The 72,089-nt window shown below is 40.5% G+C and overlaps 1 pseudogene; it reads right to left on the bottom strand.

Moving 5' to 3' along the window:
* Positions 1-14,856: 14,856 nt before the first annotated feature.
* LOC121760566 lies at positions 14,857-19,096 on the bottom strand (annotated as a pseudogene).
* Positions 19,097-72,089: the final 52,993 nt, after the last annotated feature.

Here is a 72,089-nt window from a genome sequence, read left to right on the forward strand (position 1 = left end):
GTGTGGAGGTTGTGGCTCGGTCCTTCGACAAGAAAATTCCCAGTCGGGCTTTCAGGGTGGCATAAGCAGTCGCGGGATCCAAATCGGAGGGCATACTTTGGAGGATTCTGGTCAAGCGCCGTTGAGCTTCTTCGTCCACCTCAGGTAGTGGAGCGGCGGTTGGTGTAGGCGGGCTAGGGTTTTCTATTTGGGCTTGAGAGGAGGCTTCCTGATTATCACTATCCGCACGGGCACTGGAAGATGAAGATGAAGTTGGGAGTTGTTCGAGCAACATTTTTACTGGTAATGTGGGTAGGTTTTGGTAAAGAAGATGATGTTCTGGGAAAAGAGATTTGATCTTGAGGGAATTTTTTACGAGAGCAAAAGGAATGAGAGATAGGCGGCTTGGGTAAAAGTAGTCTGCGGATCTGAAATCCGCCTTTTATAATGATATCGCGACTGTTGGGATTCTCTACTGTTGAGATCCCTGCGGCCATTCAGATCCTTGCGACTCTTCAAGTACAGGCACACCTTTTCAGAGTGCCAGCTGGCTTAGCTTCTCTTATACGCTTCGTCCCTCTCTCCACGGTGTCCTTTCACTGTGACGGTTGGCGCTTCCTGACACCTTTTCAGTGACTGCGCACGTCCTTTCATCTCCTGCCCTGCTCAACTCAATCACTGTACCACCAATGAAATTCGAATTGCACTGATCAAGTGTACATTTAATTCTTAATGAAAACTCAATTAGCTCCACTTGATCAGTTTCATTCCTTTCTTCCGACTTTTTAATTTAAATAAGAAAATAAAACTTACTAAAAGCTATTTACACTAATTACTAAGGGTTTTGACCGGGTTCCCCTAGGATGTCACTTGATCAGTTTAATAGATTAAGACTTTTTCGCTTGATCAAGCAGACTACCCATGGGTACCTGATCATCCCCTTTACCTGATCACTGGAGAGAGTTAGGCATGAGTAGTGGAATGTCGTCCACCACAAATGCCTCCATTCCTTCTCTGTATGGCTTCACCCTATGACCATTCACCATGAAGGAAAGCGAATCTGGATCGCCTCCTTGGAGTTCGATTGCTCCATTCGCTCGGATGGCGACAATGGTATAAGGACCTATCCACCTTGATCTGAGCTTCCCTGGCATCAATTTCAGTCTGGACTGAAACAACAACACTTTCTGGCCCACCTTGAGTTCCTTCTTGCGGAGGTTCTTATCATGCCACATCTTCGTCTTTTCTTTGTACCACATGGCAGAGTCATAGGCATCCAGACGAAGCTCATCAAGCTCCTGTAGCTGCATTCTCCTTTCCGCAGCTCCTGCGTCGGTATTCATATTCATTTCCTTGATGGCCGAGTAAGCTTGACGCTCCACTCCCATCGGCAAATGGCACATCTTCCCAAATACCAGCCGGTATGGGGACATTCCTATAGGCGTTTTGAAAGCGGTCCTGTATGCCCAGAGTGCGTCCTCCAGACGACGGCTCCAGTCCTTCCTCGTGGGATTGACTGTCTTCTCTAGAATCGCATTGATTTCTCTATTAGAAACCTCAGTCTGACCATTGGATTGCGGGTGGTAAGGTGTGGATAGGCGGTGGTGGACTCCATACTTTCGCATCAATGCTTCGATAGTTCTGTTGACGAAATGAGTTCCTTGGTCAGAGATGATAGCCCGTGGTACCCCATATCGGGTAAATATGTTCGATTTCAAGAACTTCGCTACCTCTCTGGATTCACACGTCTTAGTTGCCTTTGCCTCGATCCACTTTGATACATAGTCCACTGCCACCAGTATGTAGAGATTGCCTTCAAATGCGGGAAAGGGTCCCATGAAGTCCATTCCCCATATATCAAATATTTCACAGATAATAATGGGGATCTGAGGCATCTCGTCTCTAGTAGATATCCCCCCAGTAAGCTGGCATCGAGGGCACTTTTTGCAGAATTCATAGGCATCTCTATGGATTGAAGTCCAGTAAAACCCACTATCAAGTATTTTCCTTGTTGTTTTCTTCGGTCCAAAGTGGCCACCACAAGCTAGTGCGTGGCAGTGGATCATCACATCTTCCTGCTCCCATTCTGGTATACAGCGTCGGATTACTTTATCTGCCCCCATTTTCCATAGGTAAGGATCGTCCCAATAAAAGTATCGAGAATCGCTTTTAAGCTTTAGCTTCTGTGCCCTTGTAATCTCATCACTTCTGGGTAACTTGCTTGTTACCAAATAGTTAGCCATGTCCGCGAACCATGGCTTCTTCCTCGCATTTTGTCCCTTGTTTCCTTGGTTGGCTTGATCAATTCCTTCTGCTTGGTTGATCCACTGTCATTCAGATGTTGACTTGATCAGGTTCAGATGTTCCTCAGGGAAAGCGTCTGTAATGACTTCACCGTTATCTTCTTGCAGAATTCGGCTTAAGTGATCTGCCACTTTGTTCTCACATCCTTTCTTATCTACTGCTTCCCAATCAAACTCCTGTAGAAGGAACACCCATCTGATCAACTGCGGCTTTGACTCTTTCTTTGCCAAAAGGTATTTGATGGCCGCATGGTCTGTATATACTATCACCTTAGACCCCAGCAGGTATGGTCTGAACTTCTCGAATGCGAAGACTACCGATAGCATCTCTTTTTCGGTCACGTCATAATTCTTCTGTGCCTGATTCAACGTCTTTGACGCGTAGAAGATGACATAACTTTCTCCTTCGATTTTTTGACCTAATACTGCCCCTATAGCATAGTCACTAGCATCACACATCACCTCAAAGGGGTGATTCCAGTCGGGGGCGCGTATTATCGGAGAGCTTATCAATCGGTTCTTCAGAAATTGGAACGCGGTCTTGCAGGCATCCGAGAATTCGAACTCCACATCATTCTAGAGAAGTCTCGTCAGAGGCTGGGCTATCTTTGCGAAATCTTTGATAAACCTTCTATAAAACCCAGCGTGGCCCAAAAAGGCTCTGATCTTCTTTTGATATGTGGGGTACGGGAGTTTGGCAATGACCGATACCTTTGCTGGGTCGACCTCGATTCCTCTGCTTGATACCACGTGACCCAGGACTATTCCTTCAGTAACCATAAAATGGCATTTCTCGAAATTCAGAACCAAGTCCTTCTGGCGGCATCTTTCCAATACCTTGTTCAGGTTATGCAGCCCTTGATCAAAATCATCCCCATAGACAGTAAAATCGTCCATGAAGATCTCAATGCAATCTTCCAACAAGTTCGAGAAAATGCTCATCATGTATCTCTGGAAAGTGCCCGCATTACAGAGGCAAAAGGGCATCCTCCTGTACGCGTAAGTGCCAAAGGGGCAGGTGAACGTCGTCTTCTCTTGGTCATCTGGATTCACAACAATCTGGAAATAGCCACTATAACCATCCAGGAAGCTGAAGTACTGCTTCCCTGCCAACTTCTCCAACATTTGATCAATGAATGACAGAGGAAAGTGATCCTTCTTCGTAGCTTAGTTCAGCTTCCTGTAATCTATGCACATCCTCCACCCAGTAACTGGCCTTGTCGGGATTAATTCATTTTTCTCGTTGTTCACCACTTGAATCCCTCCTTTCTTAGGCACCATGTGCACTGGGCTGACCCAGTTACTATCTGGAATGAAATAGATAATCCCAATCGAAACCAACTTGACAATTTCCTTCAGCACTTCTTCCCTCATATTGGGGTTGAGTTTCCTTTGTTGGTCGCGGTGTGGCTTGGCTCCTTCCTCCAGTCGGATGTGATGCATGCATAAGTCCGGGCTGATGCCCACCAAGTTTGTCAGCTTCCAGCTGATAGCCTTCTGATTCCTTCTTAATACTTCCAACAATCTATCTTCCTGCCCCTGGGTTAATTGATTGTTGATGATAACGGGCATGGTTTCACTTTCACCCAGGTAGGCGTACTTTAGATGTGCTGGAAGGGGCTTTAACTCCTTCGCGGGATTGGGCTCTTCGGTGGGCAGAGGCTTTTCTGCTGCTTCTCTTTCCAGTGGATTACCTTGATCAACCCGCTTCGCTAGGCTAGATACTTGAGCTGTCCCACTTGACCCAGCTGGCCTTGGGCGCTCGAAAAAATCAGTTATTGCCCTTGCGACGGTCTGGTCGTCCATTTCTCCAACCTTCATGGTCTCAAACCACTATTCTACTTCCTTTTCGACTTCTTCGTCCGTTGCGGAGTCAGTGAACTACCTCTTTAAAATTTCTTCTTCCAAAAACTCTTGTACCAAGGGCTCAGTCACATCTACGGAGTACACGTTTTCTCCATCGGCTGGCCTCTTCATGGCCTCATCAATATTGAATGTGTACTGCTCTCCTTTGAAGTCTAGACTGATCGTCCCATTACGGACGTCTATGATAGTGCTGGTCGTGGACAAGAACGGTCGTCCCAGTAGGACTCCACTCGACTCTTTTGCTGCGGGCTCCGTCATCTTGATTACGAAAAAATCAGCTCTGTATAGAAAGTTATTCACCTTTACAATAACGTCCTCCAGAATTCCTTCCGGGTGAATACATGATCTGTCGGCCAGCTGTATCATTATATTCGTGTCGACTAGCTTGGCCTCTCCCAGCTTCTGATAGATGGAGTATGGCAGAACATTGATAGATGCCCCCAAGTCGCACATGGCGTGCTCCACCTGGATGTCTCCAATTGAAATTGGGAGCGTGAACATTCCTGGGTCGGTCTTCTTTGAAGGGAGATCATTCCGCTGGATCACGGCAGAGACAGTCTCATCTGCAATCATTCTGCCCTCCTCATTTACCTTCCCTACCAGGTAGTCTTTAATGAATTTGCTAATCGGGGGCATTTTTAATGCAGTTAAGAGCGACACTTTCACGTCCACATCTTTGAACATATTCGCCACGTCGATTGTGGCTTCCTTCCTTCTTGTCACCATTCCGCGGTACGGATATGGCTTAACTTTCTCAGCCTCTTCCTTCTGACTTTCTTCCGAGGCTTCACCTCCCACCTTTTCCTTGCTTTTTTCTTTTGCTTGATCCACTATACTGGATCCTCCCTCTTTTTCATGGCTTGGTCCAGAATCAGCTGCTGGAGATATTTCAGGATAACTGGGGCCTTGGTAAACTTTCCCAGACCTCAGGGACACTTCGCTAATGTGTTCACGACCAGGTGGTTGTACAGTAGCCGGGATTTTTCCTTCATTTCCCCTTAGTTTGCCCAGCGACATCGCAACTTGAGAAAGCTGCTTCGTCAGCATTTCCAACGCCGGCCGCTGCTCTTTCTGAGCTTCCTGGATTTCCCGCATCGCATCATTTGAATGGTGCGGTACTAACATATCGCCTTGGCCATCGTTGGGGTGGCGGTTATATCTTTGATTCGGCGGCCCCCCCATGGTTGGGTTGCGGGTAGTCAGATTGCCCATAGTGTTCTTGCTGGTATGGAGGATGGTTGTAGAGTTGATTTCCCGGGTGCTGGTTTCCACATTGATGTGGCGGGACATAAGTAACCATCTGGTTGTTTGGCTGCCTTCCATGGTTGTTTGACTGAGAGTCTTGCTGTCTGTACCCCCAGTTTCTTCCGGCTGTCTGCTTGACCAGTTGAACTGCCCTCCACTGGACCAGTTCCCTTGATGTGCTCCCGACCAGTTACCTTGAGGTACGCCTTGTACTCTGTTCCCTCCAGTGTTTGGTCTATCCTGGATCCGCGCAAGCCAATTGGGCTGCCCGTGAAAGGGTTGTATCTGCTGTGTCGAGGGTGGAGGTGGTTGGATTTGATTCTGATCAGTCCACCTGAAGTTGGGGTGGTCCCTCCATGGAGCATCTCTCTGCTTCCCCTGGATCTAGTTGCCATTTGCGTTCCAGTGGCCTACAACATTTACTTGGGCTTGCAGTTCCACTTCTGGGGGAAACTCGCAGTAGTAATAATGATGCTCTTCTGGTGGTGACGGCTGCGACACATACTGTGTCTCTTTGGGTGCAGGTGGTGGCGGCGGTCTGGCTTTCTCCACTGCTTCCAGCAGCTTCTTTTCCATTTGCTCAAAACGAGCCTCTAATTTTTCATCTTTGCGCGCCTCTGCTGCGTGCACTGCCCCTCTTCTATACTGCCCTCGGGATGTCTCGTATGAGCGCTTGGCCTCAATCAGCCTCTCCAATATACTCTTGGCCTGGCTAAATGGGGTTTTAGAGAAATCCCCTTGAGCGGCGAGGTTGAGGTCGTTTTTGCTGTCTACTGTGAGTCCGCCATAAAAGATCGAGTAGATCTCTCGCTCCCCCAGCTTGTGGTTGGGGCATGCTTGAAGCAGCACTTGGAATCTATCCCAGTATTAGCCGAGGGGCTCATCGTACTCCTGTCTGGCTTCAGTAATCTCCCTTTTCAGGGCACTTGTCTTTGATGCTGGGAAAAAACTATCTAGGAATATCATGCGGAACTCAGCCCAGGTTCTGATGGATCCTTCTGGTAGCCTTGACAGCCAGACACCCGCATCGCCCTTCAAAACGAAGAGAATAACTTTAAGCCTGTAATCTTCGGATGTGGATCCAGCCGGTACGGGCTGAATGTCACAGTATCAGCAGAACTCCTCCAGGAAGGCGTACGGACATTCTTTTGAAAGACCGTAAAAGTGGGACAAAACGGCCAGTACTCCTGATTTGATTGTGATTGTCCACATCCCCGGAGTAGCGGCAATGGCATGTGTGGGCTCCTTCTCATCATGAGCGTGCAGAGAGCCGATTCCAGAGTCGTCAGCGACAAGGGTCATCTCTGCTTCTTCTTGTTCAGGTGGTGGTGGTTGTGTATTCTATTCGGTGGCTGCTGCTGCTTCTAATGCGACTCTGTAACGAGTGGTGACAACGCCGGCTTCCTGGACTCTCCACTGAGTGTTAGCGTCTTTATATAAAAGGGGATGATTCCAGTGTCCACCGTGTTGGTACCTTCTCATCAACAGCAGGAAAAACAAATGAGAAAAGAAAGAAATAAAATTATATACACCTACGCACTACGCACAAACATAAAATAACACCATGCTTCCCCGGCAACGGCGCCATTTTGGAAGGCTACGAGAACGAAGAGATTGAGAATGGATCAAGTTATATTGAAAGATAACCGAACTGGTTGGATCAGTTAGCAAATGTCGTTGCCACTTAATCAATGCAAACTCTCTCTTTGCTCGTTTCCTCACCAAAGTAATTTATAACTCCCAATTTTGCACAACTTTAACAGTAAAGCGGCAAGTTCGGGGTCGATCCCACAGAGAAGTTGGTGTGTCGAGTGTGTGAGTAGTGAACAGGGGGGTTGGCTGCTGCCACGCTTTAACTTGGGAGTTTTTAACTACGGATTTTACTCTAGGAAGAATTTAAACTAGCTAACTTGCTCAAGGTAAATTTAACTACTTGATCATGTGAATTGCAGACGAAAATTTAAATGCGAGGATGAAAACGAAAGCACTTCAATTAAACTATAACTCGGAATAGTACAGAAAACATGAAATTTAAACTAAGCTAACACTTCGTAAACTAAGAAAGCGGTAAAAACTGAGAAGAATCTCGGCGGGAAACATAAGATTACGCTAACAGAAATGAAGTATTCTGCAGCGCTCCCTTCGGTCGCCCTTCTAACTAAACTATCTTTATCTAAGCTAAGCTAAGCTATCTAGAAAACTGAACTAAGCTAGAGAACTGAACTAAGCTAAACTAGACGGAAAGTAAAGAAGCGGATCCTTTTCTTGTGGTGGCACATCCTCTATTTATAAGCTCGATTCGACCTCCAGCTGGATAACGATCTTGACAGGGAATATTCGCTCATACTGAGAGTGAGCGACTCACTAATTGCTACGTGCTTTTCTTCTAGAATGACGATGCTTTTCAGTAACAGAATCATGACTCAGCTTCGTCCTTGCGTCTCATATGCCAGCACGTGTCCCCTTCTAGAACGTCGTCCTTGATAACAGAATGGTGCGCCACATCCAGCTCATTTCCTCACGTGTCCTTCTTCTGGAAGCCAGTGGTCCCCGGCTAACTGCTTGATTACTCCCCTTGATCAACTCCCCCGGTTTATTGGTCTTTTTCGCCGATTGTACTTGCTTGATCAGCTTGGCCTTGTTGCCTTGGTCAATCGGCATTTCTGCACAATTAACACTCATTTTGCGCGATAAACCGATCAAGTAGCATACATTTTAACCATAAACCAATGCAAGAAATGAGCCTTATCAACGTGGCAGTGCAGTGGGAAGTCCGTATAAGGTGGCAGGAAGTGTTTTTGAAAATTCCGCCTGGAGCTCCGCGCCACTGCTGATGCTCTGAAGGCGATTAATGATAGAAGGGCCGTTGATAATTGCACGTGGAAAGTACTCCTATCTGGGGAACACTCTCCATTTTGTAATTAAAGAAATTAAATCGTTATTAGCGCACTGTCGGTGTTAATGTCATAGAGACAAAATATTTTTCATTCTTACACTAATGATTTATTGCATTTTAATCACCTCCATTTATTTTAACTATATATATATATATATATATATATATATATATATATAGAGGGTAGTGATCAAGATATAACTAATCTTAAGTGTATAACTAGAGAACAAATCTCAGCCACACATTTTAATGGAACAAATATTATTTATTTCAATAATACAAAATAGGCCAAGGGTATTTTTGGAAATTATATTATGAGATTTAAATATGAAATTATGCAGTTTCAATTTCCAAATCTAGTTGAAAATTATGGTGATTATTATCTTTATGTTTCTCTTCCCCGTCGATCGCCGCCGCACAATCACCCTTGTTCACCTCCGTGTCATTCTCCGATATCTTCTTCTCCACCACCTTCTTCAGCTCCGCCGTCACGTCTGCGATGGAAAAGTACATTTGCATATGAAGAATCGGAATCCAATTCAACCTCCGGTGGTGAATCGCGGCGAAAGCCGATTCGTACGCCGCCCCGTCCTCCAGCTGCGTCAGGTGGCCGCAGAGCGCGTCAATAATCGCGTTCGCCGCAACAAACTCGCTGCAAAACTTATGAGTCGGAGGCTGGATCAAGCTCGAGATGCTCCGCCAGGGAAGGAGAGGATGTTCGGAGGGGCGACCGCCAACAGAAACTCAGGAGGTTACGCCGTGGCGATGTCATTGCCTTGCTAAGGAAGAGCGAGGGAAAGATGATAAAGAAGACGAAGATGATAAAGAAGAGGCAGCCGTTGCAAGTGCTTGAGTTGTATCTTGTATTTGTTGAGAGAAAAAGAAACTACAGCCTCGTCAGTTGTGGAGGTGCAATTGTTTTTTAATTGAAAAGCTTAAATATATATATTTAAGGCATCAACTTTGTTCAAGATCATATTTATCTGGCTTGGATTAGCTCATGAATTTTGTAATTATTCATTACTCTGCTGGGAAAATAATGTTTGTTCAAGCATTATTTCACTTCATTCTTAGCATGATCTTACTTCACTCTTGTTTACAAAGCACATCACTCTTAGCATGATCTTACTTCACTCTTGTTTACAAAGCACACCACTCTTAGCATGATTTTACTTCACTCTTGTTTACAAAACACATCACTCTTATTCTGATTTTACTTCACTCTTGTTTACAAAACACATCACTCTTATTCTGATTTTACTTCACTCTTGTTAACAAAACACATCACTCTTATTGTGATTTTACTTCACTCTTGATTACAAAACACATCGCTCTTATTGTGATTTTACTTCACTCTTGATTACAAAACACATCACTCTTATTGTGATTTTACTTCACTCTTGTTAACAAAACACATCACTCTTATTCTGATTTTACTTCACTCTTGTTAACAAAACGCATCACTCTTATTTTGATTTTACTTCACTCTTGTTAACAAAACACATCACTCTTATTGTGATTTTACTTCACTCTTGTTTACAAAACACATCACTCTTATTGTGATTTTACTTCACTCTTGTTAACAAAACACATCACTATTATTCTGATTTTACTTCACTCTTGTTAACAAAACACATCACTCTTATTGTGATTTTACTTCACTCTTGTTAACAAAACCCATCACTCTTATTCTGATTTTACTTCACTCTTGTTAACAAAACACATCACTCTTATTGTGATTTTACTTTACTCTTGTTTGCAAAACACATCACTCTTATTGTGATTTTACTTCACTCTTGTTAACAAAACACATCACTATTATTCTGATTTTACTTCACTCTTGTTAACAAAACACATCACTCTTATTCTGATTTTACTTCACTCGTTTACAAAACACATCACTCTTATTCTGATTTTACTTCACTATTGTTAACAAAACACATCACTCTTATTGTGATTTTACTTCACTCTTGTTTGCAAAACACATCACTCTTATTGTGATTTTACTTCACTCTTGTTAACAAAACACATCACTCTTATTCTGAATTTACTTCACTCTTGTTTACAAGACACATCACTCTTGTTCTGATTTTACTTCACTCATGTTTACAAAACACATCACTCTTATTATGATTTTACTTCATTGTCGTTTATAAAACACATCACTCTTATTACCGAGTAGCGCCGCGCAACTGGAACTCGCTTTTGCGGAACTCCATCAACATGATGACCCTCTACTTTATATTTTAGTCTACTCAAAAAGCCTAGATTTGAATATACGATCTTATCAACAATTTAAAATACACAAAAAAAGATTTCTTTATGATAAACAAAGGATAACAAAATTAATTAAAATTTTAATTAGAAAACACGAATTCATCCAAGAAACTGCAGCATCACCTTCTTAACAAAATCAAGGAAATTTGAATTCTACAACATCGAATTCGACATCTATATCACACAAATTAAGAAGATGAAAAAGAGGAATGAATCATCAATTTCTTGCAATGAGCGATAGCTGCATTAATGGAAACCTCAATCTCCGCGGCGCTGCTGCTCCGCCGGAGAAACTGCAGCTCATGCAGACCGCTCAAATTGAACGAGGACGACGCCGTCGATGATGAAGACGAGCAATCCTCTTCGTCATTGCGCTGATCCCGTTACTCTCCTCAAGCACCGACACCACCGTCGCCACGTCGCCCAACAGCGTGCTCCCCTCCACCTCCTCCGACCTTCACCTGGAGCTGAAACATGCCTTCGAGATTGTTATTATGGCCATGCAATGACCATTTTACCCCCGCTTTGTTATTATGGAGTAAATTTGTGATTGGGGAACTAATTTCTCCTTAAATTCAAAAATTAATACTAGCCCTTGATTTTTTTGATCTTGTGGCTATAATTTGTTCTCTAGTTATTTGGTTATGGGGTATTTGCCATAGATCACTACTCTATATATATATATATATATATATATATATATATATATATATATATATATATATATATATACTTTGACATAACATGTGTATAATAATATTCCATTTATTTTAACTATATATATATATATATATATAGATATACTTTGACATAACATGTGTATAATAATATTCTCTCATTTTACTAGTTTGGGATGTTCGTCATTTAAAAATATACTTTATCCTTTTTACATTTTTAGTATATGGGTCATGTACTTCATTAACTAATTACTCTCACATTCTACTAATTCATCCGTCCATTATTTATAGTCTCATTTTGACTTGACACGGATTTTAATAAATTATTTAACTTTATGAAGAATAATAGGCAAACGAGTTAGTGGAAAATGGAACTCATTTTTTATAATTTGTTTTATAATAGAATATGAGTATAATGAGCCAGGTAAATGGTAGGTCCCCTTACTTAAAATGGAAAAAATAAATGAGACTTTAAATCAAGGACATCCCAAAATAGTAAAATGAGACATTATTGCACGGGTGGATGAAGTATAAAATTAATATATTTTTAATATATAATAAAAATGGGACTTATATTCCATAAATTTTTTTACTCATTTTCTTTATAAAAATCAAATAATTTTCTTAAATTCGTGACGAGTCAAGATGTGTCTGTAGTCGACAGAGAGAGTAGTAATAATAATATATATCGTCATGCTACATATACAAGGTTCATGATCAATTGAGATTTTTTAAGCTAATTAAGAAATGAGATACAATCTCAGCCACTCATTTTTATTAAATGAGTGGTCCAGAATTTGCCACATGAAAAATATTTTTAGATTAACTAATTATAAAAGGGCTGAATGGTAATTTCAATTCTTAATTAATTATAAACAGTCATCCTCCCAACCCCTCTCTCCGTCTCCCACTCTATTTCTCTCTCAATTTCCTCTCGGCTGCTGCCATCTCTCTCCAGCTCCAATTTGTAGCGCTCGCCGGTGCTACTGACCGTGCAGCCTATCGCCACCATCAATCGTCTTCGTCGATCATCAATCAAGCCAGAGACGACGGCGCCTCCAGACACGCCCTCTCTCTCTCGCGGTTTAACGTCGCCGCTGTTCACCGCGCTTCGCCGCTCCTGCTGCACGAAGCTCCGAACAGCCTTCGCTTCTCACGTCGTCGCTTCGCCGGAATCTTAATTGTTGATTCGAGTATGGATTTGGAGGTATTAGGAAAAATGGGGAAAGGATGTGTGAGATAGAGAGAGGAAACGCCGGTAGATCTCCGGCAAAACCGGATGGCGATGGTGAGGCAGCGGAGGAAACGCCATTGTATTCTCTTCAAGCTAGGGTTCCTAATTTGGGAAATTGGAAAGAATATGAAGTGATAAGAGGAGAAATGGAGGAGGAGAAGAAAAAAAGGGGCGAGCTCCGGCGACGCCGGAAAGATGGCGAACTCGCCGGAGAGGAATTTGAGGGGCGAGAGGGAGAGAGAGAGCCGAGAGAACTTGCTATTGTTCTTCAATTACGGAGTGGAAGAGACTTTGGGGAGGAAATTCACGATGAAGAAGGCATTAAAATGAGGGGATGCCTTCTTTTCTATTATTGGACAACTTTAATTGTTTGGTTTGGGCCTTAGTAAATTAAATAAGTGTAGCGGAATCAGCTATTGATACGTGAATTATTAGTGTTATTTTTAGTTGTTGACATTTTAATACGAGTTGTTGACATTTGATATTCTCGCTATTGATATGTGAATTATAAGTGTTGTTTTTTAGTTGTTGACATTTTAATACGAGTTGTTGACATTTGATATTCTCGCTATTGATATGTGAATTGTAAGTGTTATTTTTTAGTTGTTGACATTTTATTACGAGCTGTTGACATTTGATATTCTGGCTATTGAAATGAAATGACACTTATACCCCCGTGTTGACATAATGTGATAGCTGTTGACATTTAGTTAATCTTGTGAATTAGTGACTGATATTGCATCTAATTTCTCAATTTAGCTAAATAATCTCAACCTAACAGGACCCACATATACAATACTAAGTACACGAGACAAAACTTGGAATAATAATAGAAAAAGAGAAGAGTTTGTCCCCTAATGTGGAAATTGCCTCGAAAAGGACACCCATTGTTTAAGCTACCAATAATCAAAGATAATATTTTAGACTTATCTCCAATACCCATCTGTGTGAATATATTTTATTTAATAAAGGTAGTATAGTATTATTAGTTGATCGGAATAATTTGTGTGATGTAGTTAGGGTGGCTACATGCTTCAAGATCATTATTTAATACCCAAAAATACAAACCAATGCTAGGCCGGCGACCGGCATGAATCTTCCTCGGCTCTATATTATAGTCAAAATAGGCGCTATAAAATAAGCTTAGAATCATCGAAACATCCAAAATAAAATTGCAATGGCTCTATATTATAGTCAAAATAGGCGCTATAAAATAAGCTTAGAATCATCGAAACATCCAAAATAAAATTGCAATGGATAGAAACAACTAATTTTAGATTTTGCCGGACTCTAGTGATGGTCACAATGTATTAAATAAATGAAACAAAAATTCAAACTCTGTAATCATCACATTCAATCAATGAAAGTGCTGTCTAGAATTGTACTCCATTTGGCATTTTTATAGTACAGTATGATTTGAGTTATGCATAATTTTGCGGAAAATCTTTCCTTCAAAGTTCAGAACTATGCTTTTTCTCCGATTCAAATTTTTGTTTTTTATTAAACGTTAAGATGAGATCAAATTCTTACGAAATTAATACAAACAAAATAATCATATTTGTTTTTTTTTATCTAACCAGGCGCATGTGTCACTGAAAATAAGTAGGCCCAATCCAGTAGAATTTGGGCCTAAAAAGAGAAATGGATGAGAAGCCTTGACACTACTTATCTACTTACATTTCTCATATAGTGTATATAAATATGCGTGGTTATTGGGTAATCAGTTCTATTATCGATTAAGTACTAACCGAACTAATTAAAGTCGTTTGTCAGTTAATTGTTTACGGTGATTCCTCATAAATTAGCTTACTCTCTTTTTCTCTCCAATTAAATTCATTACCAACAATTCCTAAAATCTCGTGCCGACTAAAAATGAACTCCCTCCGTCCGCTATTAGGAGTCCATTTTTGGCGGCACGGGTTTTAAGAAAAGTGGATGAAAAAAGTTAGTAGAATATGAGACTCAATTGTATAGATTAGTTTTAAATGAAATGTTAGTGGAATGAGTTGGTGGAATATAGGAACCAATTACCATTTATAGTAAAAATGAACCGAGACTCATATACATGGACGAACTAAAATAGAAAAACGAGACTCCGTGGACAGAGGGAGTATCATCTTAGCCAGGACGGATGGAGTAGATTTTAGTAGTTTTAACAATTAAACTCCTCCATGTGGAATCGATACCTTTTGTACTACATTGCACGTCTATATACGAGTATAAATACGGACCGGACCCTACGGCACAGAAAAGAGAGTTCCCCACTTTCGTATTCACGTTTACGCTACAGAACATAACTCTTCCCATCCAGAACGGAAGACGACATAACCAAGCACTAAATTTCCCAATCATTCCACATTACGAAGGAGGATTCAACCACAATTTCATCATCCAAGGGTGTAGTAGTTTAGTTTTCATGATTCAAATACATTTAGTACTTTTCACAATGAATGCCAAAAGAAGATTCGAAGTGGCACCTTAGTAGAAATGCCGGGACTACACTCAATTCTTCAACAAGGTAATGGGGTCGGTCATATAGAAGTTCTCTATGGAAGCTGTGAAAGGAGCAGCACCGGGCTTCTCCTTGACTTCTGGTCTTAATGCAGAAGTTGAGAATGCAGCGGGCTCTCTCTCATCAACCCGCAATAGGTTGGGGGCCACAGTACTTATTCGGGATCTGATTGCACTTAGGTTGTCATATGGCAGCGCAACACCTGCCACCTCAGACAATGCTCTAACGATTTTCCAGTCATCTCTAGAGTCACCAACGGTGGGAACTGCAGGTACAGTACTTTGAGCACACCCTTCAGTATTTGAATATGTGCCTTCTTTTTCAGTGAAAGCTGATGCTGGCCCGATACACACCCCGATCACCGTGGTGGCCTTGGTATACCACGAAGGCATCTTCAGGGGTTTTGTCCAAATTTACGTCATCTGATACACGAACTTGGCGGATTCAATGCTTTTTTCTGATTCTGCTACAAGTCCAAGATCGAGTGCAGCAGCTTGAGCAGCATTAAGCAACAACACATTCAGTCCATTCCATTCAGGCCCGACTGCATTTACTTTCTTGGCAATGGTCTCAACCACCGAGAAAATTGCATCCTTGTCCTTCCGTCCAAAAATTCCAGCACCAACAATTATGACAGGGTTTTTAGCATTGGATAGGAGCCTATCATAGATTCAGCATCCGACAGCTTACCAGCAACCCCAACAATTTCATCCGGTTTAACTTTGTGGATTACCTCTGCAACCACTGCAAGTGCATCATGCCAGCTCACAGCCTTAAAGCGCCCATCTGTTGGATCATTTAGCCTTTGCCTCTTCAGGCCATCATAAAAGAAACGGGTCTTATCTGATATCCACTCCTCATTGATGTCCTGAACACATGCGCCGAATGAAATATAACAACAAATCGTAATGCATGATAAAATAAATGTAATACTATAAGTCATGACAACTGAAATAAGTCAAAAATAAACGACAAGCAAAATTCTAACAATGAAGAGTCTGAGACGAGCATGTTGGAAGTCGATGCAAAAAATCAACACAAACAGAAATATATTTAATAAACATTTCACATTCGAATGCCAATGATCTGCTTAGATGTTGATGATTCATGATTGCACCCTGATTTTGATATTCGGTAAACAATAATACAGCCGACCTAGTATCATTAAACTCTCATATTAATCGAGAAAATAATAAGCCACAACTAGACAGAGTTATAATCTTTATTAATGGCGGTCGACCAAAAACCTGCCACGAGGTTATGGCAGTCGGCATAGGGGAATATGGCAGCCGATAAATAAATAAAATAGTAACAATATGAAATATACTCCCTCCGTCCCGCACTACTTGCACTTATTTCCTTTCTGGGAGTCCCAAGTTATTTGCACTCTTTCCATTTTTAGTAAAAATTATCACCTACAGCCGTAATATTTGACTTTTTCTATCACTCATTCCTTAATCCCCGTGCCGAAAAGGAAACGTGCGAGTAGTGCGGGACGGAGGGAGTATAATGTTAAAGTTTAGAAAATGATAAAAAAAATAAGAACAAACCTTAGAACAACAATTAAAACATAAAGTCATAATAATTACTGCATAATATGTCTAATAATTGAATTCCCACCGCAATAATTAAAGTGTAAAGTCATACATCAATACATATTATGTCTAAATTCAAATCCTCAATCCTCGTCAACCTCAACATAGTCATCCTCAACAAGTCCAGATATTAAAGTCATACAGTTTTGGTCATAGTTAGGAAAGCATATTGCGACAATCTTCCAACTAGCTAGTCTTCATAATCAAAATCCAATAAGAACAGAATGACAGAATGAAGAAAATGAGTTTAAACCTTCTAAGATGTAATCACAGCTCTTACCTCATTCAGCCGGGGAACAATTCGCATGACCTCGGGACCTCTACTATCGATGCGAATATTTGAACCAACCGCATCTGTTATATCAATGCTTTCTGTTCCCTTTAGCTCCCAATTACGGGCTTTAAAGGCAAAAGGCTTCGATGTCAGGGCACCTACAGGACAGATATCTATTACATTGCCTGACAATTCACTGGTCATAAGTTTCTCAACATAACTTCCAATTTCTTCTCCACTGCCACGACCCAGCATGCCAAGATCTGGAACACCAGCTATTTCTGATGCAAATCTCACACACCTATTTAATAACATGCAACACATGAGAACAGACATTCAGCTCAAAGGCCAAAGCAATCAACAATAATTACAGATCCACGTCTATATATGTTAGGAAAATTATTATCACAGATAACACTATCCAAAATTGTAAGAGGCAGGGATCACTGCAAGATAATAATAGTAACAAGGTGACATGTGTTTCACTTAAAGAGGACATAATCACCTAGGTAGTTTATCCTCATCACAACCTTTCACATCATAGATCAAATTGATAGCTTTTAGAACTCAGAAACTTTAATACAATAGGGAATGTTATGTTTAACAAGTAGAGCTACATCAGAACTTCAGTCATGGAAATGGAGCAAGTAATATACGCAATATATCAGGTAAACTTTATGAAACATCTTCCAATTCCATAATGACAGACAGCTAGCCAGTCAGTCAGCAGGCACTTTATAGAGAAAAGAAAAGAAAATTAGCTAAAAACTATCGTGCTAGCAGTTTTAGGCATCATGACATCTGTCAGACAGTGGCTGATGGACATGAGGCATTTGGGGTACAATTGCACCCCTAATTATTAGTACTAGTATTATACAGTATTATGTGTTGAAATATAAATATTAGATATTATGTACGCCCTGTTTGTGCAACACATTTCTTTTTATTCGGCTTTTTTATGTTTCTTCTATTATTATTTGGGCAACGAGACACAGAGGGAGGAGAGGCTGAGCAGAAACCAGCGGAAAGAAAACGAAAAACGAGCTTCTAAACCCAGACGTAGACAGGTGGAGAGCTTTTCTCCGGCGACACAATTTGAATATCTCTTTTTTCGTGTTATGTAATTATTTCTCGCACACCAGATCCAAAATCTTGATCAAGGTTTTTCCATAACAAGATTTATTTAGCTATCCAGCCAACCAGTTCAGTCATTTTCTCAGGTTTTCTATAAAAACTATGAATTCTCTGCTAAGAACTATTGACTTCATATCCTTATGGTTCCAATTCTCATTTTATAATTCAGGACAATGAAATATTTGGATCCCAACCCTAGTGACCGTATAAAGAGAAATTTGCAAACTTAGTGGACATGTACACGTTGCAGCTCTATATACTAACCCTAAACTGAAATGACAAGTGCAATGTGCAAACTGCAAACAGATTCGCACCTGGTACACTGGATGCATCGAGTCATCACTGTCTTAACCAGAGGTCCTAGGTTCTTATCAACTGCTGATCTCTTTGTTTCAGTAAAACGACCACGATCAGAACCAAAAGCCATGGACTGATCCTGGAGATCACACTCTCCACCCTGGTCACAGATTGGGCAATCCAGTGGATGATTCATTAACAGAAATACTCCTTCCCTCGCCTTCTTTGCAAGCGGTGTATCTGTCTTGATTTTCATTCCTACGAGACAGTAAAAAATTAATGTCAAGCCAAGCATATAAACATTGAAAATTAAAATGTGAAAAATTGGGTAAATGATTAAAATGTATGCACCCATCCTAACCACCACACACAATTATCAGCCACTAGAATGACAGATAACTGCTCAAGAAAGCTCTTTACTTTTTATTACTATTATCAATCACGTTGCAAAAGGCTTGGAGTCTTGGACAGTGTCATATGCTAGTATACTCCATTACTAACATCCTTAGGGAATCAATAATAAGAATAGCAAGGCTAGAAATCTCCATCTTTTCATAAGCATATTTAACTCAAATAAAAAGGAGACTGTTAAAGAACATGACTTTTCCTTCACACAAGCAATCAAATCGAGAATTCCACAGCAATATCACACTATTACATTCACTAAGTAGAAAACCAGCTTATCGCTCCGCATTCGCATCATGAAAAGCAACACATATCAATCAAAAAGCATCTTGTACCTGGAAGAGCGGGCATCGCGCAGGAGGCGACCGGCTTGGGCGATTTCTCGACCTCGACGAGGCACATTTCCGGCGATGGAGAGTGTTAGTGTTTGAGCTCATCAAGATCGGATTGAGCTGGTGGAAGAATCAAGTCAGGAAATAGCCGTTGGGAACCAAAACAGGAACTAGCCGTTGGAAACGGTTATAACCGTGTTCGGCAAAAGGAGCTGTTCGGCCAAAGGAAGCTGTTCAGCAATTGGAAGCTGTTCAGCAATTGGAAGCTGTTCGGCAATTGGAAGCTGTTCGGCAAAAGGAAGCTGTTCGGCAAAGGAAGCTGTTCGGCGGTTTTCTTGATCGATACTTCTTAAGGGAGTTGCGATTCATTCCGGAACTAACAACAACAGAAATCAAAAGTGATAGAGAGAGAATTCAAGAGAGGAAGTGTTATCTTTCAGCTGTGCGTTTTTAGCTCTCGAAGCAAGAAGTTTTCGGGCGAGTTGAGGGTTTTCCATCTTGTAAATTCTTGAGAGTTTTGAGTGCTCTTATGTTTGTAATTTCTCGAGTGATCAATAAAGAAACACACCAGATTCTGCCCGTGGATGTAGGCTTACGCCGAACCACGTAATTCGCTTGTGTTCTTCCTTGCATGTTGTCATTTCATTAATTTGCATTTCGATCATCACAACCGTAGGTTCGTTCTTCACAACGTGGCGCCGTCTGTGGGAAATTCGTCCACTGAATTGATCGAGAAAGCATAAAGTTTTGGGAGTTCTTTCTTTGTTTTTTCCTCAAGAAGGCGCTCAACCTGTTTGAATAATGGCTGCAGCAAGGTTTGATGTTGAAAAGTTCACAGGCCGAAATGATTTTGGCCTATGGAGGCTGAAGATGAAAGCAATCTTGATGCAACAGGGTTTATGGGAAACCCTAAATGGTGGAGGCAGTAATGAGGAGGAGAAGCCCGAGCCTGATGAAAAGGAGAAGGCAAAGGCTCAAGACAGAGAGTACAAGGCATATAGTACCTTGATACTCAACCTCAATGACAGAGTCCTCAGAGAAGTTTCAAAGGAGGAGACAGCGGCTGGAGTTTGGTCCAAGTTGGAGTCATTATACATGGCCAAATCCTTGGCAAATCGGCTGCACCTGAAGCAGAAACTTCTCACTTTCAAGATTGCTGATGGAAAAGGTGTGTTGGAACAGCTCGAAGAATTTGGGAAATGCATCGATGATCTTGAGAACATTGATGAAGAGATTAAAGATGAGGACAAGGCTCTGATGTTGTTGAATTCCTTGCCACCAAGTTATGAGCATTTCAAGGATGCTATACTTCTTGGTAGAGAGTCCAAGATTGGATATGAAGAGGTGTACTCTGCTCTAAAGCTCAAGGAAATCCAGAAATCTAATCCAAAGTCCATTGAAATGGTGTCTGAGAGTCTGAGTGTTGCTGATCACAAGAAGAATGTGAAAAGAAAGTCACAGAAGAAGCCATGGAAAAACAAGACAGCTGACTGGAAAGAGACCAGATCATGCCATCACTGCAAGAAACCAGGCCACATAAAGAAGAATTGTTGGGTTTGGAAGAAGAAGCAGGCCGAGGAAGAGAATGGCAAGAACAATGCTGATATTGCAGAAGAGTTGGTGGTCCCGGAGGCTCTGTGTGTGACTGAGGACATGGAAGAACTTCCATGGATCATGGATTCTGGATGTAGCTTCCACATGTGTCCAACTAGAAGTCATTTTGAGGAAATCAAGAATGCAGCTGGATCAGTTTTGTTAGGAAATGACCAGATATGCAGAATCAGAGGAGTTGGGTCCATCAGGCTTAGACTTCATGATGGCTCCATCAGGTTACTCACTGGTGTGAGGTTTATTCCAGAGATTAAGAGGAATTTGATCTCTATTGGAGTGTTGGATGCAGCAGGATATAATTGCATATTATCTGATGGGATTATGAACATCGTCAAGAATGGTGATGTTGTTATGATGGCTGAGAGAAAGAGAAGCCTATACTATCTAAAGGCAAGTGTGGTTACTGGATCTGTGAATCTGGTGCAGGTATTAGACTTAAGAATGTGGCATCTCAGACTCGGACACTTGGGAGAAACTGGAATTAAAGAATTGGCCAAGAAGGAGCTGATTAAGCTGGAAAATCCCAATGAGCAGTTGGGTTTGTGTGAGCAATGTGTGCTCGGAAAGAGTAAGAAACTGCCCTATGGAAGAGGAATTCACAGCTCAAAGTCACCACTAGACTATGCCCACAGTGACTTGTGGGGCCCAGCTACACCAGCTTCATTGGGTGGAGGTAGATACTTTCTATCCATTATTGATGATTTTTCTAGAAAATTATGGGTGTTTATCTTGAAGGAAAAGTCAGAGACATTCATGAAATTCAAGGAGTGGTGTAAGGAAGTGGAGGTGGAGAAAGGGTGTTCTTTGAAGTGTTTAAGAACTGATAATGGGCTGGAATTTCTGAGTGGGGAGTTTGATTCTTTCTGCAAGCAGAAAGGTATGAAGAGGCATAGGACATCTCCATCTAATCCCCAACAGAATGGAGTTGCTGAGCGCATGAATAGAACCATCCTAGAGCGAGTTAGATGTATGCTCTTTGGCTCTGGAATGGCTAAGAGATTCTGGGGTGAGGCTGTGAGTATGGCAGCAGTTCTCATCAATAGAAGTCCTTCTTCAGCTATAGCTTTTGACACTCCTGATCAGAGATGGTATGGAAGGGCCATGGATTATTCGAATATGAAGATTTTTGGTTGTATGGCTTATGCACACATCAGGCAAAGTAAGTTGGAGCCAAGGGCCTTGAGATGTGTGATGATTGGATACCAAAAGGGAGTGAAGGGCTACAGACTGTGGTGCATAGAGCCAGGAAATCAGAAAGTTATTATCTCTAGAGATGTGCAATTTGAAGAAAGTAGGATGCCATTTCTGGAAAAGGCTCAAGAGAGCCAGAGGCCATCTCATTCTGAGAAAGAACCAGAGCCTGAGAGGATGGTGGAGATGGGTGTTCCAGAACCTGAGGAGGCTGAGGAATCAGTTCAGGTGGAGGTTTCTGGAGCAGATAGAATTGCTGAGCCTGAACAGCAGATGGGAAATCATAGTGAACAAGAAGAAGCAGATGCTGATGTCTTGAACCCTGAAGAAGAGCAGCAGGATTTGGGTGACTATGTTCTAGCCAGAGATAGGGTCAGAAGAATCCCTAAACCATCTACAAGATACAGTGAAGAAGAATACTTGCTATATGCACTATGTGTTGCAGAAAACATAGAGTATGCAGAGCCTTCAAGCTTCAAGGAAGCTATGAGTTCTAAGGAGAGCAAGCAGTGGATGGAGGCTATGATAGATGAAATACAGTCCCTGATCAAGAACAAGACATGGGTGCTTGTGAAGAGACCTTCCACACAAAAACCAGTGAGTTGTAAGTGGATATACAAGAAAAAGTTGGAGGTTGGGAACAAGATTAGGTTCAAGGCTAGGCTTGTAGCTCGGGGGTTCACACAAGAGGAGGGAATAGACTATAATGAAGTATTTTCTCCAGTGGTAAAGCATGCCTCAATCAGAATTTTGCTAGCTATAGTTGCTCAAAGAAGTTGGTTTTTGGACCAACTTGATGTGAAGACAGCCTTTCTTCATGGAGAGCTTGAGGAAACTATATACATGAATCAGCCAGAGGGATTTGTGATACATGGGAGTGAAGATAAGGTTTGTCTACTAAAGAAAAGTCTATACGGTTTGAAGCAAGCAAGTAGACAATGGCATATCAAGTTTGATGAACATATGCAGAGTATGGGATTTATAAATTCCAGATATGATAGTTGTGTCTACTTCAAATCAAAGTCTGAGGGACCTGCTGTGTATTTGCTATTATATGTAGACGACATCTTGCTTGCTGGACCAGATAGACAGGAGCTAGATAGGGTGAAAGCCTTATTGAAAAAGGGATTTGAAATCAAGGATCTGGGGAGTGCTAGCAAGATTTTGGGAATGGATATATTCAGAAATGCAGATAAGAGGGTGTTGTGGTTGTCCCAAGAAGGCTACATTCAGAAAGTACTGCGCAAATATCAGATTGACAAGAGTAGAACAACCTCAGTTCCACTATCACAACAGACTAAGCTGTCCAAATCACAATGTCCCAGAAATCAGCAAGAAGAAAGAGAGATGAGCCAGATACCTTATTCCAACATAGTTGGGAGTGTGATGTATATGATGATATGCACAAGGCCTGATATTTCTCATGCGGTAAGCGTGGTGAGCAGATACATGTCCTGTCCGGGAAGAGAGCACTGGTTGGCTTTGAAAGGGATTCTCAAGTATCTCAAAGGAAGTAGTGATCTGGGAATAATGTTCAAATCAGAGAATGAAGGAGATAAGGATAGCATTATTGGGTTTTGCGATTCAGATTATGCAGCTAACCTTGATAATAGGCGCTCACAATCTGGGTACATATTTACCTTGTTCGGCTCCGCGGTGAGCTGGAAGTCTAATCTCCAATACGTGGTGGCTCTATCGACGACGGAGGCAGAGTATATAGCTCTTGCTGAGGCAGTAAAGGAAAGCTTCTGGCTTAGGGGTATAGTTGGTGATTTTGGGGTGAAGCAAGAGAATGTTGTGATCAAGTGCGACAGCAATAGCGCGATTTGTCTCTCGAAACATCAGACATATCATGAACGCAGCAAACATATAGACGTGAGGCTGCATTTCATTCGAGATGAGGTTGAGAAGGGTGCGGTGAAGATTGAGAAGGTCAGCACCGAGCACAATGCGGCTGATGCACTTACTAAAGCCCTACCAAGATCCAAGTTCCGACATTGCTTGGATTTGGTTGGGGTGGTCCGAAATTTGTAAGTATGGGAAGGAAGGTGGAACTGGTGGTGATGGATCTTAGATTGCTCAAAGGTGGAGGATTTGTTAGTGTTTGAGCTCATCAAGATCGGATTGAGCTGGTGGAAGAATCAAGTCAGGAAATAGCCGTTGGGAACCAAAACAGGAACTAGCCGTTGGAAACGGTTATAACCGTGTTCGGCAAAAGGAGCTGTTCGGCCAAAGGAAGCTGTTCAGCAATTGGAAGCTGTTCAGCAATTGGAAGCTGTTCGGCAATTGGAAGCTGTTCGGCAAAAGGAAGCTGTTCGGCAAAGGAAGCTGTTCGGCGGTTTTCTTGATCGATACTTCTTAAGGGAGTTGCGATTCATTCCGGAACTAACAACAACAGAAATCAAAAGTGATAGAGAGAGAATTCAAGAGAGGAAGTGTTATCTTTCAGCTGTGCGTTTTTAGCTCTCGAAGCAAGAAGTTTTCGGGCGAGTTGAGGGTTTTCCATCTTGTAAATTCTTGAGAGTTTTGAGTGCTCTTATGTTTGTAATTTCTCGAGTGATCAATAAAGAAACACACCAGATTCTGCCCGTGGATGTAGGCTTACGCCGAACCACGTAATTCGCTTGTGTTCTTCCTTGCATGTTGTCATTTCATTAATTTGCATTTCGATCATCACAACCGTAGGTTCGTTCTTCACAGAGAGGCGGTCGTGGTAGCAGAACCTGGGGACATCGACGCCGGCAAGCATGCAGGCCTGGAGCACCGTCATCCCCTTAGGGATTTTGACCGGGTAGCCATCGACGAAGACCTCAATTGCGTCATCCGGATTGGGGAAATGGACGCGGGCACCGGCCACAGGGTTCCTCTTGGGGAGATCTGGCCCCGCCGCAGCTGCCTCAGCAGAGTTGTGGAGATCCGGGGTGGTGACGATGGCGCGGCGGAGGTGGCGGGAATTGGAGGCGGCGAGGCAGGCGGATCGGAAAATGGCTCGAGAAGCGAGGTGACTCAGCCCCATTTTCGAGAAGATTAACGATTGCAGAAACCGAGTTGGGGGGGAGTGTGGAGTGATGTTGTTGCCACGATTCGATTGAAGGGAGAAGACTAGAGAAGAATTGAAAGGAAAGGGGGAAGATCCGGATTCTTTACGGGTCAACTTCTACGGGCAAGAGTAATTGGTTAGCAATGGTAGTCATACTCCTAAGAGCATCTCCAATGGCGGCGAGCAGACAGGCTAGCCGATTCCCGGCGCAGGCCGGTCCTCTCGCGAACCATTGGAACCGGCGAGCACCATTTCGGCAAAAAAAATCAGTGACCCGACGCCGATTTTCGGGCGCTGACCGATCCGCTCGCCGGTCGGCTGGCCGCCATTGCAGGCTCCTGATCGGCGAGCGATCGGCCAGCATAATTTTTTTAAAAAAATTTTCGAAACACTATATATACTCGATTTGCACGTCATTTTCATTTGCACCACTTGTTTTAACGAGTTTTCTCTCCATCTTAATTTATGTACAAGAGCAACAATGTGAAATGAGTAACGCGGGTGGTAGTAGTGGGGATGCTGAGGAGTACGAACGGCAAATGAACGAAGAGTTGGAGGCCTATACGTCCCGCGAGATAAACCGGTTGATACAAAGGGCCTTGCAGCCGGCGGTACCTCGACCTCCACCCGTTGTCCACCGATGGGCAGTGATTGATCGGGATCACGTAGCTGCACATCAGCGGCTATATGAAGACTACTTTGCGGAGGAGCCGCGGTTTCAGGCGGCATTTTAGGATGCGTAGGGCAATGTTTATGCGTATCGTTGATGCTTTGGAGCGTCGATATTTGTGTTTCCGGTCAATCAGGCAGTTGGCCTACGGAGGCGCGACAGACATGTGGGACGAGTACCTCCACATCGGTGAAACGACTGCCCTGGATTGTCTGAAGTATTTCTGTCAGGGCGTCATTGAAATATTCCGTGATCAGTATCTTCGAAGCCGTACCCATGAAGAGTGCTAGGATCTGATGCAGATGCACGGGGAGAAGCATGGGTTCCCCGGGATGTTGGGCAGCATAGATTGTATGCATTGGGAGTGGAAGAACTGCCCCGCTGCCTGGAAAGGGTTCTACACGACCGGATACAAGGGAAAGAATCTCACGATGATCCTCGAGGCCGTAGCTGATTACCGGCTGTGGATTTGGCATGCATATTTTGGGGTAGCCGGGTCGAACAACGACCTCAACGTCCTCAACTCGTCGCCGCTTTTCAACGAGCAGTGCCAGGGCGTCGGTCCGGCCATTAGTTTTATCGCCAACGGGAACCAGCATGATATGGGCTACTACTTGGCTGATGGGATATACCCTAGGTGGCCCGTCTTTGTGAAGACGATCAGATGCGCATCAGATGAGAGGAAGACCTACTTTGCGGAACGGCAAGAGTCGGCGCGCAAGGACGTGGAGCGCGCATTTGGTGTGCTCCAGTCTCGATGGGCGGCAATTAGGGGTCCAACTCGTTTGTCGGCATGGTTAGGGGGGATAAGCCTTCAGCCTCCGAGATGATGATGTTGTTTCTTACAAAGGCTCCCAAAATATGGCAGAGGGTGAGGTTTCTCGCAGGATGGGTGGCAATGAGATGACACTGGTAAGCTGTCCAGAAACCCAGATGTATTTTCCTCCCTCGCTTGGCGCACCAAAGGAGGTATAGCTCTGTCATCGATGTTCGGACAGCTGAATTCGACTGCCCCAGCAAGTTGAAATCTAAGTAGAGTTGTACCAGGCGTAAGATCGGGTTGTTGAAATGGATGGAGCGAGAGATAGTGGAAGCAAACTGCCCAGCGTCCGGGTGAGTTAATTCCTCCCATGCCTCCTGGGGCTCAAAGTCTACGTGTCTACGGGGAATCCCCCGTTCCCTGCTTCTCCACTCCGGCCCTACGGCCTCCTCCAGACTACACATTCCCAAACGAACTGTCCATTTAATCAAACTCATTCTTATCTCCCCACCGAACAACCTAAAGCTTATTGACTCCTCGTCCAAGTCTGTGGTGACCTTAAATCTGAATGTAATGAAAAACTCCTTCGCTAGCCTAATAGGGATATTCGGATCCCCATTCTCCAATAACCAACCAAATCCTAACTCACGCACATAAGATAAAAAAGGTTCACGGGCATCCAACTCATCGAGGGAAGGAAAATGGAGTACCTTTCCACACTTTACTTGCTTACTCCCGTCATCCTTATCATCGAAAGCATCTTGTAGCTTTTTGGAGTCGAACAACTTCATCTCCTCCGCCAGCTCATCAGTGAGCTCCACTGTCTAGCGTCTATACTTCAGTCTCTCTACCGGAGGATGTAGGAGTTCCCGATGTTGTGGGGGAGTTGTTGTTCTCTGTACTCCTCGTCTTCCAAGGAGATATCACTGTCGGAGTCCGATTCTTCACTGGCAGTGTAGTCGTTGTCGCTCGACTCCCTTCGGCTTGGTGGCGCTCTCTGGGCGGGTTCCGTGATGACAACGCCAGTGCTCACTATGCGTGGCTTCTTGGTGCTCGATTTCTTTGGAATAGGGGCCTTCCCCTTCCGTTTTCTCTCTTCACGGTACCTTTCTTCATCTCCGTCATCCTCGTCTTCCGGTTTCTTCTCAGCTTGTGTTGAAGGCTGGTCCTGGGCAGTAGGGCTGGTCTCTCCGAGGATACTGGTATTGTCATTTCTTGGCTCGTCGTGACCCACTGCCTCAGATGCGAGGTCCAGACCCTCAGCCATCTGATCAGTCTCTTCGCCCTGGTCACTCAACGTTGGGAAGACCACTTCGGTTGCCATCGCAGTATCCTCCAAGTCAGTAGCGGATAAGGACTCCTCCCCAGGTTTTGTGGGAGTGGCCCTTTCCTCTTCACTTAAAATCTCCACTGGATCTGCCGCCGTGTTTGCCTTCGCCTTACTAGATGCCCACTTTCCTAGACATCTTTGCGATACCCTTTGCGGCTTCGGCCGTTCCGCCCTAGGGTCGCTCTTCAACACCAACTTCCGCTTGACGGCTTTCGGTTTTGTCACTGGAGGTGCCGCTGGTTCTGGTACCTCTGTTCTTGTTACTGTTTCCTCCTCCTCGATATGCACATCGCTCTCCTTTCTCTGGTTGGAAAGTTGCTGCTTCGGGTTCTTCTATTCTGGTCTGGCCCTCCTCCACCTGGTCTACTAGCTGGTTGGATAGACCTAGGGCTGGCAAATCGTGCGGATTTGGTCGTTATCGGGTCAACCTGATAATGACCCAACCCAATAAGGCCTAACCTGAACCCGACCTGTTAAGGAAACTGTAAATCCGAACACGAACCCGACCTGCTACCTTCAAATCCGAACACGACCCGCACCCGACACGAACCCGTTATCGACACGATATAATATGGGTTGACACGACACGATAACAACCCGAACCTGATATTACACGATTAAAACCTAATATTACACGATTAAACCTTAATTTTAAACCTAATTTACACAATTAAAATTCGTTTTATACTATTTAAACCTAATTTATAAGAAATTAAAAAATTAAAGTAATATATATTTTTTTAAATAATAATAAAAATAATAATATTATTTCTTAATGTGTTACCCGTATCCGACCCGCATCCGACCCGAACCCAACCCGAAATTATCGGGTTCTTAATGGGTCAACCCGATAAGGACACGAATCCAATAAGACTTGACCCCAACTCAATAATTTCGTGCGGATTGTCGTGTCGAAAATTTCCAGCCCTAGATAGACCTTCTGGGTCGTTCCCTGCAGTGGCTTCATCACCCTCTCCTGCTGCCCTTGATGCGAGGTCTAGACCCTCAGCCATCGTGGCAGTGTTGTCTTCCATCCAGTTTACCTCATCCAAAAGTGGTGCAAACTCCTCATCGGTCATTAGGCCTTACTTCCTGGCCGTTTCATTCAGATCTATTTCTTCTCTCGCCATTTCTTGGGAAACGGCCTCCGCCGCCGGCGTTTCCTCCTGTCCATCTTCCCCCTGTTGGCTCCTCTGCTCCTTGCTTTTCCTCGCTTCACGTTCCTCTGAATCGGAGTCGTAATGGGCGGAGATGGGATCAACATCCATCGGGTCGCTCTGTTGTGGAGTTTGGGAGGGTTCCGAGGGCTCTGACGGTACGGTCGCCGAGGGAGATCCCCTTTCTGGTGGAATTGTTGACGAAGCCGGAATGGAAGTGGGTGGTTGTACCGTGGGTTGCACAATCGGTTCTGATGCAGGTTCTGATGGAGATTCTCTGGTCATGCTCCATTTTCCCCCGATTTGGCTGAAGCCGGCCAACGCAGCCGTCCAATCCCTATTAGGGTCCTGCTGTCGGAGGAACTCCGCCATTGCATCCAAGGAAATCATCGCCGGAGCCTGAGGAGTCGGCTCCGTGGTTGCGGGTTCGATGGCCGCTCTTCCAGTGGCGGTTGCGATTCTGGGGTTTCTTCCCTGCGGTTTGAAGTGGGTTTCTCACCGGTGATTTTCTTCGCCCATGCTTTCTTTCCCATGGCCTAAATCGGTGATTTTCTGGTGGTAATGCAGGTGTTGTTTTTTTTTGTGGGGGGGAAGATGGTGGAAATTTTTGGAGAGAAAGATGGAGGTAAGGGTTTGTGAAGTGAAATGAGTGAGACGGTTTGGTTATGGGGTTGGAATAGGGCAGTTGAGGGTTTGTAACCGGCTTCAGGCGGTTTCCAGGTCTCGCCGATTCGTGTGAGAGACGGTTGAGAACGCTGCCTCCTGATTGGTTGTCGCCTCTCCTTTCTCTGCTCACGCGCCCTCCCAGTCACTGTCTCCCTGCAAAAGCTGCAAATTGCCTCAATTCAAATCGGCCCCTAATGATTCCCCCATATATTTTCCTAGATTAGTAACAAAGTGAAAAAGGAACTTGAAATAAAATTGGGAGTTTCACCAAATTGGCATCCTGGTGGTCAGTACGTACTCCGAATTAATATTTGAGGTCCGAAAAATATTTTTGGGTTTTAAAATTTAACTTGCATGCAAATATTTAAATTAATTAACTACCACATATTTACAATATTTACATCTCCCTTAGGAAATTTGGAATTCTACTTGGCAAGTGTATGTAAATTACGCTAAGAAGAGCTAGCCCAGTGGAACTCCAAATTCCTATCCTACCGGTCAGTATGCAACCTGAGTATGTGGTTGCAGTGGAATCTCATCCACCACAGCCACATCACTATTATCCCTAAATACTTTCAGCCTATGTCCATTTACGATAAAAGGTTCAGAGTTAGGAAGACTCCCTGAAATCTCCACTGCTCCATTAGAACGGAGTGCGGTTATGACATAAGGCCCTGTCCACTTTGACTTGAGCTTTCCAAGCATTAGCTTCAATCTCGACTGGAAGAGTAGTACTTTCTGGCCAACATGGAGGTCTTTGGTCCTTAGATTCCTGTCGTGCCACAATTTAGTTCTCTCTTTATACCACATGGCTGAATCGAACGACTCCAATCTTAGTTCCTCTAACTCTTGTAGCTGCAGCTTCCTTTCCTCTTCACAGGCCTTAGCATCCATATTAACTTGTTATACTGCCCAGTATGCTCGATGTTCGATCCCCACTGGTAAGTGGCACATCTTTCCAAAAACGATCCGGTACGGGGACATGCCTATGGGAGTTTTGTAGGCTATCCGATACGCCCACAAAGCATCCTCTAACCTCACACTCCAGTCTTTCCTAGAAGTGTTGACGGTTTTCTCCAGAATCTTCTTTATCTCTAGGTTAGAGATCTCTGCTTGCCCGTTCGCTTGCGAGTGGTAGGGTCTAGATAATCTGTGGTGCACACCGTACCTTTTCATCAAGACTTCAATCGTACGGTTACAGAAGTGGGTTCCCTGGTCGGATATGATGGCCCTTGGTACACCAAACCGACTGAAAATATTGCTCTTGAGGAACTTGGCCACCTCCTTTGCTTCACACGTGCTCGTGGCCTTGGCTTCTACCCATTTGGAGACGTAGTCAACTGCAATAAAATATACAAGTTCCCTTAAGACGAGGGAAAAGGACCCATGAAGTCCATTCCCCATATGTCGAACAACTCACAGACGATAACCGGTAATTGTAGCACTTCATCTCGTGCAGATATCCCACCGGTCAGTTGACAACGCTCACAGCTTCTACAGAATTCGTAGGCATCTTTGTTGAGGGTTGGCCAATAAAATCCGCTATCCAAAATCTTTCTTGCCGTCTTCTTGGGCCCGAAGTTTCCTCCACATGCCAAGGAGTGGCAATGTGTCAATACGTCCCTCTGCTCCCAGTCAGGAACGCACCTTCTTATCACTTGATCTGCTCCTACTTTCCAGAGATATGGGTCGTCCCAAAAGTAGTATTTTGCTTCACTCTTGATCTTCATTCTTTGAGCTTTGGTGATGCTCGGTACTTCTGGAAGCTCCCCTGAAACTAGGTAGTTGGCTAGGTCCGCATACCAATAACCGGTACTTGTAGCATTTCATCTCGTGCAGATATCCCACCGGTCAGTTGACAACGCTCACAGCTTCTACAGAATTCGTAGGCATCTTTGTTGAGGGTTGGCCAATAAAATCCGCTATCCAAAATCTTTCTTGCCGTCTTCTTGGGCCCGAAGTGTCCTCCACATGCCAAGGAGTGGCAATGTGTCAATACGGCCCTCTGAGTCAGGAACGCACCTTCTTATCACTTGATCTGCTCCTACTTTCCAGAGATATGGGTCGTCCCAAAAGTAGTATTTTGCTTCACTCTTGATCTTCATTCTTTGAGCTTTGGTGATGCTCGGTACTTCTGGAAGCTCCCCTGAAACTAGGTAGTTGGCTAGGTCCGCATACCATGGCTCCTGCCCTACCTTCTCCTTTCCTTTCGCTGTACTATCCTGGCCAGTAAGCTTCATCACTTCCTCCCAATCTATCTTTCTAACAGCAAAAATTACCTTATACAAGTGTTCCTCCGGAAACCTGTCATGCACCTCCTCGCTGTTTCCATCTTGCACTATTCTGCTCAAATGGTCTGCTACTTTGTTCTCGACCCCTTTCTTATCTTCCACCTCCCAATCGAATTCTTGTAACAGGAGTACCCATCGGATCAAACAGGGTTTGGATTCTTTCTTGGCAATCAGGTACTTAATGGCTGCGTGGTCAGTATACATGATGACCTTGGATCCCGACAAGTACTGCCGGAACTTCTCGAATGAATACACCACGGCCAGCATCTCTTTCTCCGTGGTGGCATAATTCCTTTGGGCCTGATTCAATGTTTTAGATGCATAAAAAATCACATACCTTTTCCCTTCGATCTTCTGGCCCAGAACCAGCTTTCTAAAGGATGATCCCAGTCAGGAGCCCGGATAATTGGTGCAGATACCAGCTTTTCCTTGAGGAGGTTGAAAGCAGCCTTGCACTGTTCATCAAAAATAAACTCTACCTCATTTTGAAGAAGTCTGGTAAGGGGTTGGGCAATTTTGGCGACGTCCTTGATAAATCGTCGATAAAATCCTGCATGCCCGAGAAAACCCCTTATTTCCTTCTGGTCAGTAGGGAATGGCAGTTTGGAAATTACGTCCACCTTGGCTTGATCCACCTGGATACCTCTTTCTGATACCACGTGCCCTAGGACGATCCCTTCTGTGACCATGAAATGACACTTCTCAAAATTCAAGACTATGCTCTTTGCTTGACACCTCTCCAAAACTACGTCCAAATGATGAGAATATCTCTATGCACTCCTCGATCAGATCGGAAAATATGCTCATCATGCATCGTTGGAATGTTCCTGGAGCATTGCAAAGACCGAATGGCATGCGTCTGTACGCGTAGGTTCCAAATGGACAGGTGAAGGTGGTCTTATTCTGGTCTTCAGGGTCCACGTAGATCTGAAAATACCCGCTGTACCCATCCAAAAAATAAAAGTACTTCTTCCCAGCCAGTCGCTCCAACATCTGATCGATGAACGGTAGAGGGAAGTGGTCTTTCCTGGTCGCGGCGTTCAGTTTACGGTAATCTATGCACATGCGCCAGCCAGTGACTAACCTTGTCGGTACCAGCTCATTCCTTTCGTTCTGAACCACTTGGATCCCAGACTTCTTGGGGACCATATGGATGGGGCTGACCCACTCGCTGTCGGGCACGAAATAGATGATACCCAATGATAGCAACTTCAAAATCTCCTTCAATATTTCCTCCCGCATGTTAGGGTTCACCTTCCTCTGCGCGTCTCGATGTGCCTTTGCTCCTTCTTCTAGCCGGATATGATGCATGCAGACATCGGGGCTTATCCCCACCAAATCTGTAAGACTCCAGCCAATTGTTCTTTTGTTCTTGCCTAGCACAGTCAGTAGCCTTGCCTCTTGTTCCTTTGTCAGGCTGCTGCTGATAATCACCGGATATGAGTCTTCTTCCCCTAGGAAGGCATACTTTAGATTTGCTGGCAATTTCTTCAATTCAACTTGTGGGGGAAGTGTGTCAGCTGGTAGAACGCTCCTTGCAGCCTCACCCTCCTTTTCTAACTCTGCATCTGAAAAGTCTTCTATACTCACTGGTAGCTGAGCCCCTGCGGCTCCAATGAATTCCGATTTCTGGCAGAAGTCCTTAATTGCTCCTTCTATCTCTTCGTCAGTTAACCCTTGGCTACTGATCAGATCACACCATGTAGCTGCTTCTACGTCAGCCTGCCCATACACATCTAAAGCTAGGAGTTTCTCCTGCAATAATTCGGTCTCAAGAAAATCTTGGACTAGGGGGTCAATTACATCAACATAGCATAGATTTTCAGAATCGATAGGCTTTTTCATGGCCTCATTGATATCAAAGGTAAACTTCTCTCCATGAAAATCAATGTAAATTGTTCCCTCAGCCATATCTACGATTGTCTTGGCTGTTTTAAGAAATGGCCTTCCTAACAATATACCGCTAGACTCCCTAGCTTCAGACTCACTCATCTTGATCACGTAAAAGTCAGCAGGATAAGTAAAATCATGCACTCTTTCCAACACATTTTCTAACACACCCTCAGGACTTATGCATGACCTATCAGCCAGTTGGATCAACACCCTAGTATTTGACAACTTTACTCCCTTCAACTGGTTATAGATCGACAATGGCATAACTTTTATAGATGCTCCCAGATCACACATTGCATGCTCGATTTTTACATCTCCTATAGTTATAGGTAGAGTGAACATACCTGGATCGACTCTCTTGGGCGGTAGCTTCTCCTGCACAATCGCTGACGCTATCCCTTCCACCATGATCTTTCCATTCTCCTGGGCTTTCCCGGCTATGAATTCTCTGATGAATTTCCCAAGTGGGGGTAGCTTCACGGCTTGGAGGAATGGTATGGTGACATCCAGCTTCCAAAAGATTGACAAGTAACCCACTGGGTTTTCCTTCTTCCTCTTAGTTACGAAACGGTAAGGGAATGGTTTCTTTCCTTTCGCCTCGCCTACCGGTCCTTCAACAGCCTTTCCGGAGTCTTTCTTGGGCACATTCTGGGCAGGAGTCTCCTTCGTGGGTTCTGCTTCCTTATGAGGGTCTTCCCTGGGTCGTACACCTTCGGTTTCATCTCTTCCCAATGGTGATTCATCCAAGAAAAATGGATCCTGCATTTGAGGTAGAGTTTGTTGAGCTCTCCTTCCGAGACGACGTCTCTCAGTATCTTCATCCCACTAGGCTCTCCACTGGGCTTCCTCGGTTGGGGTCCCTCATAGGCAGTACCTGACCGTAGTGTGACCTTGCTCACATTTGCCTTTTCAGGCACATGGATTGTTGACGGGATTTTCCCGGCATTTCCCTTCAATTCACCCATCGAACTCGCCAGCTGGGCCAATTGCCTATTCATCATATCTATGTTCGTCTTATGCTCCTTCTGGGCATTTTGCATCCCCTGCACTATTTCATTATTGGATTGCAACTCACCCTTGATACTTTGCTGTGAAGCGAGCAATTCTCCCATCATGTCCTCCATAGATCGCCTCGACCTGTTAGGATATTAGGACTGACTTGGCCCTTGGTGCTGGTAATTCTGGAAGTTCTTTTGTTTTGGAAGTTCTGCTGGTTTTGGTTAGGTGGATATTGGTTATATTAGGCAGGAGGGTTGTACTGGTCCTGGTGATATTGGTTTTGGTTTTGGCCCTGGAACTGGTTCTGCTGAGGTTGGGAACCTGGATTGGGCTGATTCTGGAAATTTTGGAAGTTTCTCTGGTGGGGTGGTACATAAACAGGGTTCGAGTTTTGGTTCTGTGGGTTTTGGTTGTGGGGTTGGGGTTGGGGGTTTCTTCCTGACCAGTTGAATTGGTGGTCTGGATTTGTTGGGCCAACGTTTGGATTTTGGTTCGGGTGGGGGTTGTATTGATTCTGCCATGGACCTTGGTTTTGATTTTGGCTCCCATCTCCCCATCGAAAGTTCGGATGGTCCCTCCATGGTGCGTCCCGTTGTCTCCCCTGGATCCAATGCCCACTAGAATTGTAGTATCCGACAACATTGACTTGCTCCATATTCACGAAGTCATTAGGCTGATCATAACTTGGTCCTTGATTTCCCTGCTCTGCACCCTTGTAGTTCCTAGCTGGGGAAGGTGGTGGCTTGCTCTTCTCGATCGCGCTCAGGAGCGTCTTTTTCAGCTCTTCCATTTTCAAGTCCATCTTCTGCTCTATCTTCTGCTCCTGGTCAGTAGATGAGGCACTTGCAATCCTTTCCCTGCTGTAACTATCCCTTGCATTGTCGTACTCCTTCTTCGCGCTCAAAAGCTTCCGTAGAACTCTTTTCGCTTCACCGACCCTCAATTGCGTGAAGCTTCCTCCTGACGAGGAGTTTGCCAGATCCTTTGTTGCCTTGTTCATCCCTTCATAAAACGTATGATGTATCTCTATATCTGCCATACGATGGTTGGGACACGCATCCAAGAGGCTCATATACTTCGCCCAATAATCACTCAAGGGTTAATCGTACCCTTGCTTCACACTGGTTATCTCTCTCTTCAGCGCTCTTGTCTTCGATGACGTGAAAAATTCGCCTAAGAAGGCTGACTTGAAATCGGCCCAACTCTCAATGGAGTTGGGGGGCAGTCGCATGAACCAGGGGTTAGCCTGTTGGTTTTGCAGTGGAAATCTATTTAGTTTGATTAAACGATTTACATCTAAACATGCTTTCATTCGATTGTAAACTAGAAACACGTTCAAACAAGCATATAATCACAGATCATACTGAAAGTATATGCAATTAAATACAACGATTTACCGTATGAATTCAAGTAATTGAATTCGAACTCCTTCTTCAATCGTCTCTACCACGGATCTTCTGGTCTGTTCCCTTTAACTCGGAATTGACCTTTGTGTGGGCAAAGCTTGTCAAACCCTCAAAAGCTGGAGAAGAATTTGAAGACAGAAATCTCTACGGAAGAGAAAACGCAGAGAACGAATTTTTTTTTACGCTAGAAATCAATTAATCTGCCTTCTCTTCTTCTCCCTTTTATAATAAGTTAATTATTTTGGGCCAGACCAGGGATCTGTGGAGGATTGGATTGGGCAACAGTTCAGGCTTTCACTAATTAAATTAAAATCAATTTAATTCAAGCCCAAACTTAAATATTATTATCATCCACTATAGATATAATATTGACTGCCCGTCCAAACCGAAATTACTAGTATTCCGGGACTTCCTCTTTAATTAAATCATTTCCCGTGTTAAAGATATAAATATCCATTAATTAATATCAAGTCTGCTATCTGACTATTATTAATTAATTTCTTTTTCCAAGAGTGGTCTAGTTTAGAAACATTATTTAATATTCATGGAATAAATTCCAACTGGCTAGTTTTCTGAATAATAAAACCTTTTTCTAAACACCTCTTGAGGATATTATCATAGTGGCCTCTCCCAGCACACGATTCATTGCAATAACAATACTAGCACCACTTAGACATTAATGATCATTACCCAATCTATCAGGATTCTTGGGCAACGAAATTCCCTCACCATTTGATAAGTCAAAGTAGTTTTCAATTAATATCGTATGCTCAATGTTATGTCAACAATGATTAAGAAACGACAATCACCGAGACCTCGTCTTTCAGTAAATAGCTAAGAAAGACTTATCTCACTGTTTGATCCTTTCAGTGCTATACCACACCGACGTCGTTCATTTCCTTAGGTAAGGAAACTTTCGGACTGACGTCGCAACCTTTCACGATAGGTAGTCAAAGCCTATCTAGGTTGTGAAACAGTTTTTCTTCTGCATGAACTGACAAGTTACCTACTGTGAACGCCGCTCACAACTCGTCTACTATGCAGAAGACTTAGACTCATTTTGCTTAAACTATGTATTTAAATGGAAAACGCATTTCAACATCTCATAAATACATAAGCAATACATAAGCAAAATACATTGTAACAAAATATTATTTCTAATAAAATGGTAACAAATGGATAAAATAGTTATTACATATACAAGCATTCGAAAGATGCTTTCAGTATACTAAACTCTAACAATCTCCCACTTATACTCAAAATAACTTTCGAGTATACCAAAACTGCAAAATCCTCCCATTATACTGAAAGCGGGTCTAGGTCAATCGAACACCTAATCCTTTCACGTGACGTTCAAACGTCCTGGCTGGAAGTGCCTTTGTGAATGGATCTGCCAAGTTGTTTTCTGATGCGATCTTGACCACTTCAATGTCTCCTCTCCGCACTATATCACGAATGATGTGATATTTCCTTTCTATGTGTTTGCTTGCCTTGTGGGCTTGTGGTTCCCTTGAGTTTGCCACAGCACCAGAATTATCACAATAAACAGTGATGCTCTTGGGCATACTCGGAATCACATTCAAATCAATAAGAAAGTTTCTGAACCATACTGCTTCCTTTGCGGCTTCTGATGCTGCCACATATTCAGCTTCCATGGTAGAGTCCGCGATGCATTTCTGCTTCACACTCTTCCAAATTACGGCTCCACCTCCTAAAGTAAACACATATCCAGAGGTTGATTTTCTCGAATCCCGATCAGACTGAAAGTCTGAATCAGTGTAACCCAAAGGATATATCTCGGATGCCTGGTAAACTAGAGAATACTCCTTAGTTCTTCTCAGATACTTGAGTATTTTCTTTACCGCAATCCAGTGTCCTTGACCAGGGTTTGACTGATACCTTGCTACCATGCCAACGGCAAAGCAAATATCGTGCCTTGTGCATAACATAGCATACATGAGACTCCCAACAGCTGATGCATAAGAGATCCTTCTCATAGCTTCTATCTCAATAGGTGTTTTGGGACACATATCCTAAGACAGAGTGATTCCATGGCTAAAAGGTAGAAAACCTTTCTTGGAATCTTGCATACGAAAACGTTTAACTATCGTATCGATGTAAGATTCTTGAGATAGGCACAACATCCTTTTCTGGCGGTTCCTAAGAACTTTAATGCCTAGGACGTGTCCAGCTTCTCCCATATCTTTCATCTCAAAATGACTTGAAAGTCAATCTCTCACGTCTGACAACATTTTCTTACTGTTTCCAATCAACAGTATGTCATCTACGTAGAGTACCATAAACACTACATTCTTACCTTCAACTTTCTTGTACACGCAGCTCTCATCTGGGCACTGCTCAAAGCCAAAAGACTTAACAGTTTGGTCAAAACACATATTCCATGATCGGGATGCTTGCTTGAGGCCATAAATGGCCTTCTTAAGCTTCCACACCATATGTTCTTTGCCCTTGACTACATATCCCTCGGGTTGTTCCATGTAGATGGTCTCCTCAAGACTTCCATTTAGGAAAGCTGTCTTGCCGTCCATCTGCCATACCTCCCAATCCATGTAGGCTGCGATAGACAAAAGAATTCGGATTGAGTTGAGCATAGCTACTGGCGAAAAGGTCTCATCGTAATCGATACCTTCTCTCTGGGTATAACCCTTAGCTACTAGTCTTGCTTTAAAGACTTTAACTCGTCCGTCAGGTCCTCGTTTGCATTTGTAAATCCATTTGCTCCCAATTGCAGTACAACCTTCAGGTAGGACTAACAAATCATAAACGTCTTTGTCTATCATTGATTGTAGTTCAGAATCCATTCCTTCTTTCCAGGAATGACTATCTGAATCTGCCATCGCCTCTTTAAAGTTCCACGGATCTGATACATTGCCGTCTGTGTCTAAGTCAGATGACTCACCCAAACCAATGTACCTTTCTGGTTCATGAAATACCCTCCCACTACGACGAGGCTCTATAATTTGTGGTACAGAAGTTGATATCTCAGGTATAGATTGTACTTGTGTTATTGGTTCTTTACTTGTGGAAACTGAAGTATCTCTTAGTTCCTCAAAAGCTACTTCACTGCTGGGCTTATGATTCATCACGTAGTCTTCTTCTAAGAACTTAGCATTTGTGCTAACAAATACCTTCTTATCTCGTAGACTATAGAATTCATAGCCTTTCGTTCCACTGGGATACCCTACAAACAAACATACCTCAGTACGAGACTCCAACTTCGTTGGATCTTTCTCCAACACGTGTGCTGGACAACCCCACACTCTGAGATGTCTCAGACTAGATTTTCGTCCAGTCCACAACTCATGTTGTGTTGTAGGTACTGATTTGGATGGTAAGTTGTTCAAGGTATAGCTTGCTGTGAGCAACGCGTGTCCCCAGAACGAAATAGGTAACTTAGCATAACTCATCATCGATTGAACCATTTCTAAGAGGGTTCTATTCCTTCGTTCAGCTACGCCGTCCTGCTGGGGTGTGCCAGGCGCAGTCAATTGGGATTCAATTCCCACCTCTGAAAGTAGTCCAAGAACTCACTCCTAAGGTACTCGCCTCCACGGTCAGACCGTAGAGACTTGATTGTCTTACCATGTCGCGTCTCCACAAGTGCCCTGAATTCTTTGAACTTTTCATAAGATTCTGACTTGTGACGCATCAAATAGACATATCCAACTTTCGAGTAGTCATCAATGAAGGTGATGAAATACTGAAAGCCGCCTCTAGCTTGAGTAGTCATTGGACCACACACATCAGAATGAACGAGCTCAAGTACTTCCTTGGCCCTATTACCCTTGACCTTAAATGGTCTCTTAGTCATCTTGCCTTCCAAACATGATTCACAAGTTGTATAAGGTTCTATTTCTAGATCCTTAAGTAGACCTTGGTCTACCAACGCTTGAATCCTAGTAGGGTTAGCATGACCAAGTCTAAGGTGCCATAAGTACGTTTCGTTCATTGAAACAGAAGGAGATTTTATTTTTCGAGAAAATTTCGGTGTTGAGTTAGATTCAGTTTTATGTTGCATATACTGTGTAGACATTATAGTGTAAAGGTTGTTTTCCATGATACCACGACAGATATAAGAACCACATTTCTTGATAATGCATGAATCATCAAATGAAATTGAATATCCATCAGAAACAAGTTTAGAAACTGAAATTAAATTTCTTCTAAACGAAGGTATCAATAAAACATTGTTCAACACTAAAACTCTATCACTAGAAAAACGTAAATAAACGTCTCCCACTGCAACGGCTGTCACTCTCGTAGCATCGCCCATCTGGATCTCGATCTCTGTTTCACTCAACTGTCTTGTTACCTGCATTAAATCAGGATCAAAACAAACATGATCAGTAGCTCCAGTATCAACCACCCATTGATGAGTAGATACAACTGCTAAACATGATTCAACAACGAAAGCTTGGTGCATACCTGAGCCATTGGCCTTCTTAGGACAATCCGGCTTCCAATGTCCATTTTCGCCGCATTTGAAACACTTGCCACTTTGCTTCTTGTTCGTGTTCACCCGTTTCTTTTTGCCCTTAGCTATCTTTGGTGCTACAACATTCTGGGCTTTCTTCTTCCCCTTACCTGGGTTAGAGCCTGAGGAAGACGGCCTAGAACTCATCATAGCAGCCTTTGTCTGGACCATAAGATCCTCCGCTGACTGCAACTCAGTCAACAGTTCAGCTAGGGTGTAAGCCCTCTTGTTCATCTCGAAATTGAGCTTGAACTGCTGATAGCTAGCTGGCAAACTCTGAAGGATTATAGTTACTTGGGACTCGGGATCAATGATCCCTCCCAAAACCTCAATTTGATTGAGGTGGCTCATCATCTCGAGGACAAGGTCCCTCACAGATGTGCCCTCGTTCATAACCTTAGTCATGATGCTCCGAAAAGCTAAAGATTTAGCCGCTCGATTCTGAGTACCAAAAAGGTTATTAAGATTGTTCATAATCTCATTAGCAGTGTTCATGCCTTGATGCTGATGTTGAAGTACTGTTGAAATAGAAGCCAACATGTAGCACTTTGCCATCTCATTGGCTTTACACCACTTTCTGTATGTTTCTTTCACTGCTGCAGAAGCATTTGCAGCAGGTTCAGGTGGACATTCAGTAGTGAGCACATATTTGTACTCTTCGGCAGTGAGAACGATATCCAAGTTTTGTTTCCATACGATATAGTTATGACCTTCGAGTTTGTGTTCTTTGAGAATAGCGGAAAGAGGATTGAACGACATCTTGATTTGGATTTAGCTGAGAAAATGAATAGCTTATTGTTACAAACTATGTAAGATTCTAAAGAGTAAAAACCATTAAAACAGTTTAGATTCTCACAACAGTTAAATAGAATTAAGTACGCCTCTAGGGAGGTCAAGTAAAAGATTCATATTTAACTAAATTCTGGTCACAACATCGACGAATAGTCCAGAGACCACTAAGGTGGCATGGCCACCAAATGTTGCTTAAGCTTGTACCATTGAATATTCACCCCAAGAATTTCGTTTCCGTATTGATACTCCTTCTAGGGAAGGTCACACGCCACAAACAAAATTCTACAGTTATCTCACAAGTTAATTTAATCTTCTGAACTCTGCAATTTCTTAGGATTAAAGCTCCCACTAAGGTGGGTCGCGATAATATTGGAAATCACGTCTAGATAAAATTAAACTTTATTTTGAGAAGTCTAACCAATGAACTTGCTATTTCTTAGGATTAAGGCTCCCACTAAGGTGAGTCGCATTAATATTAGAAACTGCTTCATACATAGACTAATTCTTTGGAGACCATATACGAAAGGGATCGTAATTATCGCTTAGTTATTTTAAGGGATGGTTTTTCTTTTAATTATCACTTAAGTGAATTAGGCAGAAAGTTCACTTATATTAATTTCAAATTAATAGGTAGTTCTATTAAATCCATGAAATTAAACTAAGATAATTTAATAATTTGATTAATTAATAATTAATAAATTATAAATAATTAATCAAATATTTTCTTTAATTAATATTAATCGATTATTATTAAATAATAATAATATTAATTATAATACTTATCCTTTTCTATTAGGTTTAGGAAATCTAGATATAATAGGATTTAATTGAAAAATACTTATCCATATCATCTTAAGATATACTCTAGATAAATGAAATTTATCAATATCTTATAGATAAAGATTATAATTCAAACATATCTATATCATGATAAGTATATATTATGGATATAATCTACATAAATTCCAATTTATTTCTTCCATAAAAAAATATGGAATCCTAGATTTATAGGATTTATTTGAATAACCAAATCTAATCTAACTAGGATATATCTAGACAAATATAATCTATCAAAATCCATAAGATATAGATTAAAAATTCAAACACATGTAAATCTTAATAAATTAATTTAATGATATTCCATATAATAAATTAATCTTAATTTTAGATAACAATATCCAAAATTGCTAAAAATTAATTTAAGGTGGGACATATAGTCCCAATCATTATTTACGCATGAAACACACTTGTTCGCAAACTTTGCAAACAAATATCACTTAATACATATTTGTATAATCTTAATTCCATTACTCACATAATGAAATAAAATGTGATGCACAATATTAATAAAGGGATTGCACAATTAACGTGAGCACAAACAGATAACATATTTAAATATTCATGAAACAAATTCAACAAACATATTTAAATATTCATGAAATCAACACGCAGTCAGTTACATATTCACGCAATAAACAACCCATCTTCCAGAATTTACGCAATTTGTTTAATGCAGCAGATTTTCTCGGGCATTAAACTCGACCAACACAACCAGCGGTTGCCTCTGTCAGCCGCAATTTTCGGGAATCGTCGGTGCATCTCTATCTCTGGTCCAGATCTGGTGCACCGCTCTTGGTCGTGTAAAACACGTCCAGCAGTACGTTCCCTTGGACCATGCACCTCATCGTCGGTCAGGTAGCCTTGGCACTGCTCTCTCCCGAGAAGACTCGTTCAGCAGCACCAAAAACCCATCGACTCCACCTTCAACAGGCTGCTCTCGGCTGGAACAACACAACCAAAAGCCGTCTGCGTCAGTTAGCGATCACGGGAATCGCCGACGCTGCTCTCGGCATGTAGAACAACCAGCAACGCCTTTCGGCTCCCACTGATCTCTCATCCTCGTCGACCAGCCAGCCCCGTAACATGGTCGAAACTAGTCGACCATCGGGGCCTGCTTCCCGTTGAGTGAACTTGTGTGATCCGGAACTGCCCTCGGTTCTAACCGGCTGTTCCCACTGAATTCTCGTGGCATGAAGCTGCTCTCAACCATAAATGGCTAGCAACTCCCTTTGCCTTGCGTGAATTCGTATGAATTTTAGGAGCTGTTCTTAAGGCCACGAGCAGCCCAATATTTTGAATGTTCATAGTTCAACAGTTCTAAATTCATTACCAAATTAATTGAACACTAAACATGCATCGAAAACTATAAAACACGCTATTCATACAATCAAAACACGTAGTAAATCAAACAATCAGAGCCTAAAAACCGGCTTTGATACCAATTATTGGTTTTGCAGCGGAAATCTATTTAGTTTGATTGAACGATTTACATCTAAACATGCTTTCATCCGATTGTAAACTAGAAACACGTTCAAACAAGCATATAATCACAGATCATACTGAAAGTATATGCAATTAAATACAACGATTTACCGTATGAATTCAGGTAATTGAATTCGAACTCCTTCTTCAATCGTCTCTACCATGGATCTTCTGGTCTGTTCCCTTTAATTCGGAATTGACCTTTGTGTGGGCAAAGCTTGTCAACCCCTCAAAAGCTGGAGAAGAATTTGAAGACAGAAATCTCCACGGAAGAGAAAACGCAGAGAACGATTTTTTTTTACGCTAGAAATCAATTAATCTGCCTTCTCTTCTTCTCCCTTTTATAATAAGTTAATTATTTTGGGCCAGACCAAGGATCTGTGGAGGATTGGATTGGGCCAAAGTTCAGGCTTTCACTAATTAAATTAAAATCAATTTAATTCAAGCCCAAACTTAAATATTATTATCATCCACTATAGATATAATATTGACTGCCCGTCCAAACCGAAATTACGAGTATTCCGGGACTTCCTCTTTAATTAAATCATTTCCCGTGTTAAAGATATAAATATCCATTAATTAATATCAAGTCTGCTATCTGACTATTATTAATTAATTTCTTTTTCCAAGAGTGATCTAGTTTAGAAACATTATTTATTATTCATGGAATAAATTCCAACTGGCCAGTTTTCTGAATAATAAAACCTTTTTCTAAACACCTCTTGAGGATATTATCATACTGGCCTCTCCCAGCACACGATTCATTGCAATAACAATACTAGCACCACTTAGACATTAATGATCATTACCCAATCTATCAGGATTCTTGGGAAACGAAATTCCCTCACCATTTGATAAGTCAAAGTAGTTTTTAATTAATATCGTATGCTCAATGTTATGTCAACAATGATTAAGAAACGACAATCACTGAGACCTCATCTTTCAGTAAATAGCTAAGAAAGACTTATCTCACTGTTTGATCCTTTCAGTGCTATACCACACCGACGTCGTTCATTTCCTTAGGTAAGGAAACTTTCGGACTGACGTCGCAACGTTTAACGATAGGTAGACAAAGCCTATCTAGGTTGTGAAACAGTTTTTCTTCTGCATGAACTGACAAGTTACCTACTGTGAACGCCGCTCACAACTCGTCTACTATGCAGAAGACTTAGACTCATTTTGCTTAAACTATGTATTTAAATGGAAAACGCATTTCAACATCCCATAAATACATAAGCAATACATAAGCAAAATACATTGTAACAAAATATTATTTCTCATAAAATGGTAACAAATGGATAAAAGAGTTATTACATATACAAGCATTCAAAAGATGCTTTCAGTCTACTAAAGTCTAACATAGCCTCCCCTTTTAGAACAAACGGCAGAGCCTTCAATCTATAGTCATCCTCGGTCGCCCCTGTTAGCCTTCTTTGTGCCCTACAAATCTTACAGAACTCATGAAGGAATTCGTAGGGGCCTTCATAGCTCTTCCCGCAGTACGTGGGTCGGATTGCGATAACATGGGGCTTCACATCACAGGCAGTCTGCCCCGGGGCGACAACTATAGCTTGCGGCGGTTCCCCTTCGGTATGCGCATTCAGCGTTCCGATCTCTGGATCATCTTCTAACTGGGCACCATCCTCCTTGGGTTGCCTTCCAACCGTGGTACCTCTTCTGGTATTGGTCCTTCTATGGTGTCTTGCTCTTCGTCACTACTCGTGCATAGGTCAGACAGGGCAGTCGACAGGCCAGAACGAGTGGTTACGAGTATAGTTCCTCGCTGGAGTATCTTCGGTCTCCAATGGTCAGGAGCCGAACTGCTTCTCATAAACTGAAATAAAAGAAAGAGAGAAATTATGCACAGTATATACGCCAAAGTATCACACACAATAACAGTAAATAACGCCATTCATCCCCGGCAACGGCGCCATTTGAAAGAGCAGGTTTTGTGAGCAGGTGTCGTGTCAAGCAAGGATGTATCTTATTGATCAGGATAGAAACCTCAGCTAAGCCTGAACCTGGTATCAATAATTCCTCAACCCCATTCTACTGGCTAGTATAGTGGAGGTAAGGGTCGAATCCCACAGAGATGATGCGTTTTTGTATTGTGGTGATATTCTGGAAAGGGTTGGTTAGCTACCACGCTTGGGTTGAGATTCTACCTAGGCAATAATTAAAGGTGGTACTCTACTGACTAGGAGAGGTGAAAGGTGATCGACATGTAGCTGTGTACGTGAGAGTGGGGGACATGGTGTTTCAGGAACATGTGGAAGGTACTGGTTTACTATAAAAGGCTAAACGGAATATCAGAGAAAAGGTGGTGGTTGGGTGGCTACTCTGGCAGATCTGTAGGGTACCAGCAGAAAGTAAAGGACAAAAGTAAAAAGTAACTAAAAAGCAAAAGTGGTCCCAAACTTGGATGGAGATGTTATCTTCTTCAACATGAATAAAATCAGATCAACAAACCCATATTTGTGAACGAGAACTGCAGATTAACAACTTCAAAAACACAGATCTACAATTAAAACTCCAAATGGAAAGATTAAACTAACGAAACTGAATTTACGCTTACTGGGTGACATGCAAGGTGGTAGGAATCACGTAAACTGGGCTTTCACACGTAACAATTTCAGATCCAAATCTAACGGTAAACTAAACTTGCAAACTCAGAAAGATTAACTCCGTAATGAAAACATGCGTTTCAACACTTGGAAAACACTGTAATAACTAGATCTACGCTATCTAGGTAGAAAGAAACAGAATCAACGGAAAGAGATGTGCGAAAACAACTTCATAGCATTAAAAACGTTTGGATCACAACTAAAACTTCAAAGCAAGCGAGTATTGAAAATGCAACAGATCCAACGTAAGAAAAACAAGTAAAGTTAACGAAGAAAGCAATTAAAGATTGTTTTTGCCACTCCGGGTGATGGAACAACTAACACTACGATCACGCTAGCTGGAACGAGAGAATACGGAACTCCGGCGAACGGGTGAAACTTCAGGTGACCATGGCGAACGGGGTGGAACTTCAGGTGACCATTGCTGATGGCGAGGAATGAGAATATGAAGGACGAGATGACGGAGCTGATCTGCCGAGAGAGAAATTACTCTAACTAAGAGTGTTTTCTAAAGTTGATGATGATTCTTTTTTCCAAGTGGCTCCCTTTTATATGGAGGCCTGCCCTTAATTTTTAGGGTAGACTCTCTTCACGAAATGACCCTTCTGCCCTTACTTGTGGCTGATCTTCCCAGCAATCCTTCTTCTCCATCTCGAGCCTTTCTGGCATGCATTCTGGTCAGTATTGCACCCTTCTAGCGCCCTTTTCACCTGAGTTATCCAAATATTTCCATACTGGCTAGAACACTTTCCTTGCACACTTTAGCAACTGTTTTGCAGATATATCCCAATTATGCACGTTATACTGACCAGTAACCAAGGCCTAGAATACGACTTATCAAAGCCGAAAGTCGAAGATTGCCAGTTCATGATGCAGATGCACTATAGGGTACACGACTTTCCTGGAATGTTAGGGAGCATTGATTGTATGCACTGGGAGTGGAAGTATTGTCCAACAGCATGGAGAGGTCAATTCACCTGTGGGTATAAGGGTACCCACCCGACAATGATCCTTGAAGCCATCGTTGACCGCTGTCTTTGGATCTGGCATGCTCACTTTGGCGGGGGTCAAACAACGACATCAACGTGCTGAACACGTCGAGTCTCTTGATCGAGCAATGTTATGGAAACGGTCCGATTATCGAGTTCACTGTCAAGGGACGTCAGCATCATATGGGGTACTACTTAGCCGATGGCATATACCCATCGAGATTGCCAGTTTTCTTGAAGACGATCTTCTGCCCAACAAATCCAAAGAGAGCCTTTTTTGCACAGTGGCAAGAGTCTGCACAGAAGGACGTGGAGCTAGGATTCGGTGTGCTTCAAGCGCGTTAGGCAATAGTGAAAGGCCCGGCTCGTTCCTGATACATGCATCATATCACCTATGTCATGTACGCGTGCATCATCTTGCACAACATGATTATTCACGATGAAGGTCCAAGAGCTGACCGATTGGTCCGACGAAGAAGCTGCATCGAGCGCAGGTCATGCAACCCCGCTGGTCAAGGTTTACCCTTTGGAGTCAGTGAGAGATTACAAGCAGAGGACAACCGACAAGCTCATCTTCAACTTATGAACAACATGGTTGAAGAAGTTTGGGCACGTAGGGGTCGTTGAAATTGTACCTCTTTTAAGTATTTCCGTTGTATTTTTTTAATTAAGTATTGTATGTTTTGCTAGTTCTTTAATTTAATATCTAATTTTTCTATTTATATTGTGTAAACATAAAAAATATTAAAATTGAAATGAAAAATGGATAATTGATAGGGCGGGCGAAACCATGGCAGAAAGAAGAGGCGGACTAAGACTTGCTGATGTGACAACCACTAGGGCTCCCACTAGGGCATCCATTGTGGATGCTCTTATGGTGTTAATTAATTAATTTTTCTCGTCGCACGAGAGTATGCACTCTCTCCATTTTAATTCATGTCACAAAAGTATGCATTATCTAAGTTTGGAAAGTCTTTTATCTCTAATGAGACGTGATTCATTCTACACTCTACTAACAATACTTCATTTACTTTTTGTTTCTATCTCTTTTACTTTAACAATTGTGTATTAAAACTCATGTCCAATCAAGAGTCCATATTCTTGTGGGATGATGGGAGTAAAATTTTAATCTAGTTTTTAAAATTTGGATTTCGATTAGTACTCTATCCGTCCCATAAAAATAGAGACACTGTCTTTTTCTAGTCCGTCCTATAAAAATATTCCGTTTGTTCCCCTATTAATAGTCCACTTTAGTTCCGACACGGGTTTTAAGAAATGTAAAAGAAAGTGAGTTGAAAAAGTTAGTGAAATATGAGTCTCACTTTTGTAATATTAGTTTTATAATAAAATGTGAGTCGAATGTGGACCTATGATGAGACTCGTTTCATGCATGTGTTATGTGATAAAACTACGCAAATTCTGTAATCTAACGTCTAATTTTGAGCCAGGTGTATATGAAAGTTCGTCATATTCAAAGAATACACTTATCAACTGGGCGGACGAATGGATCAAGGAGAAGGAGCTAAATTTGCTGCGCAAACGGATGAAGTGGGACTATATGACATGCAGCACGAGCAACCGATTAGAAGATTGAGCGACACACAAGAAAGACTTTTCGAAGGACAGTTTCCCTAGGGATCAAGACCTCACACCTTCCTATAAATGAAAATAGAGAAGGTGGAAGGAGGCAGCTTCCAATTGGTGACACACAGTAGACTTCAGCTGTCTTCTAGGGCTGAAATGGGGGCTCCCAACATTCCAAACTCCTGATTTTAATAGCATACACACTTGGTTCTTGTTCTAGTTTAGTCTATTAGTGGTTTGGGGTTGGTTTTTATCATTTTAGCCATTTGGTTCTGCTATTCTGCCTCGAGAAGGGGCGATGAAACAATTTCTATCTTTTGTTTTGTCTATTTTCAGTTCACGCGTGATGTTGCAGACTCTTGATGTTTTGATTCAGTAAATTTAGTGTTATGATTTCGATTATCGCTGAAATGTTCTGTTTACCGTGCATGAATTTTCCGATCTACTTTTGATTTCTGATTTATGATACATATTTTAGCTCAAGTGTTTTGTTACAGTTTGATTTGGTTGGATTTGAGCTTTTGATTTATGTTTTATCTAGTGGTGCAGAAAATTATGGATAAGCTGTTTTAGGATGTTTAGATCTAGTAGCTGATTTGTGTTATCTGCATGATCATGGGTTAGTTTCTTATTTACGTAGGTGCAATTTAGTTTTAAGGAATAGATTTAAATTTACAAGTTGTTATGATTGTCTCGTGTTCATATTGTTCAAATCTGATTTTGCTTTGTTTTTCATGTTGATTTCGTGAAGAAGATGAAGTTGTTAGAAAAGTTTTGCTTTATCGTACGTTTTGCAGAAGACTGATAGTTGTCCACTTTATTCTGCTTGTCCATTTCAGGAAAGTTCAGCATAAGTTGATCAATTAGATTTTAGTTTAAGTTTTAGCGAATGGATCAATTTAGTTAGTTTAGTCTCTCGAGTCAAGTAGTATAACTTAACCCATTGGAAAGCGTGGCCACAGTCCGCAATAAATGTAAAACACAGCGTCTCTGTGGGATCGACCCTTACTTCCCTATACTAGTTAATAGTATTGTGGGTTAAGGTTTTGAAAACGCTTCTGAGTTCCTCTATTAATCTCACTCAAGTCAGATTAAGTCAAGTTGATCAGTCTGAATCTCCATAGGACCCACTCACCGCCATTCGCAGGTAGAAGCCACACATTTGGCCAGCTGGATCAGTTTGATAATCCAACTTGAGCAATTCACAACGACAAGAATAAAGAGACGAAGAGCATAGTGAAGAAGCAAGTTTTCAAATGGCGTCATTGCCGGGGATGATGGCGTTTATCATACATTTGTTGCAAGACACTTTGGTGTACATATTGTTAATATTTTCTTCCTTTTGATTTCAGTTGAGAGACAGCTCAGGAAGACAACAGTGAAGAATCAAATTCATTATCTATGTGGATCAACTATTTTCCCCGCTTGTATGGACCAAGAGGGAAACTGGGGTAGAAGTACACATACATGGGCGGAGCGTCTCAAGTTTAACTAAATAATTTTAGTGTAAATTTTGTAAATAAGCTCTTCGTTGTTTTTTGTTTACCACAGTTAGAAAGCACCGAGTTCAGAAGGCGAACAGAGGAAGAGGTTGAACCAACACTGATCAATTCAAACCACCTCTCATTCCGACAAGTAACTCGGATGCTAGCAGTGGAAGAAGTCAGGACATCACCTTCATGAGTCCGGAAGATGATCAATAGCCACCTCAACCGAGGGGGAAACCACCATTGTTTGTGATCAGGAAGATGATCTGGAGATAGGTTCACTCTATGCCCACTCGAAGAATGAACCAACACCTACCATCACCACCACCAGGGGGCAGGAAGCCATGTATGTGAAACCAGAAGTACTTGCCATCTTACCTACCTTTTGGGGAGATAGTGCTGAAAGCCCAATTGAATTCCTTCACGAGTTCAGCAAAATCAGCAGAGTGCAGAAAAGGTCAAATAGGTCAAGCGATGAGGATTTCAAGCTAAAAACCACTCTTTCTGCTTAAAAGAGGAAGCAGATGTTTGGTTTAGGGGATTGGCACCTAACACCATCAAGACATGGTTGGACTTTAAGGGGGAGTTCCTAAACCAATTCTTTCCAGCAGCGAAGACAAATGCACTCCGAAGGGAAATCAGGGAAGCTACCCAAGGGTATGATGAGAACTTGAGTAAATATTGGCGCAGATACAGAGGTCTTTTGGACGCATGTCCGAACCACAACATGTCAGAAGTGGAGGTCTACTCTAGATTTTATGAGGGGATGGATGCAAAGAACAAAGACCTGGTGATCTCATCAAGTGGGGAAGTTTCTCCAAACTCTGGTTGAGTGAGGCTAAGATTGTTATGGAAAGGCTTTTAAGTGCAAAAAGAGAATACGATGATGAGTCAATCACTCCATTCCAAGGGAATGTGATGAGTGTGCTCCCACGATGGATGACAACACTCAGCTGAAGGGTCGGATAGGCAAGCTTGAGGAAGCGTTCAGTTCAGTGGTTGAGTCAAGTCATCTGCAAGTTCCTCCAATCGAAACCTACATCCAGACTGATCAAGTGAATCATCACCAGAATACGGGTACAATTTGGAGTTCAAATAAGAGCTGGAATCTTAGGGGGCGAACAGAGGTGCACCAACATGAATACCAACACTTTGGAGAATGGGAGAGCAGGAGAGCCCCACCTCAATGGAGCTGGGCAAAAGGATACCCACCTTTTCCATACCACACAGGACCATATCTGATTGCCACCCAAATACCCACCTGGCAAATGGGATATCCAGATTACTAACCTCACCCTAAATTTCAAGACTTTGAGTTCAGTCCACCGAACGTACCAATCCGAATACCCCAGCCATTACTCTTCGCCCCTGAGTCAACCATGTCAGACCTAGCCCTCTGAAGCTGAAAATCACCTCCCGACATGGTCAAATGATGATTGGCAAACTCAGGATCCTCAGTATTGCCAAAGCCAAGTTTTTCCGGATCAGCATCAATATCAATCTCATCCCCAGCAGGGTTGTGAACCACCCTTGAACGAGAATCAATATGCAAATTCTACAGAGGAGAAGATTGAGGGGTTGATTACTTCACAGCAGAATATGAGGAGCTGCGAGAGGTCATATGATGAATTAGTGATGAGGATGCAGATGGCTCACGATGAGCATAAGTCCAGCATAGCCGAAATGATCAGGCAAACATCTATATTAGCTGACATCCTGAAGGAGATAAAAGAGGACAGAGCCAGGCCTGGGGTGAATGAGAAAAGGGTAGATGAAGAAGGTGTGAGTGAGCCCTGAGGAAAAGGAACCATCAAATGCTGAGCAAAAGTCAGAGGCACAACTGGAGAAGTAGGGAGAGGTAGGGGTTGTTGAGGTAGAACCAGCACATGGGAAATCCCAAGCTGAAGAAGAGTCGACCGCAGTACCTATCAAGGATGAAATGTCACAGAAAATTCCAGAGGAAGCAAAGGATGAACCTCAAGAGAAAGAAGGAGAGGTCATCAAGTGTTGTGCGGAACTTAGCACTACATTATTCCACCTCCAGACAAGAAGGGTGCATGTACTCGATGAGAGGGTGGAAAGAATTACACCTGGAATGGAAGGAGAAAGTGCACCAGCAGTGAGATCACCTCCAGTGATAGACAAACCTGATGGATGCTACGAAGAAGGTGAGCCAAAGTTGAAAAAGGAAAGGCCCAAGAGAAAGGCTGCAAGATTTAACTACTAGTTACAATTAGAACCATAACCTGAACTACTTAAGGTTAGGGATCTTTCTGATCCTGGATTAAACCCCAAGGAAAAGTAGAAGTTCATGGACTTACAAGAATCACAAGAAAAAGCGGGCTACCATGATGGTTATGTACCCTAAGAAAAATCGGTGGATAGTAAGAAGAAGAGTTAAGTCAGGAGCTCCAGTTGATGACCACTCCCATGAAGGTTTGTCGACTTCTAAGCTCATCAAGTTGGAAAAGAACTCAAAACCTCTTGATCCAGTTGATTGTAAAGGTGGCAACGGAAACCTAAGGAGGGATGATTATGAGGAGGAAAGGAAGCTACCAAACCATAAGCACAAAGGTGCAGAGATGATCAACTGGGCAGAAAGTACTACTTCTCAAGTCTCGGCGGGAATCGAAGCAAATCAAGCTCAAATGGACCGATCCACCACCTCTGGGGAATTGCAAAGTTTGAAGGGAGTATCCTGATCTATAATTTTTTCTTACTAATCCACCTATAAAGGATAATGACAGTATCTATAGCGGGAGAAACCCCACTATGCACACTCAGCTTGATCAAGTGAATAAAAAGTCATTAGACAATTCTCGGAGATTCAGTTACTCAGCTCAATACACAAGTGTGAGCAAGGGACTTGATCAAGTGAATTTCGAGAGTTGCCTACAACCTAGAATAAATTTTTTATTTATTTCTTGCTTTATTTTAAGAAAATCCCACACAAATTAATTTTAGAAAATGATAAAAATATTTTTCGAAAATTTTGGACGTATCTAGGAGGGATTTTAATTTAAACACAATGTTTTGAAAATCTTGGAAATCTTAGACCAGTACTCCACAAATCCTTTCACCTTGTTGGTCCTATCTTATTTTAAGCATGGTTTTAGCTAAATGAGTGAAAAAGAAAGTTACTGTGCATTTTGTCTTTTAACCGGGAGAAGTAAAAAAAAGAATAAGGAATTTCATAAACTCTCGAAATTTGAATTTTGCCGCAGGAAGGCGAACAGTCGTTGATGTCACAGAAATTGTTTCACCTTCCTCCCTCCGCTGTTATCTAAACATACTTCTCCCACCCTTTCATATTCTAGCCAAATTTGACCGCCAATTCTCAAAACCCTCGAACCCTAATCCCTTTCTCTCAATCCTCTGCAACCTATCTTTTCAGCCAGAAATTGACAAGCCTTCTACATCCGGTCAGCCACAGAAACCTTCCATCGGACGTCGAGTCGGTTGATTCCCGCAACTCCTAAGCCAGAGGGCACAACACTTCCCACCTCACGACCTATGGTGCTCCTGAATGTCGGTACATCTCAGCCACCGGAGATGTCCTCAAGCAATTTGTACTCAGAAATCATCAAGGAGGCAATGGCCAAGCTAAATCGTGATGGAATCAAGGAGGAAGAGATTAACTCTATTGAGAGTTTAAGTGAAGCTGCTGAAGGGGTTGGCTGAGGAAGCGTGCGTACTAATGGATCACATAAAACTGATCTGTTTAGCAGATTATTTAGATAAACTCTATTCGCGTAATTATCACATGTATCATGCTTATAACTTGAATTGAAACAGGCTTTAGCATGAATAATCCCTAAAACATGCTTATTACGGAGTTAGCCAATTTACCTCGTTGATTCACTTAAGAATCGAAGATGGCTTGCGTCTTCTCCACGTGAAGATCTTGAGTACTCGACCTCAGATCTTCTGACTGGTGTCCCGGACTGTAAACTGATCTTTGTGTGGGCAAATCTCACCAGAGTACTAGGACTTAAATAAAGAAGATAGAATCCTGCTCACGGAAGGAGAGCAAAAATAGTCCACTCCTTGGAATAGGGGGGACGAAAATTTTGAAAGAAAAACAAATGTATTTTCTGTCTACTTTATTCTCCTATTTATATTAAGTCACATATTGGGCCCAGTCAGGGATCTAAGAAAGAATTTGGACATGGCCACCCCCAATTAGCTTTTTACTAATTAAATTGAACCCACAATTTAATATAAGCTTTTATTGGAATATTACAATCAGCCACTATAGAAGTAATATTGCACTGCCTTTCCAAATCCGAAAATACAAGTATTCCGGGATTCCATTTGTGTGTAATTTATTTCCCACGCTTAAGATAGAAACATCCATTAATTAATCAATGTCTGCTATGGACTTAATTAATTAACATATTATAAACTCCAAGAGTGGACTTAGCAAGAAACGCTTATTTATTATTCATAGAGTAATCAAACTCCAACTAGCTAGGTTCCGAATAATAAAACTTTGTTTCGAGCTCCTCTTGTGGATGTTATCAAACGAGACTCACCTCGCGCACGATTCAATATAATAGCAATCCTAGCACCGCTAGATATTAATCGCCACTACCCAAGATACTAGGATCGTTGGGTTACGAAAAACCCGCACCTATTGGTAAGTCAAAGTAGTAGATAATCAATATCGTATGCTCAATGCTAACGTACATTGATTAAGAAATTAATCATCAAGACCTCGTCTTTCAGTAGATAGCATAAAGACTCGTCTTGCCGTTTAGATCCAATTAAGTGCTATACCACACTAACGTCATCTTATTTCAATAAGGCTTAGAAATATGCGGACTGACATTGCAACCTTTAACGATAGGTAGCTAGGCCTATCTAGGTTGTGAAATTCTTATTTTTCTTTGTTCAGAACTGACCGTGTTACCTTAAAGTGGACGACGCCCACAACCGGTCTACTAAAACAAAGACTTAGACTTTGTTACGTTCGCTTATACATTTAAATATGCAATAAACATCCATTAAATGTAAAACATAACAACATTATGACAAAAATAATCTGTTGCATTCATTGGAAAAGAATATATAGAGTTTTACAGCATTCAATCACTCGAAAGGTGATTTCTAGTATACAAAACCCTAACAGCTGCAACCCTATCGGACACCTAGACCACTTGCCCTACATCGTCTTCCTCACTCAGATTCAGCACAGACGACGAAAGCACAGCAGAGGAAGGCCAAGGGAAGAAGGGAGTCGGCCGAACATTTGAAGAAATCACTTCTAAGGTGATTCGGGAGATGCGTGAATTCAAAAAAGAGAGAAAAGGGAAGTCAAAAGAAACGCAGGAATTGGGAGAGCCGCTACAAACTCCTACAGGGGTGGTCAGCAGGGAACCCCAAGAGGATCCCATCAGAGAGATCTACGATTTGACGGAGACGGATGAAGAGAAGGCAGCTGCACCTAATGATTGGAGGAGTCGAACGGAGGAAACGGTGAACATTTTGGTAGCAGCAAATGCAGAACAGAACGGATTGCTGAAAAGTCAAGGGGAGCAGATGACCAGGGTGGTCGGCCTTGTTGACAGAGTGATCTCCTGGATGGAGAAAGAATTTCAATCCTCCCACCAACCCTCACCGGCAGGTTCAGCATCAAGTCAGAATAAACCCCAGCAGAACGTTCCAGATACTAACCTTGCTGGAACATCAAAGAAAAGGAAACCAACCACCACCACCAGCCAACCACCCTCTGCACTACCTGCCTCATCCACAGCCAAGAAGACCAGGCTGACCAAGCAGTCTGGCTCCCAAGGGAGCTAGAAGAAACACTTAACTAGACGAACCAAGTAATTTTTATTTATGGTTTAGTCTTGTGTTTTCTGTTGAGCATGCTTTTGTCACTGGTATATATCCCTGTTATTCCTTTGTGTAATCTTCTCCCACTTAGCCCACTGCTTGGTCTAAGTGTGAGAAGTTTGTTTTGGACTATGTTTTACCCATATGTCTACATGCTTATGTTTGGTTGCGTTTTGTTCTTCTCCCACTTAGCCCATTACATGGTCTAAGTGCAGAAGTTTATGTGATAAAGCATGTTTTTTGTAGTTTTGGTTTTCTTTCTGTTTTTCTCTCACTTAGCCCACTTCCTGGTCTATGTGTGAGAAGTTTCTCTGTTTTTCCTATTTTTTATGTTTGTCTTTTAACTTCTCTCACTTAGCCCACTGCTTGGTCTAAGTGAGAGAAGTTTGTTTCCTGTTTTGACACTAACAACCATGTTTTCCACTTCATCTAGTTCGATTGCTGACAATCTATAATGAAGTGGGGGGGAACAGTTGGTGTAGTTAGTGTCAGCATGTGTAAGTCAGTTAAGAGTAATATGTTAGTTGTTTTGAACTTATGTGTTTTTAGATATGAATTGGTTTAAGAAAATAAAGGCAAGAGTCCCTTAGTAAGAGTGATTGAAGAGAGGATGCATGTTGATTTGTGAGATTCCCTCCTTTAATAAACTAAAATCTGTTTGGAGGATGTAAGAAAGATAGAAGTAGCTTTAATCTAATCCCTCTGTGAAGCCCTCTAAATGTGAGTTAGAAACCAAAGTAAAACACTTTCTACTGAAACAAAAATTGGAGAGGTTGCCATTGATGCTTAGGGGGAAATGACATAGGCTAGTGAAGACTAAAGGCAGTAGGAATAGCCAGTTGAGCCTAACTTTTCGAACTACCAGAACCTACCTCATTGTAAGGGCACCCCATAGTAACACCCTTTGAGCTTGAACTGTAATTATCCCTTCTTTCGAAAACCTTAAGCTATAATGTCATGTGAACAAAGGGATAGACTAGGGCAACTCACCATTCAGGAGAGGAGATAAGCTATGAAACGGGGGAATGTAAAGTAGAAAGTTAGAAAGAAAACGGGCAGGAAACATTGTAACCTGACCCAGAAAAAAAAGAGAGAGAGAGTTAGAAAATGGGTAGGAAGAATGTATAACCTGACCCACAAAAAAAGAAGAAAATAGAAAATAGGGGGGCAGGAAATGATGTAACCTGACCCTAAGAAAAGTTAGATAAATAAGGCCAAAATGGCCAAGGGTATCTCCAAGGTTGAGAAAGTCTCAAATTGTACATAGGGAGGTTGTTCTAGTTTTGTCCCTAAGTTCACATGTCCTTCATACTTCTATATAAACTATGAACTTAGAACCCATAGGACCCTCACCTTTATACGTTACAACCCTTGCCCAATTACAACCTAATGAAAACCTTAAGGAGTTAGCTTCTGTCAACAGAACTCGAGCATCAATAGTATGGCAAAATGAATGAGTGAATAGTCATAACAATTCTGGTGAGGATTTAGTGACTGAGTGAATCTAATAGTTGGAAAGATATAAGCTATTTTGGAAAACGGACAAGCATGATAAGGTAGAACGGGGGAGGGAAAGGAATCTGAGACTGTAAACGATTGGATTGACCTTAAGCTTGTGGGGACAATTGCCAATAACATAAACTAGTTCTGTCTCTTTATATATGACAATGTGTTTAGTTTGCTTATGTGTTTTTCTTTTTCAATAAACATTACATGTCTACTTCTGTTTTATAATAATTTTGAATAAGAACCATGTTCTGAAACTTGCCTCCTTTCTTTTTCTTTTCTTTCATACTTGAGGACAAGTATGGTTTAAATGTGAGCAGTTTGACGAGGCTCGTTTCATGCATGTGTTCTGTGATAAAACTACCCAAATTCAGTAATCTAACGTCTAATTTGAGCCATGTGTGTATGAAAGTTCACCATATTCAAAGAATGAACTGATCAACTGGGCAGACGAATGGATCAAGGAGAAGGAGTCAAATTTGCTGCGTAAACGGATCAAGTCGGACTACATGACATGCAGCACGAGCACCCGATTAGAAGATTGAGCGACACACAAGAAAAATCCTCACGGGCGAAGGGTAAATAAGACTTTTCGAAGGGCAGTTTCCCTAGGAATCAAGACCTAACACCTTCCTATAAATGAAAATAGAGAAGGTGGAAGGAGACAACTTCCAATTGGTGACACACAGTAGACTTCAGCTGTCTTCTAAGGCTGAAATGGGGGCTCCCAACTTTCCAAACTCCTGATTTCCATAGCATACACACTTAGTTCCTGTTCTAGTTTAGTCTGTTAGTGGTTTGGTGTTGGTTTTTATCATTTTAATCATTTGGTTCTGCTATTCCGCCTCGAGAAGGGGCGATGAAACAGTTTCTATCTTTTTGTTTTGTCTATTTTCAGTTCACGCGTAGTGTTGCAGACTCTTGATGTTTTGATTCAGTAAATTTAGTGTTATGATTTCGATTATCGCTGAATTGTTCTATTTACCATGCATGAATTTTCCCATCTACTTTTGATTTCCGATTTATGATGCATATCTTAGCTCAAGTGTTTTGTTACAGTTTGATTTGGTTGGATCTGAGCTTTCCATTTATGTTTTGTTTAGTGGTGCAGAAAATTATGGATAAGCTGTTTTAGGATGTTTAGATCTAGTAGCTGATTTGTGTTATCTGCATGATCATGGGTTAGTTTCTTATTTACGTAGGTGCAATTTAGTTTTTAGGAGTAGATTTAAATTTACAAGTTGTTATGATTGTCTCGTTTTCATAATTGTTCAATCTGATTTTGCTTTGTTTTTCATGTTGATTTCGTGAAGAAGATGAAGTTGTTAGAAAAGTTTTGCTTTATCGTACGTTTTGCAGAAGACTGATAGTCGTCCACTTTATTCTGTTTGTCCATTTCAGGAAAGTTCAGCATAAGTTGATCAATTAGATTTTAGTTTAAGTTTTAGCGAATGGATCAATTTAGTTAGTTTAGTCTCTCAAGTCAAGTAGTATAACTTAACCCACTGGAAAGCGTGGCACCAGTCATTCCCATTCGTGTCCGTAACAAATGTAAAACACATTGTCTCTGTGGGATAAGGTTTTGAAAGCGCTTCTGAGTTCCTCTATTCATCTCACTCAAGTCGGATTAAGTCAAGTTGATCAGTCTGAATCTCCACTGGTCCCACTCACAGGCATTCGCAGGTAGAAGGCACACATTTGGGCAGCTGGATCAGTTTGACAATCCAACTTGAGCAATCCACAACGATAAGAATAAAGAGACGAAGATCATAGCGAAGAAGCGAGTTTTCAACCTACTTACCATTTTTCAGTTTTGGTTCATCCACGAATAGGAGTTTCAGTTCATAATTACTATAAATGGTAAAGATGTCTCACAATCCACTAACTCATTCCACTCACATATCATTTAAAACTAATATATACAAGTGGGACCCCTATTCCACTAACTTTCTTCCACCCACTTTTCTTAACATTTCTTAAAACTCGTGAGGAAAAGAAATTGGACTCCTATTCGTGGAAGAATGGAGTACAAATTAAGCACTAGGGCTCAATTGATAGGGATCATACACTGTAATTCTAGCCATTGAAATGTCTATACACCATCTAGAAGCTGTAGGGATCGATCGATCAAGCAAAGCAAGACAAGGATTCAATAAAGAATAAAGTTGATAAAATTCTCCGATAGGAGTTTATATAGTGGATTTTCATTTACCATGTTTTTCCTTGTAAGAGTGCACTACAAGTTTAAGATCATACTTTCACTCATATATTTGCGGTATCTGTACTTTCAAACATCATTTTTGATCCGTAAACTATACTTAATGCACATTTTAAGATTTTATTTGACATTTTCTTGTTTTTTCGAACTAAATCACCCTGAAATGAATAGATGGTTAATTTGTACATTCAATCATTTTGAATCTTCATACGATATTTGACGCAAGTTGAATTTATTATACTTTATAATTCGTATTTTAATTCATCAATATGGACCTTTATTATGAGGCACAAGATATGTGAAACGTCAATACTATTTTATAAAATCTCTAACGCTGGAATAATTTTATTAATTTACTATGTGTACTTAAATAAATACAGTAAGGAGAGATGAACGTGTTCAATTAATTGACAATTAATCGTGATTCTTTGTGCGGAGTATATCAAACTAATATTTGAAGCTCTTCTCCGAGAAGCTCTTATTGGAATTTATCTCTTTCTAGTTATCATATTTTCTTTGACTTTTTCGTATTTATTTAATGGAAGAGAAGATAGAAACATGTGTGATCTTTATTTCGAAGAATAGACAATTGGGGCAATGATCTAAATAACACCTAAAAATTAGCTGAACCAAATTCATATATATGTGCTTTTGATAAGATGCTATCTTATCAAATTAGTTTAATGGAAAAAATATATTCTCATCGTTTCAATGACTCACTTTTCTTTTTGGTTTGTCCCAATCAAGATGACTCTTTTCTAAAAATAAAAACACATTTATATCTACTTTATTCTCTCCACTCAACATACAAAATTAATTTACATAAAATCTTATGCCGCCAAAAAAGGGGTCATCTTCCTTGTGCCGGGGGAGTATTTGATAGTATATAACTCTCAGTGGCGGATGCAGGAATTTTTTTCAGTAGGGGGTTTACTAAATTTTTTATATAGTCAAAATATTATATATATATATATATATATATATATATATATAGGGTCCCCTTATATGCATAATACCTCTTTAATGTAGAACTAGAGACTAAATACTGACCATTAGATCTTAATTTTGATGGCAGAGATTTAACTCACTTCATCTTTAAGCAATATTCATCCCGTTATTGAAATAGTTCAGCCAAAGGGTAGCATAGTCATTTGATAACTTAAGTCAAAAATGGTAAATTGATTCTGCTTAAATCACGGGTAAATGAATTAGGGTAAAAAAACCTCCCCTCAGCTTCCCCCACTCTCTTCTCCCCCAACGCGGCGGTGCAAAATTTCAGTCGCCTTCCCTCCTTCCATCTTCCTTCTCAACCCTAGCCGTGCGCCTATTATCACCATGGTGGACATGAGGCGGGGAAAATTGAATGGTATTTGTTGTCTTCACAATTGTTACAGTCTGCCAAATCTTACAAACTACAGTAATTTACTTCAGCTTTTTTGTTTTCAGATTCTCGTTTTTCTTCTAATTAGTACAACCACGACCTTCAATTGGAACAAGTAAACCGCGACGCCATCCTAAAACAAGGTCCGCCCCAAACCCGATTGAACCAAACCTTCCAGGTGAGCTAATCCCAATTCTGGAATTTACTTCTTTATTCACTAATTTTTGTTTAATTTAGTTGATTAAAGTTCTTGTTTTTCCTTCAAATTGGTTGAATTTGTTTGATCAAATATGTTTGTCTGATGTAACTGAACTTATCAAATTATAAGATGAAATATGTTCATAATCCGGTGAAGTATTTTTTTCCTCAATCAAGTGAAATTGTTGTATTGTGTAATGTATGTATCCTTATCAGTTCTGCATTCATTATAAACTTGAGTTGGTGAGTTGATTTTGACTGTATGATGCTCTGGATTTATCACAATGTGTAATCAAGTGACGTGTGAAGGTGAATCTAGTAATGCATATAATGAAGTGCTCAATATTGGATTAAATATGTACTCATGTAACTGAATTCTCTTTGTTTTCACTCCTCCGTACTGGAATTTAGGAACTCATGAGATAAAGAAAGTTCACTCATTCAAGTTAGTGGTGATATTTATTGAATGAAGGTTTTAAAGATGGAACTGAATGTATACAACTATAAGATGAAGTCTTGTCAACAACAGCTGAAGTATTATGAAATTATAAGATGAAGTCTTGTTAACAACAGCTGAAGTCTTGTACAAAGTTTAGTCTTTTAGTTTAACCCTAAAAGGCATTTTCCAGTCTTTTAATTTAACCCTCTTCACTATTTTCCGGCTGTCTTGAAAATCTGCCACAATTGTTTGATCAAACATAGAGAGGTAGACATGTGAGTGATATTGGTCAAATATGTAGTGAAGTTTAGTTCTAAGTGATCTTGTATAAAGATGAATAAATTATACCATAACATGAAGTAATTGTTGTAAGTAATTTGTTGTATGAAATTTGATAAATTTTTGGGGTGAAATGATTTCTTTATATAATGACGTAAGATGGTTATTAGATTAGATAATTTCCTACTCTGATTATTTAACCGAATTAATTTCATTTAAAACTGAAAAATTGTTGGTGTGATAAAATGCACATATGTGGTTTGGGAATGAAGTGGTTTTACATTAATGTTTAAATGAAGTGGTTTTACATTAATGTTTATTATCTGATACGTTTAGGAGCTTCAAAATTTGATCAAGAATGAGCTAATGAAGAAGGGAGGTTTAAACGGAACAACGACAGAGTACAGAAAGGCAAGGACAATATAAACAATGATGGGAACAAAGGTGTGTTTTATTAACGTATAATTGTAATACATTATGTATGATTATCCATACTGACCATAAGTTTTTATTTTAGGATCGAAGAGAAATAGGGGAACGGATGAAAAGTTTGTTGGGGAAGGTGCCAAAAAAGAGAGGATGGCAATGCCATGGAGGACAACAACTAATGCTGAAGATTGTGGTGTCTTTCCGATGAGACATATGGAAACGTACAGGGGCGAGCGCGAGGAATATTGGAATTGTGGGCTAAAAAACAAGCAAATGAGTACTGCAAAGCTTGAGGGCCAAATACTATTAAGCTTTGATGAATAAATATCCAGTCAGAATGCCTTAACAACAAGCGCATAACAACAGGATACTACGCAGAGGCAAGCAGAAACATGGACATTGATGTTAGAAAAAATGATAGCAGTTTACCTAAAGAAGAAGTGATGTAATAATTTGGGAATGACACAATTTTTTCCATGGATTTTATTATTAGCTCAAACTAATCAATACTAGTATATTGTCAAGTGCAGTTATTAGAATTTTATAAGATAAAGTACTGTGATTACATGATGAAAAGATTACAATACATAATGAGTAGATTATATTATGGGATTATTATGCTGCTGGATGCATAAATATGGTTATAAGATGAATTAAATTTACTATAATATGAACAAAATATTTTATGAGATAAATAAAATATAAATAAACAACATAAAGAGATCATTCTGTATAAAACAATATTCATCATACAGCTAGATTCGTTCATCCACCTAAACCATAAAAAGAATAGCCTAAATATTTCATTTATTATGAAATCAGTTTCATTGAAACTAAAAAATAGATTCATCTAAGTAAAAATAAAGAAGTTCAAAAACTGAGACATTACATCAAGACATAGTAACAAAATGGATCATGAACTACTTTTTTGTGTGCTACTCCTTCTTAATCTTTTTGTAATTTCTGGCATCATGGTTACCAACCTCGCAGCATTCGGCACATTGACGACCTGGCTTCGCCTTCAACTTCATAGCTTGCTCAAGGGGTGTGAGAGGTCGTCTTCCTGAACCATTTGGGGAGGACATTCAGGGATATATGACACTGAGATAAAAACAAAAAAAAAAGAAAAATTAAAAAATTTTCAGTTTATCAATATATAAAAACACAGAATAAATATTCACATTATTAACTAAAAGCTTTCATAAGACTAACACATAATAATGATTTTATTAACATAAAATAGCTAAAAGGTTTCATCCCAACAGCATAAAAAAACAGATTAATTGAAACTAAGCGAAAAATAATAATAAATCAGAGATGATAAACAGATTTTGCATAGAATAACACACTTCATATAAAATGAAAACTAGTTCATTACGACGATAAAAAGTTTCATTCGGTATGAAAAATAATTCACTGCTACGAACAAAATAATAAATTAATACACCAATCACTAAAATAAGCATTCAAAAACAGGATATCATAACAAACTTGATTAAAATCGATGTAACTGAACTGGATCGCCTTCTTCATCCTCGGGAGTTTCGGAATCAGAATCAAAAAGCGAGCCACCAACTGGAGATTGTAACTCATCGAATATTGTCTCATGATTGTCGTTAATATTTTCTGTAGAAGTAGTTCCAAGTATGTTTGCTGCTTCGGAGAAAATTCAATTGTGGGAGAATGATTGCTCGAGTCGTCCATTGATGTTCTGGTGATTTGCATCCTAGGCGTAATGGTGTTTGAAGAATCCATACAACCAAATCAATCTATAACAAATAAGAAGAAGCAGTAGAGACTGTAGTTGAATATTGTGACTGGGTGGAATTGCAGATTTAATTTATGTAGAGAGATTGGTGATTCAATTCTAAATGATCGTGATTCAAATAAAAAAGATGCAGATATATTTTCCATAATTAAGTTGCATGAATTAAGTTACCAAAATAACTGCGTGACTAGTGGAGTTCCTAAACAACCCTTTTGTAAGATTAATTGAATTAAAAATCAGATTTAATTGATAGTATTGGACCGTTAGATTCCACAAACGGGTGGATGAGATTTGTTCTCTAGTTCGGTATTTAAAATTAGTTCGACATTGAATACAATCATATATATATATATATAGAGTTGTGATCATATGATAACCCCTAAATCTCGTAATAACCCTATAACCAAATCTGGACCGCACATATTTCTAATCTTGTGGCTGAAATTCAAAGTTAGATTTACTTCATAAAAAAAAAGGCGGAGGGGTAAATATGTCATTTCCCTCATTTAATTTCTGAATTTCGCCAAATATCACGTAAAATGATAAAATGATATATGTTAGGTTTATTGCATAGAATGATAGTCTTGCCGGATAGAATGATACTCAACTTCATAAAAAAAGGCGGAGGGGTAAATATGTCATTTCGCTCATTTAATTTCTGAATTTCGCCAAATATCACGTAAAATGATAAAATGATATATGTTAGGTTTATTGCATAGAATGATAGTTTTGCCGGATAGAATGATACTCTGAGTTGATAAAATGATACTTTTGACTGACTGATAAAATGATAAAATGATAAAATGATATATGTTAGGTTTATTGCATAGAATGATAGTTTTTCCGGATAGAATGATACTCTGAGTTGATAAAATGATACTTTTAGCTTATAAATGTTAGGTTTACTGCATAAAATGATAGTTTTGCCGGATAGAATGATACTTTCAGCCGATAGAATGATAGTTTTGGCGGGTAGAATGATACTTTCAGCCGATAGAATGATAGGTGTTTTTGGTGTATAAAATGACATTTTTGTTTAATAAAATGATACTTTTACCTGATAAAATAATAATCTAAGCGGATAAAATGACAGAAACCTTATAAAAATGATACTCTGAGTTGATAAAATGATAGGTTTACTGCTTTGTAGGTTTGTATATTATGTATTGTGCCGATTATGTTAGGTTTATTGCATAGAATGATAGTTTTGCCGGATAGAATGATACTCTTGATTGATAAAATGATACTCTGAATTTCGCCAAATATCACGTAAAATGATAAAATGATAGGTTTATTGGATAGAATGATAGTTTTGCCGGATATAATGATACTATGAGTTGATAAAATCTAAGTGACTGATTCAGAGTATCATTCTATCTGCTGTGAGTATCATTTTATCAGTCAAGAGTATCATTTTATCAACTCATAGTATCATTCTATCCGGCAAAGCTATCATTCTATCCAATAAACCTATTATTTTATCATTTTACGTGATATTTGGCGAAATTCAGAGTATCATTTTATCAACTCATAGTATCATTTTATCAACTCAGAGTATAATTCTATCCGGCAAAACTATCATTCTATGCAATAAACCTATCATTTTATCATTGTATCATTTTACGTGATATTTGGCGAAATTCAGAAATTAAATGAGCGAAATGACAGTTTTACCCCTCCGCCTTTTTTTTATGAAGTAAATCGAAGTTTGAATCTCAACCGCGTGATTTTAAAAATGTGCGGTCCAGATTTAGTTATAGGGTTATTACGATATTTAGAGGTTATCAATATAACGCACCCCTATATATATATATATATATATATATATATATGGCTGAGATCAAGAAGGAAAAAGGAGGAAATATGCAAAAAGGAAACGAATACATCCCTATATATATATATATATATATATATATATATATATATATATATATATATATATATATATATATATAATATTTTAAAAAATACTTTATCTAATTTTGTTTCAACTTTTTTATTTTGAAATGATTTGTATACATTAATACATATATCATTTTATTTTTATTATTTTCAGTGAATACACCATGCATTTTAAAAAGTGGACTTGATTCAAAAAATCTTCCTTCATGTTTTTCAAAAAATACACGTAGAGTTAAAGAAGATGCAAAATAAAGCATACGAGAACTGAGTCTCATTATTCACAAATCTAGTCTTAAAGACCGAACTAGAGACTAAATTAGGGCCCTTAGATCTAGTTTTTAATGGATGAAATGAGATGATGTAGTGAAAATTTTTGCATTCATTAGGTAGCCAAATTACTTCAATCGAGGGTATTTTTGTCAAATTACATTTAAAGTTTATTACTTCATCCAGTAGATTTATTACTTCATTCCATTAGTTAATTAATTCATTCCAGCAGATTATTACTTCATTCCACTTTGAATTTGAATTTGTTTAACCTTTTTACAAAATTTAAAGCGAATAGATTGTGTGAAGTGTTTTCAAAATGAAGTATTTATTCTTTATTATGATGTAAGTCAATGTTCATGAAGTTATAACCTCATTTAATAAGGTAATGGACTGAAGTAACAACCCAATTGAAGTTCAATGAAGTAAAATCCTATTGTGATGAAGTGGTATACATGTTGAATGAAGTAAATGCACATATGAATGAAGTAGTGATCACTCTTCCTTGTATGCTCAAGAATCCTTTAAGGTAATAACCTAGTCGAATGAAGTGATAAAACTATTTGAATGAAGTAATAGAATAGAATAAAATGAAATAGTGATCTAGTCAAATGAAGTAATAATATAGATAGTTAAATAATGAAGTAGTAATAATCTAGGTGAATGAAGTAATAATGTAACTGAATGGAGTAATAGTCTAGTTGAATGAAGTAATATAGAAATCTAAATAACATTTTTATAATTTTTCTTCTCCAAATTCGTAGCCAATAATAGTACAAGTTGAATAAAATAAAAGTAGGGAGGTTGTGCTTAGTTGCTTACAGATTCAAATTACCAACAGAGAATTCCACAAACTCAACTTCAACTTCAATTTCAATATTCTATTTAATGATTTTAAGTGCAACACAACTACCATGGGTGTTCAAGGGAGAATAAGATGACCTTTATGGTCGACCAAAACTTAGTTAAGATTAAAACCAACGATGACTTGATACTTTATATCAGAAAATCAATTGAGTTGTGGCAGGTGGAGAACATCGAGCATAGAACCATTGCAATAGAACCATTGCAAGCTTTGAACAGAACACAAAGCATTCAAGAAAGATAGGATCGAATGTAGCGGGGACAACTCCGAAGGAATGTACATAACTACCTTCATATGCATGAAGTATACTTGTTGTGATTTAACTACTCACACTTTCATCAATTCACCTAATAAATGCACAACACACACTCAAAATTACTCAAAATTGCTTTTCTCCTGCTCCAACACATGTCCAATTCTCATTTTCATTGCTCCCCGATATGAATTTAAGGTATATGCATCTCTCCTCCAACATCCAATGCATTCAAAAATCGAGAACCAATTTTATAATCTGCAAACAATCGAGAACCATAGATGTAAAACTACATCATAGTTGTTGTTTGCCCTAAATCTGTGACTTGGGTGAATGACCTAGTCAAATGATGTAATAACCTAATAAAATGAAGTGACGACCTAATCAAATGAAGTAATATAGAAATCTAAATAATGACGATTTCCACACTTCTTCCCCATTCTGGAATGCCTTCAATTAGCCTTCTCCACGCTGCTTTTGCAGCTTCTTCTTCTTAGCCATCAATGGCAGCTCGTCCGACATCCTCTCCAGCCCATTCCCTATGGCCCCATGACCTTATCATTTATCTCCTTTTGCATCTCCTTATTCACAATCTTCCATGTGCTGAACCGATAATGTCGACGTCGTCGGAGTTGTTCCCTGTCAATTCCTCGAAGATGTAATCTCGATTTCGTAATTGATCGATTTTCTGGCGTAGTGCTTGGAGACGAGCAACTTGAGGGATCCGTAGGGAAGTCTCTGTCTGAAATAACGAGAGGAACTCCTGATTGACAGCACCAGTGACTCCAGCGATGGCGACGGAGGGGCTATCCTTGCAGAGAGACATGCTGAAGGCGAAAGGGGAATTGGGGTCGAGGACGGTGAGAGAGAATTGTAGAGAGAGAGAGAAGTGGGTTAGATTTGAAAAGTGAGGAAGAACTGCATATTCCGGAAATACCCTTTTACTAATTCAATTAAATAAAAAAAATCAGATAATGTATAATTATTAATAACCATTAGATGTGATTAATGAGTAGATGAGATTTGGTCTCTAGTTCGGTCTTTAAAATTGGTTCGACATTGATCGCAACTGTATGAGAACTAATAGCATATAAATATACATAATTATAAAAACTATGAAAATGCTTAAATATTTTTGTTTGCAAAATACTCCCTCCGTTCCATGTTAATAGAGACATTTCTTTTCGGCACGGAGTTTAAGAATAATACTATGTTAAATGGATGGTGAAAAGAGTAAGAGAGAATAAAATACGAGAGATGAAGAGAGAATAAAGTAAAAGTGAGAATTACTTTTTGTCAAAAATAGAAATGACTCAATTAACTTGGAACTTTCAAAAATAGAAAAATGACTCTATTAATATGGAACGAAGTACTAATCAACAAATGCGGATATACCTTAACAAATCAATGATATAATTCATATTTACACATTCATTTTCTTGTTCTCAAATTTTCATAAAGAAGGATAAAAAATATAAATTTTTGCACAATTTAATTAAGACTGAAAAGAAAAGAAAAGAAAGAATGGGAAAATTGAAATTACTAACAATAAAAATCAGAGCCTAAAAAAGGTTCCAATGCCAAATTAAATAAAGACTTAATTTGAAAACAAGTAGTACTTCAAGTTTTTAGGTTTAAGCCTTTATATTTGTTGCACGTCTGTCATGACCGCCCTTACTAAGGATAGTAAAGACGGGGAACTCGTGACCATGGGGAAACGATAAAGACCAACATTTAATATGAAACTCAATTAACTTCCAAAAGAAAGTATTTTAATCTACAAAATGGTTAAGTAGCGGATAAAAGTCTTAAAGTACTTAATGGCATAAAATGTATAGAGTAGTGCGGAAGACCATTAGAAAATAGTTTCAAACAAGGCAGCGGAAAACAAGTATCAAAGGAGAGTCATAGGATGACGCCCATGTATGAAGACACGACGCATCCGGGAATTCCTAAAGCTCGACTCAACATCCGCCGCAACATCCCGCTCAACCTGCACATAGGGAAAATATATGCAGGGCTGAGTACTTGGTATACTCAGTGGACACGCGCCGAAATAGTTTTTAAAAGTTATGCCATCCATACCACAGTGAACTCGAGTTTTACATTTAAATAAGAAATATCATCGAGTATCACAAAACAGTTTCACAGTCTGGCCAGACAAACAATCTCCCCCACTTTCTCAACAATCCAACAATCACATCATCTTTCCACAGTGCGACGAAAGTGTGGCCACACTATTCGCCCACGAGACCGGCCGACTAGCAAGGACGGCTCCCGATCCCCCAGTGTACACAGCCTGATAGGGTTTGCGGCCCTACTCAGACCCGAATTCGTTTCACACATAGCCATATAGCCTAACGGAGCAAGCTCGAACGAACTAGGCATCAGGCAACAATCTCAACATCAAAACAATCATGGCATGACATAACACTTTAAACCACCCTTATAACTCCAATATCATAAATTTTGAAACGTAAAAGAGTTTAGTAAAAGAAAGCCCACCTCGCTTGCTTATACACACAATTCACAACTTTAATGCAACTCTTGCTCTTTGTACCCACGTACGCACAACAACCCTTGTCAACACCATAACACAATCAGTCTTTCTATCAATACATTTATCATGCATGCCCTATCATTCCTTTCATCGTTTTCTTAGATTGCCCAACCCAAACGTTCATCAACATCAACGAAACGAACACTCAAGAATACATCAACGTGCAACACATAATCACATCATAGGATTCGTTCCTTATTCACACATGTATCATGTAATTCATTCAAAACTTGCCAACAAAGCTTATTTCAACAAAACTAGAATCTGGTAGAATAGCGCAGTCTTTTTGTAAAAATTATTAAAATTCCATCCGAAAATCATGTCTTTTGATCAGCACACAGTAGACATATAAAGGTTTATCTAGTTAAAATTTCACACCAAAATCATGTCTTTTGATTGGTCAAAACAAAAACGAAACTCACTGGACGGAACACACAATTCTGGCAGTACTGCGCAGTTCGATTGAAAAATTCATTAAAACTTCATCCGTAATCAATTGAAGCTGAAATTTTGACACAACACAGAAGACATCTAAAACTTCATCCAGTTAAAAATTCGTGTCAACATAAGATCGTTTGATTGGTCAAAAACTTGTCGGAACCTACTGTCTGGACACCACAGTTTTCATGTTCAGGATTCACAAACCCTAGTTTGTCTATCATACATTCACACATACATATTCATGCTTCCAACACATATTCATGCTTGAAAACAAGATTACAACCATGCTTTCATAATCACACATAACATTCATGTAGCACCTCGAAAATTTGTGGCTTATTTTATTTTAATTAATGTGATGTTGAATGAGAATTTCTTTTGTGGAAATTAAGTCTCTATGTGTTTGAGTTAATTATGTGAAATTAGTTGTTGTGAGTTACGTGAGTTAATGTGATTAAGCTTCCAATGTGTGAATTAAATTAAATGGGATAATGCATAATCATTCTAGCTATTTTATTTGAAATTCTCGGCCCTCCTATTTATTTGGAAATAATACTTTCTTTCTTGGATTTAATTAATTGCTTTGGGATATTTATCCAAATTAAATCCAAACAAATTATCCCTCTGCAATTCTACATGATTTTCGACCCCTTGGCCATCCCTTGAGATTTTCGAAATCTCCTATTAATTAGGAGAGGGAATTATTTTTGTAGATTTAATTAGTATCTTGTTTATCTCTCTCCTTGAATTAAAATCCAATTAAATTATACCATATCCTGCCAAATCTCTCCATGTCCTATTTTAATTAGGATTTGATTCTTTCATTCCCTAAAACCTCATAATTTTTGCCCATATGCCTTTCAATTACTTGTGGGATTAATTTATTTGTTACCTATTTTGTTGGAGTCTTTTCCTACAAGAAATTACCAAATTTAAATCCTATTCCTATTTGATTTGAGGATTTAAGTATTTTTCCTTGATTTCTCCAATTATACACGCCCCTTTTTATTTCACCACTTGGAGATGCTTGAATTATTTTGTTACCTTATTTATGGGATACTCAATATCTTTTTACCTATTTTGTGAGTATCGTTCTCTCCAAGTAAATACCAAATAAATATCTATGCAAATTAAATAGCAATTTTCGAAAATTTCTCCCCCACATACTACACGCCTATTTTTGTAACGCCCCACTTTTCGAACCCTAATTTTCGAACCCTAAGACGATGGCCTTAAATTCTTTTAATGTCGCGAATTAAATGACGAATTGTTATGTGATTTCTTTGGTGACCTAATTTTGATTTGACTAAGTCAACTTTGTTGATGCGGGATGAAATATATTGCGGTGAATTATTTTCCTAAGGGTGAGTGAGATTAAATAGGATCATCAATATTCATCTTGCTTTTTTTTT

This window comes from Salvia splendens, chromosome 13 (genome assembly GCF_004379255.2).
Source record: "Salvia splendens isolate huo1 chromosome 13, SspV2, whole genome shotgun sequence".
In the NCBI taxonomy this organism is placed as follows: domain Eukaryota; kingdom Viridiplantae; phylum Streptophyta; class Magnoliopsida; order Lamiales; family Lamiaceae; genus Salvia; species Salvia splendens.